Source organism: Cucurbita moschata, unplaced genomic scaffold (genome assembly GCF_002738365.1).
Source record: "Cucurbita moschata cultivar Rifu unplaced genomic scaffold, Cmos_1.0 Cmo_Scf00010, whole genome shotgun sequence".
NCBI lineage: Eukaryota > Viridiplantae > Streptophyta > Magnoliopsida > Cucurbitales > Cucurbitaceae > Cucurbita > Cucurbita moschata.
In genome coordinates, this window is record NW_019268526.1 from 3,082,496 (window position 1) to 3,148,319 (window position 65,824).

The window sequence follows — 65,824 nt, forward strand, 5'->3', positions numbered from 1 at the left end:
GAATCGCGTCCAAAATTGAATACCTGAAATTGAATTTTGTGAGAGGACTGATGGACTCAAAAAAGCTTCGCTAATCATCATTTCTTATTCATATTTACAAGCATCATAAACCACGTCATACAATGCAGGTTGGAGCTGCCATGCCTACGAACATACAAAACTCTACATGATCCGTTATAGATTCTTCCTATTGTTACTGCCTTTTCTTTCTTTTATGAAGACCCATTATTCCTAAACCAACTTAAATGCACTTCCACCAAATAACCCAGACCTTAGATTAATGAATATAATGACTCGAACCTACAAATTTCTCTACCACTAAACTCATTGATTATCAGTCGATGCATACAAATTAAAATAACATTTCCTTTCCTGATACAATATATTGGGTGAATGAACTCCCCGACTTGGGAGGCTAATTATAAAAGGAAAGGATATCTTAAAATAATCAAGAGATAATTACTAATATTTTAATCTAAATGCACTTATATTGCACACAAATCTAAATTACCTATAGACGAAGGAGATTAATACCTTTCAACTGATCTTTCATTTGTTAATATTTTCATCTCAAAAGAAAAAAGGTTGAACAAAGCACTCGACAAACCCAGCTTCATCAAACATGGGAGAAGAACATGCACAACTTCTTGCTGACTTTCAATGATGGTTGATAATAACCCAACACTCTGATCAAGAAAGAAACTATTTAAGCCATCAGACCAGCTAAATATTTTGTCTTGCAATTATATTATGCTATAATTTACAGTAACCTTTTATGTTCTTTGCTTCCACGTGATATAGATTTTGATACCTTTTCTATAAGTTGTGGATTTAAGGTATTCTCAGAAACCCATAGAATACGAGAGAGAACATGCTCAGAATTCAATGCCTCAGCCCATATGGCACATTCGCTACTATGAAGACCCGCATCTAACAACCTGTTAGTCATAATAACCATAACAAAATGTGCATATTACAGAGCAAGTAGAAGGATTAAATAAAATTGTCACTAAACCATATTTCAATTGAATGCCACAAAAACTCAAGAAGGGGTACCAATAAATGGCCAATATGGTAAACAAAAATTGTCCTAATGAGTCTTAAAACATAGTATGGCAGGTATGAATGCCAACCTGACCAAATGAAATATTGGGAAAAGAAAGTTGCATATAGTTTGCAATTGGACATTATATAAATTGATTATAAAGGCGTATTTTTTTACGCTACCTGCAAACTTCACATAAACATTGAGCATCATCTAGAAACAGCTGGTTCACAATGATTGTAATCAATCCACTCTTGTCGACTATATGTTTCATGGGAACTTCATGGCAGGCCAGGTTTCCAATAATTCCAAGGACAATCTCCTGCAGCAAGTAATCGATTGAATATGGATCTGAGGCAGTACTCAACTGATATCCTCAAAATAGAGCAACATTGTTTATCCATCTCTTTGCAAGAAAATAAAAGATAATGATGCACTTTCTAACGCATAATGGAAAATGACCATTAAAATTACACGCACGTTGTCACATACCATAACACGCACAGATTGTGAGACCATCAGGTTCGCAGAAAGAACTTCAAGAACGAGGTTCTGAACCTGGAAAACATGTAAACATGAAGATTACGTAAATGAAACCGGTTTTAATTGCAGGTGGCTATAGTGACACTATTGCTAGAATACTCAAAATATAATGTCACCAGTTCCATTTGAAAAGCATTATATTATTTGCAAGTCAATGCTACACTACATATGGAGGGTACCGGAAACAAGGGAAGAAAGAGTATAATACGAGACTTGGCAAGGTCAATAATGATGACTACAGTGCTAATAAGAACACGTTTTATAATTTAATCAGCCCACTTCTTCTCTTATCAAGACAAGTGGGACGAACAGAGTGTGTGGTGTGGGTGTGGGTGTGGGTGTGGGTGTGGAAGGAAACTAAAGTACCATTAATTCTGCATGAGATTTACTCGCAGAAAGATCCCACAGAATGCAACCATACTCTTCCCAGACATTTTCTTCTGATGATGAAATACGTTGCTCCGATCTAGGACATGCACCTTCATCCTCACCTTCTCGATCAGCAAGTTTGTCAGAACCATCCGCAATTTCAATGCCCTGGCATTCATTCACTGTTCCTGAAGAACTTAATACTTGGTCGCCAGATAAATAGGCATCACTTTCATCCATGTTGGTTACTGAGGCGTCACGGTCGTCGTCTCTAATTCCATAAGAATTGCGCAGGTTACTTGCATCGGATGGCAGAAGTTTCCGTATGAGAGAGATAATATAGCTAGGATCAACCGTCGTTGAGATGTCAAATAACTGCAAAGTAATGTCGATAAGAAATTCAATCCACTGTCTCGGTCTCAAGATTCAGCTATCTCAATAACAAAATTTCTATGACAACACAACCAAACTTATCACCATCGTAATACCAATTCATCGCATAATGCTACAACGTAAAGTCAAGTAACAAAGAAAATCCAGGTTAGCACAGCTGAAAGAACAAATACAGTGGCTAGCTCAAGTTTCAAGGGAAATTTTCAGGAGAAGCTAATTAAATGTTAAACAAGCTCAGAAGTTCGAATAGAAACCTCATCAAATGGAGCGGAAGGGTGATGAGCAGGTCCTTTACCGCCTTCTACAGATTCGAGTTCTGGGTCCAGTTCCGCTTCAATAGGGTCTGAATCTGAGCCCACCTCCATAACAAGGTTTCAAGAACACGATTAGCAGATAGTCTCGCTGTCGTCTTCAACCAAAATTTTCTACGACAGAAGCGTCGTATTCGTGTGGCCTGCAATTTCCCCAGCTACTCCGCCTCTCCGTCTCCGGCGCTCGACCAGATACCCATTTCGTCAATCGGGCCGGGTATCTGCCAGCCATTTTGGGCCGTCCGATTATCATTTTTTTGTTCCACAATTATTTGTTGAACCATTTGCTTTAAACGAATTTCTAAGATGAAATTATGATTTTAATCAAATAATTCTAAGTTTGTGTTTAATTAATTTTGCAACTATGCATAAATTAACTTTTTTTAGTTCAACATTGAATCTTACTCTAAATAAATTACATGTATCAAATCTTATGCCATATAATTATTTTTTTATAAAGTAAGTTCATTAATTTCATATAGAAAAAGAGGTAGCGGCCAACTTTACTTACTACAAACAAAACAGCAAGAACCTAGCACAAAAAAGATTTACATTTTAAATCTGTTCCAAGGATTCAGGAAAAAGTTCTAACCCAGAGCATTGTGCTATGAGAGACCTAGAAACAATGGGAGTGGTAAAGATAAGCAAAGCATACTCAAAGGTGCCCTCTATTGAACCGAGAAACGCTCAAGACATTCGGTGTTCGAGGTTGGTCGAGAAGAGCCTACGAAAGCTGGTCTACTCTCTCCAAGCAAGATACCAAAATACACACTGAATCAATTTGGATCAGGAATGCTTTCCGACTACAACAAAAACCAACCAGGATGGGTTACATTGTACAAGCCATACCCTGAAATGCCATAACATTACATCTCTAGTTATGTTTGTTTCGATGCGGTCGATTTTGAAGTTCCATCGATAACTATGTTTCCAATTCCAATCTCCATGGCTTCTCTCTCGTCCTTCTCACTTATTTTTGTAGAAGGATTTTGCTCTATGGGCTGATTTTGATGGCTTGACACAGAAGATTCAAGAATCCTTGGGACAGAATTCAGCCATGGATGGCTAAGACATTGTGCTGCTGTTAGTCTCTTTTCAGGTGCAAAATCCAATAAAGGAGTAAGAAAGTCAGCCATGTCATTAGCATCTTGCTCGCTGAAATCATACTTCTCAGTCAACACTTTATTAAGAGGCCAAAAGCGCAAATGACGAATATGCCTCAACTCTCCATATCTATTGAAGTAGTCCCTTGAATAGCGACCGCCTAACGCAACCTGTGCGGGATATTTTCCATAATAAATGAGATGATAACATAATAGTATTTAAGAACCATCAAAATATCAGGTTAATTGAAAAATGTCATATATGATAAAGACAGCATGGCCTTTGAAAGTATGTAACCCTCACCTTGCGAGGCATCACTCCAAGAAGCTCCATCATCAATGCTAAATGATCCTGTGAAATCAAATAAATACCAGAAATTACAACTTCCGGAAGAGAACATCCATGTCACAAGTCCGTAGTTATAGCACAGTTTTGTTTTCCAGTTCTCAGAACACATAGACCGGGGATGTCGACATGCAATGCTTATAGTTACTTTAAACGAACCAAATACCATACTAATAATCTTACTAGCCAAGCAAATACAAGAGGGGGTCAGATTACAGCCAACGATTTAAGGATAATAACCACATTATGGTTAAAAAAAACGCACTACGTTAAAATCAAAATTATTTAAGTTTTCCAATATACAGCCTTAGCAAACTATAACCGTGCCTATTCAGTGTATGATGTGTATGATGAGATGAACTTCTACATTATGCCTTTCTAACGGCTACAGCAGAAGAAACATGTCAAAAAATCAAATTATAACTCGTTGAAAACTCAAACAAACAACAACAGCAAACAACTTTTCAGTAAGGTTTTCAAAGAAGTGAAAATTGGGACTTTGCCGTGAGTAGGAACAATGCTTCCAAATGAGAGGTGACAATCAATTAACAAGTATTCCAGGTTTAAGAATTAAAGAGTTCAGGAAAAAAAAACATGATAACAAAAGGAGAGCAAGAAAGGATTTTTACATACTTCATCCCTTTCATAGTTGTCACCACTGTGTGGATCAAAAAGAACATCACCAGTGGCCAACTCGAAACAAATGCAAGCAAATGACCACATATCTGCTGGAGTTGAATATTTAGATCCAAGTATAACCTCAGGGCACCTATACTGCCGTGTTTGAATATCATTGGTGAATTGCTTGTATGTCCAGCATGCATTCCCAAAATCAACCAGCTTGCACTTAAGATCAGCAGCTGCCAGCAGCCTCTGCCTTGTTTCTCGGCTCATTTTACTGTGGCTTTTCTTCCCTTGGCAAGCATCTGTTAAATCATCAGCATTTTTTATGCCAACATCATTCACAGCATTATCTTTACATGTTTTGGTTGTACCCCCATTTAATTTAACCCCATTATCAAAATCTTCAGTGCCAGCTCTTGTACAGTCTTCTTCATCTAGATCATCTTCAACAGTTTCCTTCTCCAAACGCCCCTGGGCTGCCTTCTTAGTTCTTTTCCTTATCTTCTTTTTCTGGTTCTTGATAACATCCCCATTGAAGCTCTTAACATCAATTAAAGCATCAGAACTAGTCGAAGTTTTGTTCTTATTGTTTGGAAGGATGAGAGGATTTCCTGATTTTCTAGGATCTTTAGATGGATCAATCATAGATGGAAGCAATACATTCTCTGGCTTTAAATCTGTATGTATAATTGAAAGTTTGCTGTGCAAGTAATCTAATCCCACTAAAATATGAAAACAAATTTCCTTCACCATGTGTAGAGGAATACCTCTGTAATCAGCATATTTAATAAGGGTCAATAAGTTGTCCCCGAGGTACTCAAAAACCATACAAACATGAAGCCCATTTGGGCCAGAATGCTTAAAATGATCCAAAAGCTTCACAACACACTTCTTATCTTCCATATCTCCCTCTGCTATCTGCTTAAGAATCTTAATCTCATCCAACGCAGCTTCAGTGTAATGCTGAGCACTCTTTTGAACTTTCAAAGCTACATAAATCTACAAACAATAAAATTCTCGTGTTGTTAAAGAACTAAATAATGAATGCAAATGCAAGTGCTTGGTTTCGCCTTCAGCCTATAACCACCAAACCTTGTAGAGAATAACCTAAATAGCCGTAAACTGATAGTGAAATAAAAAAGAAAACGACGTAAAATCGGTAAGACCTGGATGCATAAAGCACAACAGCCACCAACAAAATTTAACGTTGTGAGCAAAAAGTTAAGTTCAAAGTTCAACTCTGAATCTTCAAAACGACTACCAGCGGCGAGGACCGATCCTGGTCCTTATCCGTTAGAAGGAAGGCAATGACATAATCCATTTCCGGACGCTACTTCTCGTAAAGTAACATAACATAATTCTCGTTTCATCAAACTATTCTTCTTGCTACTTGTAATCAAACCCACCGATCCCAACAACTAATTCTCCAATGTGCATTCAACATTCCCTCAATAAGATCACTTTCCTTATAATCTCTCACTTCTAAAGAAAAAACAAAAAACTAGAACTCCAAATTCCAACAAAAACCATACCGATTTCTGAGTGTCCCAAGCTAACCACACAGTGGAAAAATGACCCCACCCGAGCTTGCTTTGAACAACATAGCATCCGTTCTTAAAAGTATCCCCAACACGAACCGCATGATACCCTCCTCGCCTGTAGTCCTCAGTCCCTTCATCCTCCGATGTATAATCAGTTTCCTCGCTCCGATCGCCTTTCCGAGCCTCCGCCATTGACGAAACAAATGAAGATTAAATACAGAATTCGTAGGAGAGCAAACGAACACTAATATCCTCCGTAGAAATGGATGTTCCTGAGGTAAATCTGAGGGAAAAGTTAGAGCAAGCGCCTTGGTCGTGCTACCGCGCCAACCGCGATTAGGGTTTATATGGTGCGTACCTACTGCCGGGAAAGAGGACAACCGATAACTTAATAAGGAGTCTTTTCCGAAAAATATATATATAGTGAGTGATTGGATTGTACTGTCGTGAATACAACAAGTCCGATCGCGAATTTTTAGTTTGAAATTCTATGGATTTGGTAATTTCTTATAAATTTAAATTCTAATTTTAAATAAAAAACACTAAATTCATGAAACTTGTAATTCAACCCTTTCATTTATTCATTTATTTTCATTTCTTTTTTTAGAACAGCGTTTTCTTTAATTTATTTATCCAATATAATCAAACATTTTCAACTCTAATAACGATAATATTGTATATTCTCAATTATTGTTATAATTTTTTATTTAAATAAAACAATTTAGTACTTTATGAAATATATAGAATAATTATTTTGGATATTATTTATTAAATAGTTCTTTCTCTCCCTCCACACACACATATATATATATAAAATCTCAAATATTATACGTGATTAATTATGACAATAATTTCAACTAATTTTAATACAAAATATTTGTGGGACAAATTTTGATAAATATTTTAGCTATTTGTACAAATTATTTTGAGATTTAATTATTTTGGTTTGTCAATTCATATGATTTATCCTTGAGAGTATTTTTTTAGTTTATTTTATTATATAAAATACGAATAAAAATAATTATTCACTGGGTACCCTAAATGGGGAATCAAGGTCAGTGATTCCCGGATAAAAAATTTATCTCGAATATTTAGTAGGGACAGAAACAAGGAAATGTATTTCCACCCGGACCCCATTCCCGACTTTCAATCTAGATATAATTAGTTAATCGACATTAAATTCATAATAATTTATTTTATTATTATAAAATTAATATTTTAGCATTAATTTTAATATATTAAGTATATGTTACATGTAATATGTTTATTGAGACATTTGACTCCAACCTCTAAATATGCGGAGATAGGAAATGGGACACGTGGATTAATCTCATAATTTTGTTAATTAAAAATATTTTTGGATTTTTTAAAAAATTTTTAAAATTAGTATTGAAATTTTAAATGTTTAAATGTAAAAGGAGGTTTCTATTATTTTAGCTAACGGATAAATCGAGCACTTGTGTAATCCAAATTTGTTCACCGAAACATTTGTTTTAGCGCCTTCTTACGAACCATTCCTTGTTGAGGATTATTGGGATTGGGAGTGTCCCACATTGGTTAATTTAGTGGAAGATCATGGGTTTATAAGTGAGGAATACTATCTTCATTGGTATGAGGCCTTTTGGGGAAGCCCAAAGCAAAGCCATGAGAGCTTATGCTCAAAGTGGACAATATCATACCATTGTGGAGAGTCGTGATTCCTAACATGGTATCAGAGCCATGCCCTAAACCTAACCATGCTAATAGAATCCTCAAATATCGAACAAAGAATGGCGAGCCTCGAAGGTGTAGTCAAAAGTGACTAAAGTGTCGAACAAATGGTGTACTTTGTTCGAGGGCTCCAGAGAAGGAGTCGAGCCTCAATTAAGGGGAGGCTATTCGAGAGCTCCATAAGCCTCAGGGGAGGCTTATAGTGTGCTTTGTTCGAGGGGAGGATTGTTGAGGATTATTGGGATTGGGAGTGTCCCACATTGGTTAATTTAGTGGAAGATCATGGGTTTATAAGTGAGGAATACTATCTTCATTGGTATGAGGCCTTTTGGGGAAGCCCAAAGCAAAGCCATGAGAGCTTATGCTCAAAGTGGACAATATCATACCATTGTGGAGAGTCGTGATTCCTAACATGGTATCAGAGCCATGCCCTAAACCTAACCATGCTAATAGAATCCTCAAATATCGAACAAAGAATGGCGAGCCTCGAAGGTGTAGTCAAAAGTGACTAAAGTGTCGAACAAATGGTGTACTTTGTTCGAGGGCTCCAGAGAAGGAGTCGAGCCTCAATTAAGGGGAGGCTATTCGAGAGCTCCATAAGCCTCAGGGGAGGCTTATAGTGTGCTTTGTTCGAGGGGAGGATTGTTGAGGATTATTGGGATTGGGAGTGTCCCACATTGGTTAATTTAGTGGAAGATCATGGGTTTATAAGTGAGGAATACTATCTTCATTGGACATCGACCGGATTGTGCCTCTCGATTGTTTTCCTCTTGTTCTCTTTGTCATTGTGTTCTGATGTTTGTCAATCTTCTGTTCTTGCTCTGTATTTGATCGGCTCGTTTGGCGGGTAATGAAATTTTAAGACGAGGGATTGAGCAATGGCCGCGATTGTTCGTATTGGAGCGTTGGTGGCCGTTGCGGTGGTGCTGATTCATGCTGCGACGGTTTCGTATGGATTTTCGGCGAAACTGACGCTGGAGAGGGCTTTTCCGACTAATCATGGCGTCGAAATGGTTCATCTCCGCGGTCGGGACCGGGCTAGACATGGTAGAATGTTGCAGTCTTCTGGTGGTGTCATTGATTTTCTTCTGTCCGGAACCTACGAACCGTATTACCTTGGGTAAGGAAAAGGAACGAATCTTTTTTTCCAATGTGTACTTTTAGTTTTCATTTGGAATGTTTGTTTACCTTTCTTATTTTGACGAGGTGTCTTAATTTTAGGATCATAATTGCGGTTTTATTCCTGATTGAATTGAAACTTTTAGTGAATGAGTTTGAATGGATGCTTTGTTGTTGAATTCTCAAATGAATGAACCTCTGGAAATATATCATACTTCTGGTATCTTGTGCCTAATATTTTCCCCTAATTTTAGTTTAAAAGAACCGATATATTTGTGTATCATCATGGCCAGTGCTCTTGAATTAATCTTTCAATATATTAGGTTCTTCACTTTCTTATTGCATTAATTACATTAGTTGTTCTCATTATCTTGGTTTGAACGAATTTTTTGTGGTTCTCTCACAGGCTTTATTACACTAAAGTGCAACTAGGTAATCCTCCAAAGGATTTCTATGTACAGATTGATACTGGAAGTAATATTTTGTGGGTTTGTTGCAACTCTTGCATTGGCTGCTCAGAGACTGGTGCGCTCCAGGTGATTTCGTGTTATATAAGTTTTGAGCTCGTTTTAAACCGGTGGCATTGTCTGTCACCTAAACCCCAACCCTTTTGCTGCTACATATTTTCAATTCATTTGTTTTTTCCTCACAGGTTGAGCTCAATGTCTTTGATCCTGGTAACTCATCAACAGCTTCTTTGGTCTCTTGTTCAGACAAAATATGTACTCCTGGGGTTGTATCCTCCGACTCTTCCTGTTTTGGCCAGACCAATCAGTGTGCTTTTGCCTTGCAATACGGCGATGGAAGTGAAACATCAGGCTATTTTGTTATAGACAAGATGCGTCTTAATGTGGTAGGTAATGGTCATGATACTTCGAATCCTTCAGCTTCAGTTGTGTTTGGGTGAGTTTATGCTTCATTCCAAAACTAACTCTCCTAATTCTATGTTCTTGGTCACAACTCACATCATTTGTTAAACAGGTGTAGCACATCACAGACTGGAGATTTAACTAAGTCAGACAAGACAGTTGATGGAATCTTTGGATTTGGGCAACGGGATTTGTCTGTAATTTCTCAACTGTCATCACGAGGATTAGCTCCAAAAGTGTTCTCTCACTGCTTGAACGGAGATGATAGTGGTGGGGGAATATTGGTTCTTGGTGAGATTTTGGATCCAAATGTTGTTTATACTCCTCTAGTCCCATCACAGTATGTTCTTCATTTCCCATCAATATCTCATCCATTTTCGTTTGGTTAAACTTATTCGAGTCTGAAAGTGTGTGGTTTCTGATTGTTGTTGGGTTCAGGTCTCATTATAACTTGAATCTGCAAAGCATCTCCGTTAATGGTCAAGTATTACCTATCAATCCGGCTCTCTTTGCAACAGCAAGTGGCCAAGGAGCCATAATTGACTCTGGCACTACCTTGGCATACCTTGCAGAAGAAGCTTACGACATTTTTATTGTTGCCGTGAGTCTTACTTTCAGATGAGTTCATTATGATGCTTCATTGTTCATACTGTTATATATGTTATTTTCCATTATGGGATGGTTGAAGTAGACACGATCCTTGAATAGCTTTATTTCTCACTCATTTTCCTAAAAACTCAGATCACGAACACAATTTCAAAATCGACTCAGTCTTTTAACTTCAAGGGAAATCAGTGTTATTTAACCTCCTCCAGGTTGATTTAATTGACAATCTACATTTCTGTTTGAAGTTAATGTTTACCATGAGGAGGAATTTGACTCATCATTTTTGTCTTTGGGTATAATATCAGTATCTCTGATATATTTCCTCAAGCAAGCTTTAACTTCGCCGGCGGGGCATCGTTGTTATTGAGACCCCAAGACTACCTCATACAACAATTCATTGTAAGTCTATAGCTTTCACTTCATTGTCTGGACATTTACATTTCCATAGTAGTTACGGGAGCATTAAAGATAACACTTTTAGACATATACTTTGGTTGATCTAACTTTTATCCTGGTTTGGAATTGGGTTTGACAAAAGTTTCATTACAGGGTGATAATGTTGTTTGGTGCGTTGGTTTCCAGAAAATTCAAGGTCAAGGGGCTACAATTTTAGGAGGTGAGTTCAGAAATCATATATATATATAGGTAAAGTAAATGTTTATTTGTCAACCATTTTCTATCCTGAAATACTGACACTGCAGCTCACTTTTTTGGCAGACCTTGTTCTGAAAGACAAAATCTTCGTTTATGATTTAGCTAATCAACAAATTGGATGGACAAACTTTAACTGTGAGTTTCCATCGTTCTTGTAAGAGCCTAAGTTCACCATTAGCAGATATTATCCTTTGTGGACTACCTTTCGAGCTTCTCCTCAAAGTTTTTAAGACGCGTCTCTTGAAGGAGAGGTTTACACACCCTTGTAAAAAATGCTTCGTTCTCCTCTCTAATGATATTTGATGTTTGACAAGGTTTTCGTAGAGTAAAATATAATTCAACCATTCTTATTAAAACTGAGTTTCATTCACTTTTGATCGTGTTCATTCAACTTGCTACTTTAGATCATGGTTCACTGGTAGTCGTCTTTGGGTCTATTTGGATGGACTTTCTAAATACTTAAAAACATTTTTTTTTCAGTTAAAAACACATTTTTAAGCACTAAAAATTTTCTCCATATTAGGTGCAATGTCAATAAATGTTTCTACAACTACCAGGACCTCAAAGAGTGGTTTGAAAGCTCAAGTCAGTGATGGTGGCTCTGTGGGGAATCAGCCCGACAGACTTGTTCTACACTTGAGCATTCTTGTATTCTTTGTTCACTTATCCATCTTCACCAGCTTCCTCAACTCATAAGGTGCCACTCTTTCACTAAACTAAATTTGTGTATAATATTCAGTTATTATACATCGAGCCGACGAAGTTCTGTTTGTGGTGCTGCTGTGCATCTGAGCTCGTCTTCTCAATTTTTTCCTTTTCCCATTGTTTTTTGGGATTAATATTATATACTTTCAAATGAATTGGTCTCAGCTGCGTTGTAAATTTCTTTTATGAACTAGTTGGTTCTATAGAAGTTTAATTTATACGAGCTCATACTTGTTGATCTGAATCTCCTTGTGTTACACAGTTGCAGATCCAATGTACTTTGGACTCTGAAATTTATGCTTTTCCACATTAATACTTTTGATTTCGACGACATGTTTGGTCGTTGAAGTTTGAATTTTGAATTTTGAATTTGATTTCTTAACTGTTAACGTTGTAAAGGCCTATTGGCTCATTTTTGTGTTCATATTGGACCACGTACAAAAGTTCTGCCACTTTGGGCTAGCCCAATTAACAATTGTTCTTCACAAAAATATAATTTTAAATAAAAAATAAAAAATAAAAAAGTGCTTAAAAAAAGTCCTAAAATGCAATGGTAGTTATTGATATTGATGTTCACCGATCTAGCAGGAAAGACTTCCACATCTCTAATCCCGACGAAATCGTTAAATTGATATGAACGTTGTAAACATCTAGCTCAAGAGATTGGTAGACAAAATGTTGTAAAATCTATACGATAAATTGATATGAGAATTTAAATTAGTTCAAATAGATAAATCGATATGAACATGATTCATTTTAATCACAAATGAATGCGCTCCCGAAAAAATGATAACGAGTTTGGTCAAACATTACGAACCTTAGTTTGTGGGGGCAGCAAAAGGGTTGGGCCAAAAATTGACCGCACGGAAGCGTGGTGTATGCAGCCATCATTGCATTGAAGTTTCTGGCTCCAAAAAAGTTGGTGAGTTTCTGAGTATATTTCTGGCTTCCAAGTTCTCAACTTAGTGGGATCAGTAACAACATGCTCTTATCCTGTCATTTTCACAACAAAATATGTACCTACTGTCACTTTCTCAACTAACTTTTGTGGGTAAAAAAAAGGGATTTTTAATCTTCCTTTTATTCTTGACCGGGAGTAGAATTAGGGTCGGTTTAATATGACTTTTAAGCGCTTAAAAAGACGTTTAAAAAGTTATTTCAAATAGGTCGTTCATTGTTAGTGTATGTCTCAGCTTTTATTCTTTCCTTCTCGGTTGTAAATCCGAGACGAGAGTAGAATTAGAATCAGTTTAAAATGACTTTTTAAGTGCTCAAAAATATGTTCTTAAATTAGTTAAAACGAACTCTTTTACGTAGTTCGCACTTGACTCTAGCATTTAGCATTAGAGGAGCTTAACCCAAAACCCTTTTTTTTTTAAGTGATTTTTTTTGGTAGAGGCATCTTGATTATTTGAAGTGATAAAGAATGGGGTGCATTTGGACTGACAATATTCTTTGAGATGATGGCTCATGGGTTCTTAGAAGATGGCTGTTTTGTAAGCCAATTCTAGGACAGAATGAAGTGGGGGTTGAATTAGAACAGGATAAGAAAAACACATCAACAACTTTGGCTTCTGTTCTTCAGTGGAGCTCTGCAATTATGATCCTCTTGCATGCTGTTGGAACCACTTTGTGAGGTTGTCATCAACTTTAAATATCTTTCTTACATCATTCCTCCATGTAGTGATTCAAATCTAGCAGATCCCTTTTGAGTTTTTCTTCGAAGTTTTTAAAACGCGTATGCTAGGGAGAGATTTTCATATCCTTATAAAGGTGTCTCGTTCTCCTTCCCAACCAATGTGGGATCTCACAATCCACTCCTTTCGGGGCCCAATGTCCTCGTTGTCACTCGTTTCTTTCTCTAATCAATGTGGGGCCCCCAATCCACTCTCCTTTGAGGCTCAACGTCCTTGCTGGCACACCGCCTCGTGTCCACTCCTTTTGGGGCTCAGCCTCTTCGTTGGCATAACGCCCGGTGCCTAGCTCTGATACCATTTGTAACGACCCAAATCCACTGCTAGCAGATATTGTACTCTTTGGGTTTTCTCCCTTCAAAGTTTTTAAAATACGTCTGTAAAGTAGAGGTTTCCACACCCTTATAAAGGGTGTTTCGTTCTCCCCCAACTAATGTGGGATCTCACATAATAAACCCAAATTAAAAGTTCAAGAATCGTATGTTTATCCAGAACTCTTTAAAGTTAGACACAAACCTAAACATTCAGATACCGATAATCAATTGATTTGGTTTCATGAGTCATCCTCCAACAAGAAACACCCATTAAAAATAGTGGAATAGTTGACTTGCTTGTGGTCATGTTTCTTCAAGTGGCAAGTAAAGGACACTTTCAACACTATCTTCTACACAATCATTTTCTTATGTTGTTCCAAGTAGGGAAGAAGAGAAAGGGCACCACCACCATTTATTAAGAGTCTTTCATAACTCTGAAAAGGGCTTTTCACCACATTCTTTGATGGATTCAATACAAGTTCATAAATTTATGTTCAAAGTAGGGTGCCCCTTCATCACCCTTTTCGTGTTCTTTTTAGCTATTGTTTAGACTCCTTAAGATCAGCATAGTACTTCCTCATCCATTCTTTAATGATGCTAACTTCTGTTTCTCTTTGTTTCACTAACCACTGTGGATCGGTTTCATTTGCCCGTAAAATGTCCAAACAATGGGACCCTGAAAAACAAACATGTGTAGTTACAATTTTATGACTATGAATCAAAGAGGGAAAGGAATAAGAGAAGACTGTTACCGTTGGCTGTATGAACTGCAAGGAGACTGTCTGATAAGCTTTGCAATACTCTGTATTCACAAGAAAGGGGAGAGAGGGATGAGATTGATCTTAACCATTTCTGTAACAGCTCAAGTCCACCGCTAGCAGATATTATCCTATTTGGGCTTTTTCTTTTGGGCTTCTCCTCAAAATTTTAGAATGCGTATACTAGAGAGAGGTTTCCACACCCTTGAAAAGAATGCTTCGTTCCCCTCTTCAACCAATGCGGGAGCTAACAATTTCAAAATCCTCTTACCCGCCACTGCTATAAGGATCTTTGAGTCCATTGGAGAAAATGATGTTGCTGCCAAATCTCTGAAGGTGGAGTTTTATGTCCTGTAATTTGAATGGAGATAAGAAAGAGCGGAGAAATCGAAATATTTTTTGTTTAACGAAACACGTAGGCTCGTCTAATAACTATTTTGTTTTTGTTAAAGAAGGCTGAAAAGTTACCAAAAACTTGGGAGAAAGAGGATGATTTAAAAAATGAAAGAGAGAAATGGTTGAGTGCATACATTGCCACCATAATAGGTGGTGACCCAGTGAGGCCTGGGAGAGACGCCGTATAACTGATTGCAGTGATTTATGAAGCTTCTAAGGTCAAAAGTGTATGGTGGAAACATAGTATCATTGTCTGTGCCTATTGGCATCACCATCTCACTGCATTTCTGGAGTATACAGAAGCTACTTCAATGTACAAATAATCATAATCATAATCTTCACATAGATGCACAAATAAAAAGTGAAAAATCCTATTAAACTTCTTCTTTTCTTTTGGGAATATAACAAATATGTGAATCAGATAGCATTCTTCGGTTTAGTTGTGAGATTTCATATCGGATGGGAAGGAGAATGAAACATTCTTTATAAAGGTGTGAAAACCACTCCATAGTAGACACGTTTAAAAAACCTTGAGGGAAAACCCGAAAGCGAAAGTCCAAAAAGGAGAATATCTGCTAGTGGTGGGCTTGGTCTGTTATAAATGGTATAAGAGCTAGGTTATTAGGTAGTGTGCTAACGAGGACGCTTAGCCCTGAAGGGGGTGGACACCGGGTGATGTGCTAGCGAAGACGCTAGGCCCTAAAGGGGAGTAGATTGTGAGACTCCACATTGATTGGAGAGAGAAATGAGTACTAGCGAGGAGGTTGGCCCCAAAGGGGGTGGATTGTGAGATCCCACATCGATTGGAGAGGGAAACGAGCGCCTGCGAGGACACTAGGCCTTGAAGGGAGTGGATTGTGAGATCTCACGTCGGTTGAGGAGGAGAACGAAGCATTCTTTATAAGGGTGTGGAAAACTCTCCCTAGCAAACGCGTATCGGGTGAGGAGAAGAACAAAGCATTCTTCATAAGGGTGTGGAAACCTCTCCCTAGCAAACGCGTTTTAAAAGCTTCGAGGAGAAATCCGAAAAGGAAAAGTCCAAAAAGGACAATATCTGCTAACGATGTGTTTGGACGGTCATTCATTGATGTCTTCGATAAAAGATTTACCTGCCATCTCCAACCGACATCGGTCTCAGTTTCATTTTTGGGCTCAAGATTGTAGCAGGATAGCTTTCCTTCATAACCAAAAACACCTGCAGCTATTTTGCCAAGAGTCCCACTTCCAGAAGAAGCTCCATCAATACCATCACAGATTCTAGTGACCGGATATCTTGGTGGTTGGTTGTATTGGGCTGCACCCGCATACATAGACCACAAGTAGTCTTCCAGCTGAGAGTAACTATTCAGAGGACTACAACAACAAACCAAATGGATATGAAAACTACAACTTTCTTCAACTTCATCAAATTTAGATATGGAAAGCCATTCTAATACCTGCATGTTTTGAACTCCTTGCTAAGGATGGAAAGGCCATTATCCTTAGAAGCAATAGCTTCCATTTCGGACCACGAATCTCGAATAGTTTCATAGCAACTCTCACTAACTTCCTGCAAATTCATTAACACTTTATCCCATATTGGTTGGAGAGGAGAACGAAACACCATTTATAAGGGCATGGAAACCTTTCCCTAGCAGACGCGTTCTAAAGCCGTGAGGGGAAGCCCAAAGAGGATAAAAGGCCTCGGTGTTACAAAAACATTAAAACTTGAAATAGATGATGAATGATTCTAGTATCTTACTCTAAAATCCTTGGTGGCAATAGAATAGTATCCATTATGTGGCGTGATATCGTCGAAGTAAAGAATCGGGGCCGAAGATGCCAGAGCTCCAAGTGCAACATGAGGATATTTCAGACGGAACCATGCAGCCAACACTAGATACATAATGTTATATTACATGCCAATGCAATAGAGTTGGAAGATTTTGAATGAGAAGTTACTTACTTCCTCCATATGACCCACCAAGGACAATTACAGGACAATCTTTAGCATGTAACTTCTTTTTCAAATATATAAGAACAGCTGCATAATCTGCTATCGCTTGAGCCGAGTTGAAATAGCCTAGAGTGCTAGCGTTCTTAAGTGCTTCTTGCCTTGATCCAAAAGGTATTGATTTCCCATAATATCGATGCTAACAACAACACAAGTCTTATGCCATAAGAAAATTACATAAAAGTTCTAAAGTAGATGTAATTCCATACCTCAATATAAACAAGAAGAGCACCAAATTGAAGAGCATTATCAGTCATGAACCCTATAGCGTTCAAATCTCCTTCAAGTGGCCCTTCAGCGCCCAAGTAGGCAAGAATTGGAGCACTAGAATTTGCGCCGCCCCAATACTTAAAGTTGATTATATATCTATGAGGGAAGCGTGTGTAGCTCTCAGGCTTGTAGTTGAAGTGATCCAACGTTTGGTTGTAATAAAATGTCTTGAAATCATCGGAAACAGGTGAAGCTTTAGCATTAGGAAGAAAGGTTCTGCTAAATGGACTTAGCCTTGGGATTCTATACTGTGTTGCAGTGACAGAGGTTGAGAGGATGAGAAGTATAAAAGGAAACCATGGGGATGAAAGCATGGGGAAGCTCATGGTAGGTTGTTTGCTTTGGTGTTGCTTGGACTTGGTTTGAGACAGCCAAGAGGTCCTTTATATAACAAAAACTTTCCCAAGTTTGTTCTGATTTTCGAACAGATATTGATAATATTGGTGAAGGTATTATTTAAGGTATTTGAAACCAAATAATTATTTCATCTTTCTTTGGTGTCCATTAAAGTTTGGATTGCAAATCATCCACAGACCATAAGCACCACGTTGAAGCCAGTGGAATTGTGGACTTGATTTGATTGCCGGCAAGAAAGTTGTAGAGCTTTCATCTGCATGACATGCTTTTAAGTGCCAGATAAAGACACTATGAGATTCCACATCTATATATGAGATTCCACGTCGGTTGGAGAGGGGAATGAAGTATTTCTTATAAGGGTGTGGAAACCTCTCCCTAGTAAACACGTTTTAAAACCGTAAGGTTGACGGCGATATGTAATGGGCCAAAGAGGAAAATATTTGCTAGCGGCGGGCTTGGGTTGTTACAAATGGTATTAGAGCCAGATATCGAGCGGTGTGCTAGCGAGGACGCTGGCCCCAAAGGGGGTGTGGATTGTGAGATCCCACGTTGATTGGAGAGGGGAACGAAGCATTTGTTATAAGGGTGTGGAAACCTCTCCCTAGTAGACGCGTTTTAAAACTGTGAGGCCGACGGTGATACGTAGCCAAAGCAGATAATATTTGTTAGTGGCGGGCTTGAGCTGTTACAAATGGAATTAGAGCTAGACACCGGGCGGTGTGTAGCGAGGACGTTGGATAAGGGATTGTGAGATCCCACATCGGCTGGAGAGGGAAACGAAACATTCCTTATAAAGGTGTTGAAACTTCTTCCTAGTAAACACATTTTAAAACTGTGAGGCTGACGATACGTAACGGACCCAAGTTGACAATATCTGCTAGCGGAGGGCTTGGATTGTTACAAATAGTATCAGAGCCAAACACCGGGGGGTGTTCCAGCAAGGACGTAGGGCCCCCAAGGGGGGTGAATTGTGAGATCTTACATCAGTTGGAGAGGGGTACGAAGCATTACTTATAAGTGTATGGAAACCTCTCCCTAGTAAACGAGCTTTAAAACCGTGAGGTTGACGCCGATACGTAACGGGTCAAAGCGGACAATATCTGCTAAAGGCGGCTTTGAGCTATTACAAATGGTAGTAGGGAGCCAGATACTGTGCGATATGCTAGTGAGGATGCTAGACCTCCAAGGAGGGTGGATTGTGAGATCCCACATCGATTGGAGAGAAGAACGAAACTTTCCTTATAAGGGTGTGGAAACCTCTCCCTAGTAGGCGCATTTTAAAACCGTGAGGCTGACGGTAATACGTAACGGACTAAAGCAAACAATATCTGCTAAATGCGGCCGTTAGTTTTAGAATAGTTTGAGAAAAGTGAAGTAAAATAAAAATGGTAAAAACCCCAACCTAGAAAAGGTTAAAGAGAGGATGGAAAGTAGAGCAGAAGAGACAATAAGAATATTCTCATTCTTTGATGGGATCACATATGATGCCTTTTATTCTCTTTTGTGTAGAAATTACTGTTTATAAACTATAATGCCTTCCCCAATCACCATCACTGCTTTCTATTTGTTGTAGTTCACCAAATCTGCATAATATCTATTGAACCATTCCTTAATGATACCAACCTCAGTCTTCCTTTGTTTCACCAACCATTCCGGATCCATTTTATTCGCACTTAGGATGTCTAAGCAATGAGACCCTACATAATTCAAAATGTATTAATTACAATAAAAAAATGGATGCACCCCTAAATTTTGTGAGATGCCACGTCGGTTGAGCAGGACAACAGAACATTCTTTATAAGGGTGTGGAAACCTCTTTTTAGTAGACGCATTTTAAAAACATTGAGGGAAAGCCCAAAGAGGAAAATATTTGCTAGAGGTGAGCTTGGGCTGTTATAAATGGTATTAGAGCCAGACACCGGGCGATGTGCCGCCGAGGAGGCTGAGCCTCAAAGGACCTGGATTGTGGGATCCCACATCGGTTGGAGAGGAGAACGAAACATTTTTTTATAAGGGTGTGGAACCTCTCCTTAGCAGACGCGTTTTAAAAACGTTGAGGGACAACCCGAAATGGAAAGCCCAAAGAGGACAATATCTGCTAGAGGTGAGCTTGGACCGTTACAAATGGTATCAAAGCTAGACATCGTACGATGTGCTAGTGAGGAGGCTGAGTCTCAAAGGGGGTGGAATGTGAGATCCCGCATCGATTAGAGAGGAGAACGAAACATGTTTTATAAGGGTGTGGAACCTCTCCCTAGCAGACGCGTGCTAAAACCTTGAGGGAAAGCTCGAAAGGGAAAGCCCAAAGAGAACAATATCTGCTAGAAGTGAGCTTGGGCCGTTACAAATGGGATCAGAGTTAGACACCGAATGATGTACCAGCGAGGAGGCTGAGCCTCAAAGAGCTTAGATTGTCAAATCCCACATCGGTTGGAGAGGAGAACGAAACATTTTTTGTAAGGGCGTGGGACCTCTCCCTAATAGACACGTTTTAAAAACCTTGAGGGAAAGCCCAAAGAGGACAATATTTGCTAGAGGTGAGCTTGGGCTGTTACAAATGGTATCAGAGCTAGACACCGGCGATGTGCCAGCAAAGAGGTTGAGCCTCAAAGGGCTTGGATTGTGAGATCCCAAATCGGTTGGAGAGGAGAACAAAACATTATTTATAAGGGTGTGGAAACCTCTCTCTAGCAGACATGTTTTAAAAACCTTGAGGGAAATCCCGAAAGGGAAAGCCCAAAGAGGACTACATTTGCTAGCGGTGGTGGGCTTGATGTAGTATATTTTTGAAATTTTTTGTGGCAACAAACTAAATCAGGAATGGCATGAGAATGAAGAACTTGCATAACACGAAGAGGTTAAAGCATTACCATGAGTTGTATACACAGCTGGGAGAGTGTCTGATATATTGTGTAGTACCCTATAGAGTCAAAGAGAGAGACCATCAAGAACAAGTAAGGGAAATCATCTTTATTTGTTAATAAATTGGGTTTACTATATGCTTACCCGCCAATGCTATAAGGATCTTTGAGTCCATTGGAAAAAATAATGTTGCTACCAAATCTTTGAAGGATGAGATGTAAATCCTAAAAGAAAATAAAATAGAATGAAGTAAGTAATTCTTGCAAATAAGGAAATTGTTTGGTGTTCTAAAGGAAATAATTGAAATGCATACATGGCCTCCATAATAGGTGGTAACCCAATGAGGCCTGGGAGGAACACCGTATGATCGATTGCAGTGAATGGTGAAGCTTTCAAGATCAAAAGTGTATGGTGGGAACATAGTATCATTGTCTGTGCTTATTGGCATCACCATCTCACTGCATCTCTGAGTAAAAGAATCAACTTTTCAAGTAATATAAACAAATTTTGAAGTATTTTCCTTTTTCTTGAAGGGTTTAAGACGCGTCTGTTAGGGAGAGGTTTCCACGCCCTTATAAGAAATATTTCGTTCTCCTCACCAACCGATGTGGTATCTCCCAATTCACCCCCTTTGGAGCCCAGTGTCCTTGCTGGCACTCGTTCCCTTCTCCAATCGACATGGGACCCCCGATCCACTCCTTTTGGGGCCCAACGTCCTTGCTAACACACCGCCTTGTTTCCACCTGCCTTCAGGGCTCAACCTTCTCGTTAGCATATTGTCCGATGTTTGGCTCTGATACTATTTGTAACGCCCAAGTCCACCGCTAGCAGATATTGTCTTCTTTGGGTTTTCCCTTTCAGGCTTCTCCTCAAGGTTTGTAAAACCCATCTACTAGGGAGAGAGTCTAGCCCTACTCCAATCAGTGTCTCGCACTAGGGTCCCACATTGACTGGAGAATGGAACGAGTGTCAGCGAGGACGCTGGACCCCGAATGGGGTGGATTGTGAGATACTACATCGGTTAGGGAGGAGAACGAAACATTTTTTATAAGGGTGTGAAACCCTCTCTTTAGCATACGCGTCTTAAACCCTTGAGGGAAAGCCCAAAAGGAAAAGTCCAAAGAAAACCATATTTACTAGCGGTGAGCTTGAGCCGTTACATCAAAAGAGACCATTAGGGAAACCTATCAAATCTACTTACAAAGTTTCCTTTCTTCTTTTCCATAAAATCTTATTGATAGCAATACGAAACCGATTTAAATCTCGTAGTGATCAATTCCGTGTAAGCAAAATAGATATGAGTATCAGAGGGCTCTTATTTGGCTAATGTGATTAAGACATCTTACCTGCCATCGCCATCCTACATCAGTTTCAGTAGCATTTCTGGGCTCATTAATATAACAGGAGAGCTTTCCTCTATAAGCAAATACACCAGCAGCTATTTTGCTGAGTATTCCATTTCCAGAATAAGTTCCATCAATGGCACCACAGATTCTGTTCACTGGATATTTTGCTGGGTGGTTGTATTGGGCTGCACTCGCATACACGGACCACAAGTAGTTTTCCAGCTCTGTGGAACTTCTTAAAGGACTAGAAAATTAAAAAAAAAACATGTTAAGTTCACTTCATTGAATTTGGACAAGAGAGCAATTTCGTTACCTGCATGTTTTGAACTCTTTGTCAAGAATGGAAAGGCCATTGGGTTGAGAGGCAACTGTTTCTATTTCAGACCATGACTCCCTAATAGTTTGGTAGCAAGCCTGACTGACTTCCTGTTAGGATCGCACAACAACGCACACACTCGATCAAGATGAACACAAGAACAACGAAGAGGAATATTGGCTAAAATATATGGAACGAAGAAAGTAAATCTTGAAAGTACTGTCTAATGGGTATATATATATGATCTCAGCTTACTAAATATAGATTTAAGAGATTTAACCGAAATATAATCTATCAAATATATCAAATTTTTATGAAATATTTATCATATATATCTCAGAAATATCAGCATCTTACTCTAAAATCCTTGGTGACAACAGCATAGTATCCATTTCGCGGTGTGATATCATCGAAGTAAAGAATTGGAGCTGAAGATGCGAGAGCTCCTAGTGCCACATGAGGATATTTAAGACGGAACCATGTAGCCAACACTGTTAACAAAAAAAAAAATATTTTGTGATATTCCACGTTGGTTGGAGAAGAGAACGAAACACCCTTTATAAGGGTGTGGAAACCTTTCACTAGCAGACACGTTTTAAAAACCTTGAGGGGAAGGCCGAAAGGACAAGTCCAAAGAGGACAATATCTGCTAGCGGTGGACATGGGCAATTACAAATGGTATCAGAGTCAGACACCGGACGATGTGCCAGCGAGGAGGTTGTTCCCCAAAGGGGGTAGACACGAGGCAGTGTGCCAATAAGGACGTTGGGCCCTGAAAGGGGGTGGATTTGGTGGAGATCTCACATCGATTGGAGAAAGGAACGAGTGCCAGCGAGGACACTGGGCCCTTAAGTGGGGTGGATTGTGATATCTCACATTAGTTGGGGAGGAGAACGAAACACCCTTTATAAGGGTGTGGAAACCTTTTCCTAGCAGACACGTTTTAAAAACCTTGAGGGGAAGCTCGAAAGGGAAAGCCCACAGAGGACAATATCTGCTAACGGTGGGCCCGGGTCGTTACACATTTACATGTCCTGTTAGGTACTAAATATTAAAAAATTCGAGGACTTTGAATGAGAAACTACTTACTTCCTCCATATGATCCACCAATAACAATCACAGGAGAATAATTAGCATTAAACTCCTTTTTTACATGTATAAGAACGGCTGCATAATCTGCTATTGCTTGCGCTGAGTTAAAATATCCAAGAGTGCTTGCATTTCTTAGTGCTTCTTTCCTTGATCCAAAAGGGATTGATTTTCCATAGTACCTATGCTGGTAAGATGAAGATCTTAGACCAAAACTACAAGACTCTAAAACAACAAAAAGGGATTAAAGAGTTAAACTTTACCTCAATATAAACTAGAAGAGCATTGAACTTAATGGCGTTATCTGTCATAAACCCAATACTATTCATAGCAGAATCTATTGGTGCTTCAGCGCCCAAGTAAGCAAGAATTGGAGCGCTTGAATTTGCACCACCCCAGTACTTGAAGTTAATTATGTATCTTTGAGGGAATGTTCCGTAACTTTCAGGTCTATAGCTGAAATGATCGAGTGTTTGTTTGTAATAAAATGTCTTGAAATCATTCGAAGGAGGTAATTCTAGAGCTTCGGAATGATGTAGAAACTTTTCACCCATAGGACTAAGCCTTGGGATTCTATACTGGAAAGAAGTGACAGAGCTTGAAAAAAAGAGAAGTAAAAATGGAATCCATGGGGAAGACAACATTGAAAACCTCATGCTTGTTATGATAATTTTTCAAGCTTTGTCATTTGTTGTAAAGAAAGCTTTATATAACAAAGGCTTTCCTTGTTTGAGTGTTTTTTTTATTACAAACTGAATTTAGTCTGACTGTGACATCCATGTTGGTTGGAGATGAGAAAGAAGCATTTTTAACAAGGGTATGGAAACCTTTTCTTAATAAACGCGTTTTAAAATCTTGAGGGAAAGTTCAGAAGAGAGCCCAAAGAGGATAATATCTATTACAAATGGTATTAGAGCTAGACACTGGGCTGTGTGCGAGCGAGGACGCTGGCCTTCAAGGGGGTGAATTGTGAGATCACACGTTGGTTGGAGAGGAAAACGAAGCATTCCTTATAAAGGTATGGAAACCTCTCCCTAGTAGACGCGTTTTAAAACCTTGAGGGGAAGTCTAGAAGGGAAAGCCCAAAGGAAGACAGTATCCGCTAGTGGTAGGCTTGAGATATTATAAATGGCATTAGAGCCCGACACCAAGTGGTGTGCCAATGAGAACTGGGCCCCCAAAGTGAGTGGATTGTGAGATCCCACATTGATTGGAGAGAGAAACGAAGCATTCCTTACAAGGGTGTGGAAACCTCTCCCTAATAAACGCGTTTTAAAACCTTGAGGGGAAGCCCAAAAGGGAAAGCCCAAAGAGAACCGTATCTGCTAATGGTAGGCTTGGCTGTTATAAATGGCATTAGAGCCAGACACCAAGTGGTGTGTCAATGAGAACGTTGGCCCCCCAATATGAATAGATTGTGAGATTCCATATTAGTTTGAGAGGGGAACGAAACATTCCTTTTAAAGGTGTGCAAACCTCTCTCTAATAGACGCATTTTAAAACCTTGTTTGGACTGTTACATTGACACAGAATAGTTATCAAACGGGTTAGCAACGAACTTCAACTTGTAATTGGTATTTAATAACATTAGTAGGTGAGACCAAGTGTGTGCCGTAACATCTAGAGAAAGCGAAATGCATTGACAAATAATAGCATTCCAGTTATTCAAATATCTAACAGTAAATATTGCCCATTTGGTAGCCCATATGGAATCAATGATGTAATATGGATTAAATAGTCTTCTATGAACTCGTTCAACTTTATGACTGACAAAATCAAAGTGGTGCAGTTATTGTTATTTTATTTAACAGGAAAGTAATTGGATGGCATCGTAATGTCAATGTATGAAAAAGAATCCTAAGAGATAAACTAACCTTGATTTCTCCTCCTACGTGAATATTACATGAATATGCTGCCAATGGAAGACAATTAGATATTTTAACACAAATAATATTGAAGATGAAAATATTGTATTTTTCCGAGAAACAAATAAAAACTAGAAGTGATGCTGACCTTAGGAGAAGTTAAATCGTTTCCTTTGGCATGTGTTTGTTTTTGAAATTCGATAGCGGTCATTAAACATCGACAACTATAGCAGTCTAAACCCACAACTAGAAGATATTGTCCTCTTTGGGCTTTCTCTTTCGAGGTTCCCCTCAAGTTTTTTAAAACGTGTCTACTAGAGAGAGGTTTCCACACCCTTAGGATGCTTCGTTCTCCTACCCAACCGATGCACGATCTCACAATTTACTCCCCCTTCGAGGCCTAGTGTCCTTGCTGGCACACCGCCTCATGTCCACTCCCTTCTCGTTTTCCTACCTAACCGATGCGGGATCTCACAGTTCACCCTCCTTCGGGGCCTAGTGTCCTCGCTGGTACTCCACCTCATGTCCACCCCTTCTCGTTTTCCTACCCAACCAATGCGGGATCTCACAATTCACCCTCATTCGGGACCTAGTGTCCTCGCTGGCACTCCGCCTCATGTTCACCCCTTCTCGTTTTCCTACCCAACCGATGCGGGATCTCACAGTTCACCCCCCTTCGGAGCCTAGTGTCCTTGCTGGCACACCGCCTCATGTCCACCCCCTTCAGGGTTGAGCCTCCTCGCTGGCACATTGCTCAGTGTAAGCTTTGATACCATTTGTGACAACTCAATCCCACCACTAGCATATACTGCCCTCTTTGCACTTTCCCTTTCAAGCTTCTCTTCAAGGTTTTTAAAATTCGTCTACTAGGGAGAGGTTTCCACACCCTTATAAAGAATGCTTCTTTCTCCTCCCCAACCGACATGGGATCTCACAACAACCGACTATTACCCTTATTTATTTATTCATTTTTTGTTTTTTGTTAATCAATTTTCTTTCTTCTTTTGAGTACAACAAATCTCATCAAAAGTTGCCTTCGTTATTCTAAAGCGAATTTACAATTCTTCCTCTTTGATCTAATGAACTCTAGAATAGTGCCTTAAGACGAATAAAGAAAACAAAAAAGCATAATCTTAAGAGCATGTAAGCTTACAGACAAAATCTTTTATTTCTCCTTTTTTTAATGGGTCGTTACAAGTGATAGCTCAAATAGCACGTTTATCATACTTTTCATTCCCGTATGTACTACCGTATAAGGGAGAAGAAGAGCAGAAAGCTATTCTTTACAATCTAGAATTTCAGAATGTTTTGTTTTGTTTGTAGTTTGCCAAATCTGCATAATACTTACTGATCCATGCTTTAATGATATCAACCTCAGTCTTTCTCTGTGCCACTACCCATTCAGGATCAGTTTCATTCGCCTTTAAGATGTCCAAACAGTGAGATCCTACAGATATCAAAATGTAAAACTAAGGAAGATGGTAAAACCAATCAACTAAAATCCTCCAAGACACAAAAGCTATACATGTCGAATTGCGTTTATCGATCCCATATCGATTAGGGAGGAGAACGAAGCATTCTTTATAAGGGTGTGGAAACCTCTCCCTAGCGCACACGTTTTAAGAACCTTGAGGAGAAGCCTAAAGAGGACAATATTTGTTAGCGGTGGACTAGGGTCGTTACAAATGATATCAGAGCCAGACACCGGGCGATGTGCTAGTGAGGATGTTGTTCCTCAAAAGGGGTAGACACGAGGCGGTGTGTTAGTAAAGACACTGGGACTTGAAAAGGGATGGATTTGGTGAGAGTCCCACGTCGATTGGAGAAAGGACCAAGTGTCAGCGAGGATGCTGGGCCCTGAAGGGGGGTGGATTGAGAGATCCCACATTGGTTTGGGAGGAGAATGAAACACCCTTTACAAGGGTGTGGAAACCTATCCCTAGTAGACGCGTTTTAAAAACCTTGAGGGGAAGCCCAAAAGAGAAAGTCCAAAGAGGACAATATCTGTTATTGGTGGACTAAGGTCGTTACAAATGATATCAGAGCCAGACACCAGATGTGCCAACGATGATGCTGTTCCCCAAAGGGGTAGACACGAGGCAGTATGTCAGTAAGGACACTGGACCCTGAAGAAGCGTGGATTTGGTGGGGTCCCACATTGATTGGAGAAAGGACCAAGTGCCAGCGAGGACGCCGGGCCCTAAAGGGGGGTGGATTGTGAGATCCCACATCAGTTGGGGAAGAGAACGAAACATTCTTTATAAGAATGTGGAAACCTCTCCCTAGCACACGCGTCTCAAACACTTTGAGGGAAAGTCCGAAAAGGAAACCCCAAAAAAGACAATATCTATTAGCGGTAGATTAGGGTCGTTTACGACAATGTAAAACTTTCAAAACATAGAGATGAAAGCATTACCATTAGTGGTATGCACTGCAAGGAGAGTGTCTGATATGTTGTGCAATACACTGGTGTCAGAAAGAGACAAATAATTAAGGCCCAGTAAAGCTTGTCACCTTTTATCTGTTTATAAATAAGTATTGTTTTGTTTACCCGCCAATACTATAAGGATCTTTAAGTCCATTGGAAAAAATGATGTTGCTACCAAATCTCTGAAGGACGAGTTGTATATCCTACCATATAAATTTAAGACAATAAACTTCAATCTTTATAGATAAGGAGATAATTTTGTTGACTAACAAGCAATTGAAATACATACATGGCCTCCATAGTAGGTGGTAGCCCAATGGGGTCTGGGAGGGACACCATATAATCCATTGCAATATCTGCTGAAGTTTCCAAGGTCAAAAGGGAACGGTGGAAACATATCATCGTCTGAACTTATTGGCATCACCATCTCACTGCATGACTGCAACAACAACAACAAGATGAAGCTTATAAGGATGTGGAAACCTCTCTCTAGCAACGCGGTTTAATAACTTTGAGGGGAAGCCCAAAGAGAACAATATTTGCCAGTGGTGGGCTTGAGCTGTCACAAATGGTATCAGGGTCATACACTATATGACGCGGTGTGCCAGCAAGGACGCTGGACCCCGAAGGGGTAGATTGTGAGATCCCACACCGGTTGAGGAGAAGAACATAACATTTTTTATAAGGGTGTGGAAACCTCCCCCTAGCTGACGCAGTTAAAAAACCTTGAGAGAAAACCCAAAAAGGACAATATCTGCTAGCGGTGGGCTTGAGCTGTTACAAATGGTATAAGAGCCATACACCGGGTGATGTACGCTGGACTTGAAAGGGTGGATTGTGAGATCCCACCTCGGTTGGGGAGGAGAACGAAACATTCTTTATAAGGATGTGGAAACCTCTCCCTAACAAACACGTTAAAAGCCTCGAGGAAAATGGAAAGCCCAAGCCCAAACAGAACAATTTCACCCAACTTTTGCTGATTTTTCACCTTTTTAACAAAAATGTGGAGGTAAATTTTCTGGCGATCAATTTACTATCAGAAGCATATAGGCAAAATTAGAAGCTCTAATTGAGTTAACTTTTTATTTACTGATGTCTCCACTAGAAAAATTACCTGCCATCTCCATCCTACGTCAGTCTCAGTTTCATTTCTGGGCTCATTAATATAACAGGACAAATTTCCTCTGTAAGCAAACACACCTGCAGCTATTTTTCCAAGTGTTCCATTCACAGCTCCGTCAATGGCATCACAAATCCGGGTGACCGGATATCCAGGTGGGTGGTTATACTGGGCTGCACTAGCATACATGGACCACAAGTAGTCTCTCAACTCCAAGTACCTCGCTATAGGACTACAAAAATTAACAATATTTAGTCCTGAATTATAGTTTACGGCTTACCATAAGTATCATATTTATCTAGGTAAATAAGTATCATATTTATCTAGGTAAATATCTTATATCTATTTATTGTTCTTTCCATATCTTTTATAATTTATTTATTCTCTGAATGATTAGAGTACAACTTATTACCGGCATGTTTTGAACTGTTGGTCGAGAAAGGAAAGGCCGTTAGGCTGCAAAGCAACTGCTTCCATTTCCGACCACGATTTCTTAATAGTTTCATAGCAAGTTTCACTGACTTCCTGCCATTCATATATTTTGTTTTAAAAACATAAAAAAAAAATTTGTCATAATAAGAAAGGGATGTAAAATTTCAACATCTTACTCTAAAGTCCTTGGTGACGACAGAATAGTATCCATTCTGTGGTGTAATATCATCGAAATAAAGGATTGGCGCTGAAGATGCAAGAGCTCCTAGTGCCACGTGAGGGTATTTAAGACGGAACCATGAAGCCAACACTGAAAATAGATAATACATACATGTACCGTTAGATATTGGATGTACGTATCTATGAGAGTTTATGTTCAAAATGGACAATATCATACTATTGATATTGTGGAGAGTTGTGATTCTTAACAGTAAGTTGTAACCGAGTTTGCAGACTATGAATGAAAAACGACTTACTTCCTCCATATGATCCACCGATAACAATCACGGGAGAATAATTAGCACGAAGCTCTTTCTTCACGTGCATAAGAATACTTGCATAATCAGCAATCGCTTGTGCTGAATTAAAGTACCCAAGAGTGCTAGCATTTCTTAATGCTTCATCCCTTGATCCAAATGGTACCGATTTTCCGTAGTATCGATGCTGTTACAACGACAAACGACTTTAGAAACACTAAAATTGTAATGGCTCAAGCCCACTACGAGCCTAACATTAAACTTTACCTCAATATAAACAAGAAGAGCATTAAACTGGATGACATTATCGGTCATAAACCCAATAACATTTAAATCATCATCAATTGGTGCTTCAGCCCCCAAATAAGCAAAAATTGGAGCACTCGAATTAGCACCACCCCAGTACTTGAAGTTGACTATATATCTTTGCGGGAATGTCGTGTAGCTTTCAGGCCTATAACTGAAATGATCAAGTGTCTGATTGTAATAAAATGTCTTGAAATCATCCGAAGGAGGTGCCTCCAGCAGAACTCTAGAATGATGTAGAAACTTTTCACCAATAGGACTAAGCCTCGGAAATCTATACGGCAAAGCAGTAACAACAGAGGTTGAAAGAACAAAAAGTAAAAAAGGAATCCATGGAGACGAAAACATTGGAATCCTCACGCCAGTGTGTTGTTATGAAAACGTTCCAAGTCTTTTTAAAGCCTTATATAACAAAAATGAGTATATGTTGACATAAAGAGAGACCAAGTTTGTGGCATTGAAGGAGTCTTTGCAAAAATGTGTATGTAAACGTATTTAAGAGAAAGCGAAATGCATTAAAAGTAATAGCATTCCATCAATTCGAGTATTAATGAGTCAATATTGTACAAATGAAGCGTGTTGAAGTTGTGTTAGAATGCTTACTTAGACTACTACTATTATCATTTAAGGAATTCGAAAGGGATGTATGACCAAATCAATATAAATCCAGGAAAAATCAACCATACCAATTAGAAGCTTCACAAACAAGTATACGTATAAACAACAAGAAAAATGATGTCGATAACATTGAAATTTCTTCCAAATTGTAAAGAAAGCGAAATCAATTGCGTAAAAGAAGACGGAAACTTCACCTTGATATCTCCTTCGCGAATATGGTGCTCTGCTAGAAGACGACGGTAGGTTAGAACAAGCAATGTTGTGGTTATTTCAAATGAAGTAAATGAAAATTTGTGTGTTTTCCCGGGAAACAAATAGAAATCAGAACGGAAATTCCGACTGTTTGGATTTGGATTTATTTATTTATTAAATAAAACTTTAATGTATTTATAAATTACAAATATTAAATCTTTACATATTAAAATTTGACATTTTATTTTATAAATTAAATTCCGTCTAAATGGCTACTTTAATAAAAATTTAACCAAAAATAATTTTTAACATTTTTATTTTTTTGGAATTTGTAATTATTTTAATGCAAAAATTGTGGAAATAAACTCACGAGAGAGAAATGAGATGTTGATTTTATAAATAAATAAATCTTTTTTAATTTATTTCTTTTGGTCTAAAATCATTAAAAAAATCACAATTAATGAGTAGTTTATTTTATTATTATATTTATTATTTATAAATAGTTTGAATGTGACATTTATTATTTAATTATATGAAATGATTCAACGAGGCTTTATTATTCAATGAAAATATGATATTAATTGTTTTATGCTTTTTTTAAGATATGGATCATTTTGAACCCTTAATTAATTAAGTTATATTCGTTGATATAATCGTAAATATAAAGTACCTCTAACTACGACGTCACGACGAGTAAAATAATCAAATGACACTAGATTTATTAATATTAATATAGATGTAGAATACAGTAGATTTAAAAGTAAATATGTATTTCTTATTTTCTGTGGAAAAAATAATAATAATAACTGCATCAAGAAGCTGGTGACTGTGTGATTGCTTCCACCATGTTTAGTGTCACACACGGTTGATCCACGGGAACCTACATTTATAATCATATAATTAAAAATATTAAATTTTACTCTAAATTATAAATAGAATAATGTTTATAATATATACTTACAAAATGGCCCGCTCCAAGGATCCAATAGAAATGCAAATTCTGATGCGATTTAGTGAAGCCCTTAGTTTGCTTCTGGTTTCCACAAAATAAAGTGGTTCGCTCTTTGTTTATAAATGTCTTTAGCCCTTTCCACCTAAATTCAATAAATAAATAAATAAAATATATATAAATAAAGGCTAAAATTAAAAAAGGATTTACTTGAGCTTATTAATCCAAGCTTCCGTTCCTCTGGTTGAACAAATAAGATCGACCTATGTCGAAAGAAAGAAAAAAGTCAACCGTACGTCTCAGAGAATATTACAATTTTTATCATTTCAAAATATTTTGTTTTTAAAATCTTACTTGACCGTTATAGATAGTCACATTAATTCCTTTAGCCAGTAATTCATCAACCTGTTCAAACAGAAAATATATATGTAAATAATTGAGAAATAAAAATATTGAAATTAGTTTGGTTAAAAAAATATACCTCCATGATCCTCGGCTTCATAAAGTCTCCGATAAAAAATTGGAAGACCGAGTCGGATTGACCTCCCCATCTATACGTATTAATTTAATTTTTATGTTTTTTAACATTATTATTTATTTAAAGAAAATGGGTTTATGGGTACGTACGTGACATTTGGTGGAATAATAGCGAGTTTTTGCTTAATTGGGCCATTCATCAAAGCTTCCAAGCCTCCTCCACTTCCTGGTTTGTATATATGAGAGTTAAGATATCGAGAGTTCTTTTTTACTTCAAATGAATCAATTCTATTTGATTCCACACTATTCGTCGTTGTAGCTGTTATCGTCGTCGAGGCTAATGAGTCCATTTCCAAATCCAACATGAAGTTATAGAAATCCTGCAAAAAAAACGACTCGTTATAACGTATTGATAATGACTTCGTTCTTTCGTTTTATGTCTTTTTAAAATCTAATGTCTGTTTTCTCGAGAATCTTTTAATTTTTAAAATTGAATTTATGAACCAATTTAAAAGTCCTTTTTTTTTTAATTATATAAGTATATATATGAATTTAGAATTTAAATTAAAATTTTAAAATATACCAATTTATTAGATATAAAATTTAAATTTTATATTTTATAAATTGACTGCTTTAAAACCCACTAGCTTATTAGAAATACTCTTTTATAATTTATTAACTTAATAAACATAAAATAAAAATAAAAATAAAAAACTAAAATTCAATGAAATTAATTAATTTTTTGAAGATTAAAGATTTATTAATGATTAAACTTATAATTTTTATTAATATTAAAGTTTTTTTTTTTTTTTTTTGTTAAAAAAGAAAGTAATTATCTAAAATTTTGATATTAAGAAAATAAATCATGTAATTATACTCACTTTGGCATTGGCATATGATGTTATTGGACCGATCTGTTTAATAAATTTAGATTTAAAATAGACAGTAAATTGGCATTTAAATTAAATGGTTAATAAAAACTTAATGGAAATATAAAAATAAAAAATAAAAAACAATTTTATAATTAAAGCAATTTAATTAATGAGATAGAAATTACATTATTGAAGCCATTGACCAAAAGTTATATTATTTTTTTGTTTTAAAAAAATAATAATATATATTAGAAACCTTATCTTCTAAATAATGTCCCAAGCGAGATTTGCAGACGGCCCAAAAGTTGAGAACTTCTAATCAAAATTTTGTGTAGAAAAGAGGCCCGACCCTGGNTTGGTGATAATTAATTCCTCAAGATCACTCCACGAAACAGTTGCATTTTCGTACAACTTGTTTTTAAGTTGCTGCTGGATCTTCAATGCTAACCTGTTTTTCGAAAACGGTTTTTGTTACGTAACTTTATATTTATAGAATATATTCGGCTGCTTTATTATTATTATTATTATTTTTTTAAATATTGACCTATTTGATGCTTGCAATGTCACATCGTCAATTCGCGAGAGATCTTTGAGAAGAGGGCCCCAAGAATACTGTAAAATTTTCAGACAAAAATTACTGTGTTAAGGATAAATAATAAAAGAATACTTCCAAAATAAGAGGTTGGTTTCCGTTATCCTCTCGAACTTTGAGATGTTTCATTTTAACTTCTAGATCGGGATATAATTGAAATCAACTTCATAATTTAAGAATATTCTTTTCGTTTATCATTCTGAAAACAAAAAGAATGACAAAGTTGATAAAATTTTGGACGAGATTGAGAGAACGAGAATACGAACAGTGTAATCTTCTGGGGACATCCAACTGTTTCCTAGGGCAACTCCTGTCAACGTAAAATATGATGTTACAGGAGGTATTCTTAAATTATTAATTATATAAATTAAAATTAAAATTATTATTACTTCGTATATTTCAATAAAAATTAAAATTAAGACTCAATTTAAAATCTAAAACTTATTAAAAGTTATGAGTTGAAATAGAATTAATAAGAATAAAACCATGTGTTTACATTTTTAATTCTTTATTATATAAAAATGAAATAGAGAATATAATTGTTTTTTTTTATACGAGAAAAGGTTATAATTCGTAATTTATATTTGGATTTTTTTATTAAAAAAAATACCTCGGAGATTAAGTGTCAAATTGCCGGCTTGGATGGCTCGAAGGAGGGACAAAGCCAAAGTGACGGCGAATTTTCCACCGTAAGACTCCGCAAATATATACAAAGGAGCGTTCCGTAGGCCGACAGTGTTGTTCTTCGAAACCTCAGCTAGCAAAGTTGTCATGTCGATCGCCGCCTCCACATCGCCTTTCGCAAATTCTCCGCCACTCTCCACGTAGCTATATCCGGTCCCAACTGGATTGTCCTGTTTTTTTTTTTGTTTTTTTTTAACGTTAAAATCATAAATTTAGTCGTAAAACATTAGAATTTGACGTTAAAATGGGAAAAATCGAAAGGAAAGGGAGTTGACCACAAACAAGAGGTCAGCTTTTTGCAGCCATGTTGAGTTTCTCGGCTTCAAGTTCAAGTTTAGCGGCCCGATTTCCAAGAAATTCCCAAACCCAGTTCCCGAGCCACCCTGTTTTTCAATATTTAAATCCAAAATACACAAAATTTATACATAAATCATAGAAAAAGGTCGGCCGCTCACTGGTCCGCCCTGCAACCAAAGAATGGTCGGCCATGCCTTGGAACCAGCGTCCACTCTGGAAGGGCTTCTATAAAGCCACCAAAACATATGGGCTTCTGAACAACACAATCCCAAGAACAAATACATGAATATTAATTATAATAATAATAAAATAGAATGAAAATGAATGAACTTGGCTTACTCGGTCTGACTTGAACGTAGCCCCATTCTTCAGTTCCATCTTCAGATTTGTGAGTTATGGAAGTCCTAACATCAAACAGAGCAAATGAAGCAAAGAGAATGAAGCAACGACGAAGAACAAATCGTTTAGTCATTGGATGAATAGAATGATAGTGATAAGGGAAGACGATGAGATTTTCAGGTATTTATTGAATGAATGAATTGATTGGGAAGTTATAAATGGACGTGGAGAAAGACAAGATTAGAGCTGGACGGTACAAAATAAACCATTGGACAACCCACAACCCAAGATACAGCTATAAGAGACAAGATGACAACCGAGTGGGGTGGAACCTAACTTATATTTTCTAATTTTTTTTCAATATTCCAACAGATTTTATTCCCATTTTGGTATGAAAATTGAAATCATTTAATAAAAATATATATTTAGAGCTGTTTTTTTTATGTAGAAATTTATGGAGGTGTAGAGTTATTCTGTGACTAATTTTGAATAGATTAATATTTGATTTTATTAAATTTAATGAAGGGTTGGAATGTTTATATTTTGTTAAATTAAGAAAAGAATTAATGAAAATTGAATATTAAGATTAAAATAGGGTCTAATATTAAAAATTTAGAAAGATCAATTTGTTGTGGATAGCTCGGAGGCTATTTTAATCTCATGAATAGTGTCGAACGATAGATATTCAAAATGTGAGATTTCTAGCAAGGCGCTCTTTTCGCGGATTCAAATCACCCCATGACCCTTCATAAACTCCCAACTCACACACTCCATCACCAACACATTCTTGCTTTCCCCTCCGCAACCATCACCAACACAATTTGAACCATTGATCTGTTTAGTTTATTATAATTAGAGAAATTTTTTTCTAGATAAACAAAGGAAAAATGTAAAGGCCAACAAGAACTCTGCTCAAGAGTTGCGAAGGGAGTTGAGTTAGAAAAGTAAGCTTCATCTCGACTAAACACTGGAAATAGGCAAATTGGAAGGTCCTTTCGCGGGAGAGAGTTGTAGTAAGTACCTAAATCCTCAAAATCCCCCTAAATAAGGTTTTTTAAGTTCACCCAACACAAGCTAGATTAATCAATAACAGAGATTACATTTATTATTTCAATCGTTCATCACCGTACAAATAAACGTCATATGTGTATAGAAATCAGGCTGAGAAGAATCAGTCGGACACTTGGACGGAATAAGAGGATGAAGATGAATGAATCAGTAGTAATCTCATTTTTCTTTATTGTCATCTAAGTCATCATAGGGAGTAAGCCCGAATCACTTCTAGTATGGGCGCACAACACATTGGACACTTTCCTCGAGCCTCGACCAACTCGTTAGCACATTTTGAACATGTGCACATGTGCCCACATCTACAAGTTGGAAATGAGAGAAAATATAAAGTTGAAGTGAAACTTGGGACCAAAAAAACACACAAAAATAGACTGAAAGTTTGCTGGGATTACCTGTACAACAAAGCATCAATATGGTTATCGCAACATATACAACAAATTCCCTTCCTTACTCGATCCCATTTGGGTTCATCATCTGGCAAACTGTCTTCAAACATCTCTGTGCAGGTGAAATGCAATCAATCGATGACATGCAAGAGTATATCATATCATTTCATTGGTCCAGGGCAGGAATCACATTTAGAAATAAAATTCTAAATCTTATATCCACAAATAATTTTGGAAAAATATAATATCCAACACCAAAAAAACAGAGAAACTACTAAAATCACTAAAGATTTAAGATATATCAACTCTGCAAACTAAGAACGGTTTTCATAGAGGCATAGTGTGTTCTTCTGAACCAGCCAAATTGTATAAACTAAAGAATCCAGAGGCATTAAAAATGAAGACAAACCTTCTGAACCAGCTGCTCGGTTCAATGCAGAAGAAACTTCTTGCTTTATTGAGCGCTGCAGCTCGAGTTGCATATCCATGCATGTCTCCAACATTCTCTGTAGGTTGCTCATCCTCTGTTGCAGTCTCGACATGTCAATCCTCAGATCGTTAACGATGTCCCAATCCTGTAAAATTCAGCAACAAATTTAAGTAAAAAAAAGATAATCATGATACAAAAATCACAGTAACTTTAGCTGGAAGTAAATTGCAATAATTCTAAATAGAATTACAGAATCACCATTCATAACCATTTACATTTCCATGTTTTACTACTTTGCATCCTACTTTACCATTTACATTTCCATGTTTTACTATTTTTTATTTATTTACTTTGCATCGACTTCAACTAAAAAGACGACAAGGGAACCTTGAAGAGACATACAGCTCCAAATTGTTGATGGAAATCACGTCGTGGCCAACTCCCATTGCTCAACTCATGATCCCAAAGTTGCCGAGAGGGCAATGTAGGTGGCACAGGCAAAGCAAGCGAATGGCTCTCAACAGAACCCGCTTGACCTTCACTCTGCCTGTTGTGCTCTTGTTCTTGTTCTGCAGATGTGTAAGGGGGCATCAACTCGTCTATATCCCTGGCACCGTGACCTTGTCTCTCTATGTAAGAATGTATTAACTGGTCCAGGCTTTCACGGAAACCACTGCTAAGAAGAGTAGAAACACTTCTCCTGCATAATTTAGAAAACAAGTCACGTGTAAACTCATCATTTAGAAAGGTCTGAATACAGCAAGGCACGTTGTCAGCGTATAAATTTTGTAATACCTGTTTAAAAGTTCTCTAATTTCTCCATTATGCACATTATCATCTTCAGGAAAATAAAAGGTCTCCAACCTTTGGGTGGATGTAGCATCTTGATTAGGAAGGCCCTCTAACCAATTCGGCACATCCTCCACAAAGATAACATTTTCATGGGAAGCTTCAGGGGCACTTTGCAGATGAGTATCTCCTCTATATGTTGTACTCGAGAATTCTCCAGACCAATTAGTAGCAATACTTTCCAACTGAGTTTCACTTATCTCTTCTTCGACGCTATTTTCCCATTCATCATGTTGAAAACCAGATTCTTGCCGATCATTTGGCTCAACTCTCATACCTAGTTCTTCATTCAGCTCCTCGTGAGAATGAGATTCCTGCGGATCTACATTTTCGAGATCATTGTCTTGAAACCTTCCCAAATGATCTAATACTAATCCAATATCAACATTTTCATCACGAGTATTAACTTGTTGAATGGAGGGTTCAACATCCAGTACACTAGTATGATTCTCAGCATCGATTTCTGGAATTTCATGGTACAAAAGAATTGGGGCAGTTTCCTGTAAAATGCTTCTCACATCTTGTCCTGAATCATCTGTCATTTCCGTAGAGTTGATACCTGCCATTTGGCTGGCTAAACCATTCTCGGCAGCTTGTTCTTGTAAACTTTCTACCATATGAACAGAGTCTTCCCTGCCTTCAGGGGTACTTCCTTCTAAATCAGATCTAACTTCAGTTAGACCAGTGTTGAAAGAGGCTTCGTCATGACTTTCCACATTATTGTGCCCAGAATGTACGCGAAGATCATCTAGGACCTCAAAACCCCTTGTACTATTCATGTCAGTTAGAGAATCACCATCATCAGCGTTAGAAGTGGAGTCAGAATGGCGGCTACTTGCTTGATCTTGCACAGAATTGTCCAATCTGGAGAAGAATCCTTCCCTGCTTCAAAGAAAGTCACAATATCATTGCTATTGTCCAAATGGACGGGCTGTCATTATAGAATGGACAAAAAGGCAATGTTGCCAGTGAACTTAAGTGAAAAACAATCGGGAAAAATTGAAGGTTGACACTGAAGGAAAAAATCTACGACTCTGATTATGAATCGAGTGAATTACATTGTTTTTGCTTAATTAGACTTTTTGTAATATTTAGAAATCCTACCTCTTAACACTTTCACAAACAGCAAAATATCTTATAATTATTCAACTTCACAATATTTGGTAGCACTCAATCAAATGCTAATTATCCAAGCAGGTGGCGAATTTTGGACCTAAGACTTCTTGGTTGAATCTAATGACCCTAAACCACCAATGCCCAGTTCTAAGATTTAAGATTCTTGATATAAATCGCAATGAAACCAATGCCAACGAGGAAAATAAACAATGTCCATAAGTGTAACATTAATGCAGAAAAAGAGTTTCATAATAATAAAGGCTTATAAGTTCTATGTTAGACTGACCAAATTAAGACACTAACCGGTAGTGACCTTGCAACTTATGGAGTGAGAATATAAAATCCCATATGAGACTGAGCACTATTTTTCATGCCTTGGTAATACGTGAATTTAGTCTCCTAACAATGTGACTAGCGGTTAAGGATGTCTCTAGACATTAGACATTTTCATCTTACATGGGAATGATGTTTGGAATGACGTTGATGCTGCTGATGCTGATACTGATAGAAATTTACATGGCAGTAATTTGACACTAGATTCCATTCTAAAAGTTTCTCTTATATACCCAGCAATATAGGATTGAAAAAATAGGATTTAGCAGGACAAGATCTTGGGTAGAGTTTTATAGGAAAGAGACTGGGGAGTGTATAATGCCAATTTTAAAATGAGACAAATCTGTAATCCAGTTACGATGTGAAGAAAAGCAGTCGAGGAAACATGAATACCACTAACACTTAACAGAATCGTTGCTAGATAGAATAACTTCCCCGAAGGGTACAAGTGCAACATCCAGAAATTACTACATAACTTCTGTAATTCAAAGTAGAAAAAGAATCACGAGTGAAATGAAAGACAAGGATGCCCAAGAATTAGGCATAAAAAGTATCAGAAGTACCTCAAACCAGAGACTGTATGTCTTTGCCTTAAAAGGCCTAACTCGGATTCTGCAACAGATACAGATCTAGAATTCGCAGTCAGTCTGTTGTTTCGCAAAAATCTACTTTTGAGTAATGACTGCAAAATAATATCCCATGATATAATATAATACTTAAGAGTTGATAATTATTAGCATCGAAGAAACCATAGAAAAAAAAAACAATTCTAATAAACATGCTGAGCTCATGAATAGTTAAGAACTTCGTTCTAGAGTATAACAATTTGAGAGACTATGTACGTCATAAAAAATGGTCTTTTGTCACCTTCGACTAGCAAAGGAAAAACAACATCATCCATGCATGCAAAGGACGACAAAGTAATTGGAATTGCGTCCAACCTGAATGCGGTTGCGATGAACAAAGCCTGATACGGCTTGTTGCTCTGACAATAGTTGAATTTCCCTCTGTCTTTCTATCTCAGCCTTCTTGACCATATCAAGGAGAGCTTGTCTGCCACATAACCTGCGAATACCCCTCCGAGCAAGCTGGATCCGGCCTTCATTCTGGCTTCCAACCAACCCATCACAAATTTGTGCAACCTGAGTACCAATGTCAGCAGTTTGGACTTCCCCATTTCCACCATGAGTACCTCTCTGCTGGCTATTCTTTTGCACCCACTCCCTTATCATTCGCACCCTCTCCTGCTCTGTTTCACCAAGCCACTCTGCCCTTGCGCTGTTATTCATTTGGGAAACGTTAGGTGTATGTTCCCCCACACCACTATTCATCCATTCTCTAAAAATTTGCCTAACCCTTTCCCTCTCAACAACCCCAAATTCACCAGAATCCTCATCATCATTTTGTGAAGCAGTTTGTACGTCAGACCAAGTGTCAATATCATTCTCATTAATATTCATCCCCATATTCTCAGAATCATCCCCCCGTACAGTACTTTGCCCTTCAGGTGCATTTATTCTTGAGAGATCAGTAGATCCTTCACTAACACTCTCCTGTGTGCCTCTCACCACTTGCTCATCCTCAAGTCCTCGCCATATACGTAGAAGAGAGGATGCCCGGGTGCTTACTCTACTTTCATTTTCTAATTGCCTTGATGCTTGAGATTGAGATTCTCGAATAAATGAAGAATCATGAACAGAGACATTATGTAGACCAGCAATAGCCATTTTTCAACAAACTATTAATTTAATCTTTCAATTCGTCACTGAAAATGCATAAATAGGCACAAACTTATTAGGAAAGTTAGAGTTTGGACAATCCATTGAAGATCAGGATCATTGCATCCGTGAATTGATTCTTCCCATGCTCCTCATCTTTATGAAGAATTTCACGGTCATCCTTTTCACTTTTCAATCTCTAAACGAGAAGAAAATTTTGAAAATACAGTTCCATCATTGATTTCCTCTGGCATTGAATCCACCAGCCTGGAGAAAACTCATCGTATGTACATTGGTTCCTCGATTTCGCTGCATCAAAAACCACAAATGTCCGTTACTCTTATTTTCCAGCCTCAACGAGATACAAGCTTTAGGACAGAGACACAACGAACAAGAGAAACATTGTGGTAAAGTAGAAACCCAAACAATCGAAACCACAAGTCTATTAATCTATCACTACCCTAACAATTTCCAGACAATTGCAAAGAATAAATAAATAGAACGCGGTTTTGACTCCCAAATTTTCCACCATTAAGAGACACAAAAAGGAAAAAATTCCTAGTACAACGCTGCCTATCAGTCAACTCCATTTCTTCTATTCCAATTATCAAAATCTAGAGATTCGAACCTTCCGTTACATTCATTTCCCCCGCCTTCCCAGCCATACAAAACAAAACAAAAACAAAACAAAATCAAAACGGAACAAGAATATCCAAAATCCACATTTAATAATTTCACAAACCACTCAAACAAACGAAATCACAAGCAACACAGATAAGAACAATATGAACAAAACATCATCCTCCACCTTCTCCTCCTCCTCCTCCTCCACCTCATCATCATCATCAAAAGAAGAAGTCACAGAAACGCAAAGCTGCCATATGTAATCGATTCGAAAACTAACACTTACGGCTTCGAGTGATCTGAAAAAGAGGTGAAATGCCAAAAAGAGGAGAAGAAAAAACGTACCATTGAAGCTCTCTGCCTGTGATTTCTAAGTAAAGGAAATGAAATCTAAGCTGTATAGAAAGTTACAGAGAGAGATAGAGAAAAGAGCGGCGACTTCTGAATATTAAACCCCCAATACGTCACCGTTTCGTTCCTCTAACGTCTATAATATTTAGAGAAAAGCCATATCGCCCTTCCACGTGGCACGTGTCATTTCTTCCCAGTAAAAAAAAAATAATCTGATTTTTTTCCTTTTCCGTAATCTTCCCATTCATCGAATTAACATAAATAAATAAAACCCCCCAACCATCATCCGACACGTCGTTCGATTCTATTAATTTCCTTTTTTGTTATTTTTTTTAATTAATATAATAAGTATGAATAATTGAGAGAGGTAATAAACAAAAATAAATAAATAAATAAATAAATAAATCCCAAAAAATGAATAAAATAATTTCGAAAAATTAATATATATACACATGGGACTCAGCCAGATTCAGAAATTTTAATGCACATGAGCGTGGTAGTGGCAGAGCATATCTATTACCATATTAATTTTATTTAATTTTTTTCATTAAAAAATCCAAAAAATATATTGGTTCAAAGATATAATTTTCTCCACCTAAATTATTATTATTATTGGTCTATTTTCATTTGTCCTTTTATTATTTTCTCTCTATAATTTTACTTTTTTTTTCTTACCGCTGACCAAATTATTAACTTTTACCTATTTATTTATTTATTTATTTATTATTATTATTATTATTATTTTGATAAATAATGGTTAGAATAGTAACGAGATTTTATCATTTCAACCACTAAATAATGACTAATAGGAATTCGACCACATTCACTTCCTTAAAATTGGGTCAAAATTGTTAGACAACTCTCCACAATAATAGTATGATATTGTCCGTGGCTTTGCTTTGAACTTCTCTAAAAGCCTCATAGTGTATTTTTTATTATAAATACACGATCATTCCCTAAATTAACCAATGTCGGACATTTTCATCCAACAAAAATCAAATACCCTTCCATTAAATTTATATAAAAAAATAATAATAATTTCATATTTTATTTTATTTTTATTTTTTACAAGCTAATTTCCCCCACCAAAACCCTACAACCCCCCTTTACACACTCAACACTCCACCAAATAAAAAAAATTAAAAAAAAAAAACAAAAAAACAATGATTATTTTTTAAATAAATAATTTTTTCAGAAAAAAAAAAAACAACTTTTCCAAGAAATAGGAGCATATGATAGCGTGAAATCTATGAACAAAATTAATATCTTATCCTAAGTTTAGGCAAAAGCTGTGTATAAAATAATGGGTGTGACCAAAAGCTCAAAATAGGGGTTTGCTTAATTATTTAAATTATTAAAGATTAAACCTAACTTTTTCATCTTATACTATTTTAATTACTCTAATCCCTAACTATAAATATTCTAACTTCGCTTCAATATTAATTATTTGTGACTTTCCACTCTCCTTTCTGTTTCCACCATTATTACAATGTTGCCCCCACCTAATAAAAACACTCCCTTTATTTGTCTTTTATTTATTTGTTCTTTTTTAATTCATAATTTTTTTTTTGCTTTTTACAACTGCGCCGTGGCTTATTTATAATACATGACCAATTATTTCACCCTCTAACTTTATATTATATTATATATATTAGAATAAAAAAGTTTTAGAATAAGGTATCCGAAAATAAAAAATAATTATTTTTAATATTGTACGACAATAATACCCGACTTTCATATAAATAAATAATATATATGTTTTATTCTCACAAATAATTTTATTACATTAGTCTATTTTAATTAATTATTATTAGTTAGTTTATTTTTATTAAGTTAAATTATTAATTTTTATTCCAATGAATAAATAATTATTACGAAGAAAAAAGAAACAAAAAATAACTCTCGTCACCTTTTTTTTATAATTGTTAAATTATATGGAGAGATATCGAGTATAACTCGATAGATAAGATACCAATTACTAGTTGAAGGTCGATGAATCAAATTCCCGACTATTTTAAACTCGATATACAACTAAGTACGAGAAACATCTACCGCGAGATATAGTATGATAACTATCAAATTTACTTTGGTCTCTAATCTTTAAACTCTCGTGATTTAATCCCAAAACCTTCAATCAACCCTATTTGAGCTCTTAGCATTACCATTTGAGGCCATTATTTGGTAGATGCATGAGTGGCACCCGATTGATTGATTGATTGATTGATTATGAGATTATCGTTGTTGTGTTGATGAAGAGGACAAACAAAAGATTCTAAATACATACCCTAAATTAGCAAATGGCTCCTTCCTTATGGATTGTTATATAGTCACCTTGATTCTAACAAATAATTTCTTATCCATTGTTCTTAATTTAGATGTCTCGGCACTAAACCCTAAGCAACACTTTATTTATACTCGAGAATCTACCACGTGGGATGAAATCAATTTGGAATTGTATTCTTGAGGATGTGAACATCTTCCTACGTGTTAAAAGTTATTTTTGTCGGTGCTCGTGGAGATTTTATATGGGTGGAAGATATACTCGAGATAAGAACCGAAAAACACTAACAGATTGGTAACTAATTAGATACAACGATTCCCAATATAACACAAGAATTACAACCTCAAATCCAATAAAACTATAAGCTAATAATCGTATCAGTTATAATCCAAAACTTTCAAATCTAAATTCACGTGAGACTTTCTTTTTACATTTTTGTTTTTTTAGAAAGAGTCGCTAAACGACCAAACCAGACAGGTGCAGGTAGCTTGATCGCCTTACCCGATTACCCGATTGCCTTACCCGTGATTGAAACACAAATGACGATTAAGAAAAGAACAAAGATGTGGGGAAAAGGAGACAACGGGATAAAGATAGAAAGGGTTAATTGGTAGAAAGAAGAGTTATTTGAGTGTTAGGCTACCTGTCTTTCAGTCTTCTTCCTTCTTCCATTGATAATTGTATATGGACCTTGCTTGCTTTGTCCTTCTCTTCACCTTCTCCCCATATGCCTTTGCCTTCTTTTATGTTGTATGATTCTTATCACTTCCAAATACCCCATGAGGAAATGGTTAAACTTTTATGGGTCTACAAACTACACCCCTCGTCTTTTTCCTAAAGATAACCCGAATAAATTTCCGACCATAGCTCACGTGGTTGAATAATTGAACAAGATCGTTCAGATCGTAACAGTTCAAGCTCACCGTTAGTAGACATAGTCTGCTTTAGCCCATTACGTATCAGTAATATAAAACGTGTTTAGTAGGGGAAGATTTCCATACTTTTATAACGAATGTTTTGTTTCCCTCTCCAACCAAACCCTGTGACTCTAGCACACCACCTGCTGTCTGGCTCTGATATTGTCCGTTTTGGCCCCTTACGTATCGTTGTCAATCTCACGGGTTTAAAAACATGTTTACTAGGGAGAGACGTCTACACCCTTGTGGAATCTCATATGCTATAACAGGTTTGAATCTTCAATCTCACGTTATAGAGCTCGGAAAGAAAAGGGATATGAACAATGGTGTAGGTATCTTTATCTAATTACGTGGTATAGGAACATATTTTTGCAACTTGCTTAAAGAAAGGCACAAAAACACTATTCAATTCTGTGACAAACTTTGTAGGGTATCCTTTTTTAAGGGCAGATGCCGTCCAATTAGGACCCATAAAACGTCAATTTTTCTTCATGTCCAGCTTCTTACTTGTTTATCAGACACCCAAGACACCCTGCTTCTCTTTCGGGAGGCTAACTCGTCAAAAGTTAAAGAGAACGTTGCTAGGTAGGTACGTCCGTGACAACTCTAATCAAAATCATTCAGTTATATTAATTCTAGACAATTCTAGCAACGTCTTATCGTTCATATATTTTATCTAATTAAACTGTTCAAATTTTATCAAATCCTAGTACATGAATCTCATTCCGTTCTTAAATTTTTTTCCTTACTCTATGTTACGATCATACTTTTTTAGAACATGTTCCACGTAGATGTATACTCATTCTTTATGTAACATAGGAGTATACGACTAGTTGTCAAATCTTCCTATCTGAGTTACATGCTATCTATGTCGTCGTTCTTCTTTACTGCCTACTAGCTTGTAATATTGTTTTCTTAGATTAACATTTTTCAAATCTTTATCTAACCCCGTTTTCTAAAACCATTTTTCAAAAGTAGAGCGGAGGCTTAAGCGTAGGTCGTTCACGAAAAGCAAGAGTAAATGTGAGGTCTCACGTCGGTTGAAGAAGGGAATGAAACATACTTTATATGTGTGCCCTTATAAGGGTGTGAAAACCTCTCTTTAACATAGCATTTTAAAATTATGAGATTAGCGAGTACTATATTTGCAGTGGGTTTGGACGGTTATAGCAAGTACTATATTAACTAGATCAATTATAATATATATATATTTATGCGTGGGGAATGGAGCATTCCTTATTTGTGTACCCTTGTAAGGGTGTGGGAACCTCTCTTTAGCATGCACATTTTAAAACTGTGAGACTAATGAGTTGTCAACTTCTCCCACCAATAGTTATATACTGTCAGTCCTTGTTGTTACTCTCTTGCTTGCATATATAACACCTCTTTCAAAATCTCTCTTTCGAAAATCTCTCCCTACCCTCATTTTCTAAAACCTTCTTAAACTGAGGTCAAAGGCTCGAGCATACATCCCTTGGCCGTAGGCAACGTAAGAACGAATTGGCTTAACTCACTTGTTGCTGGAAAGTGAGTGTCGTACAATCGCAAATCCGCTGCCATCAAAAGTGCGATCGATAATACGTAATTGACCAAAACAGTTATAATATATATATATATATATATATATGAATTATGAGAGAAAATAAAAGGGTTGTCATAATTTGGTGAGAGGTAAGAGGAATATATGATCCAAAAAGGATTAAAATGCATAATTAAAATGTGTTTGAATTATTAAAGTGATAAATGGAAAATGATTGGTAAGGTAAAGGGTTTGGAATTGAGTGAATTATTGGAGAGTGTGGACACGTGTTTCCCAAATTAGAGACTAAACCCAAGTTTAAATGCATGGATTAACTCCTAATTATGATTTAAATAATGATATCATAATTTGTCACACCACCTAGATACACCCTTATCACCTATTTTTCTTCCAATTCAAATGTATAATATATACTTTCATTTCTTACCTAAAATTTGATGTTGAACGAAAGGAGTGTGAAAGGAACAACAACAAGCAACTAATCGTTTTCTTTCAGCAACCTTGTTATTCATTTTTTTTCAGGATTCTATCGTTATCGATGTTATCTTCATCGTGTTTTAATTTGGCATATATTACGTTAGAGGTGTGTTGGTAGGTTAAATCGTCTCGATCACTTTTTAACGAATATTGTAAGGTTACCTTCAAAATTAATAAAAATACCTTTTGTTGGATGATGAAAGTCCAACATCGGCTGATTTAGGGAATGATCATGTGTTTATAAATAAAAAATACTCGCTCCATTGGTATGAGGCCTTTTGGGGAAGCCCAAAACAAAGCCATGAGAGCTTATGCTCACAATGGACAATATCATACCATTGTGGAGAGTCGTGTTCGTCTAACACCTTTGAACTTTCAAAATTTTCAATAATACCCACGAACTTTTAAAAAAAATCTCAAAAATACCATTACCACGGAAACGGTTAATATTTTGTTTCATTAACATCTTTCCACTTGTTTTAAATAATTAAAAAATACATCGTGTAAAAAATTGCTGACAATGATATATAACAGCCAAAACATATATTATCAGACAATATTCTCTCACCTCACATGACTATAGAGATAGTATATCAACCTTAAAATATTTTTAATTAAGATATTCTTTTTATGGTACTTGAATTTCATTGCCATTTTTTTGAATTTTTCAGACGTGAAATTATTCTCTTTTAATATTTTATAAAAATAAAAAAACCTTTTGAGCGAGAAAAAAAAATAAATTTCATAAATTATTTTTGGTGTAAATATTTAATATTTTATACCACACATTTAAATAAAATAGTTCTCAATCACAATATTAACATTTGATGGTTTTTTAATATTAGGAAAATTAAATAATAATAATTGAAAATGGGAATTTGATTAGTAAAATAATAATAAATTCTAATAAATACGGCCAGGCGTTTGACGACAAAACTCCTTGGGTTCGATTGTAAGAAGTGGCCGACCGATCCCATGCGACGAGACGTGCGTGACTGGCCACACTTAGGGCTAACAAACATCTCAAGTCTTCTATTCAGCTGCCTCTTTTAACTTAGCCCACAACTTTTTTTTTCTAGGACTCTTTTATTTATACCCACTCACTTGCAATAATGGTCGTACATCCATTTTTACCAATTTAAACATAGCTCAATAATAAATTTAAAAATATATCATCAATCAAACGGGTGGCTTGAACTAAAAATGTGATAAATAGTTATTAAATTTAATAAAATAATATTAGTAAACTGAAGTTATGACCATCTAATTCGGTAATTTGACTTGAAACTACATGTCGTTTATGCGCATATGGGAGAGTGTCTACTTGTCGTCCATCGTCAAATAACTCAATGTGGGCCTTCATCGGCCCATCGTCGAATAACTCCATGTGGGCCTTTATCGGCCCATTTTTATCGACTTTACAATAACGGGCCGGTTACATTCGGTGTCGTTTTCTTTCAGCCCATCTACACAAAAATGACCGGTGCGACAAGTCGCCCGTTGCTTTGCCCTGTCTGACGCATATACCCATTTTTCGTGTCGTCTGAGACAAAGTGACGGCGGCGCCGTCAGCGCCGCCACCACTCGTTATAATCAGCCATAATGGCGTAATTATCTCAATTCATACCCTAATTGATTTTTATTTCAATTTCAACCTAAGTTATAAGTAAATTATACTATAGAAGAAATATAAATAGATGGGGCATTAATTATTGAAATTAAAGAGTAATAAATGATTGATATTGCGATGGTCTAAATTCAACTACACCTTAATTATGTGATTTGATTTAATTTATTTTAACAAATCAGGCTAATTAATTTATTATCTGTTTGTACAATATAATCTAAAAATGTATAAATTACCATGTTTTTTTAATACGTTGTATGGAAATAAATTAAAAAATAAATAAAACATAAAAAATGTATAAAAAGAAACATGCACGACATTGACTATCTTTCCTCGTATGTTGAATTAAAAAAAAAATATTATATTAATAAATCAATTGAATCAAATAATTTAGTCAGTCAAGATTCAAATAGGAGAGAAAAATATTGAAAACCGGATCGGTTTTAGTGCGTTTAGGAACCGAATTGAACCGCTACGGTTCACGTTTATAGGGATGATATGGGCCTACTGTGAAGCCGGCCCAGTTCTGGTAAATTTCCCGCGAATTCCACGGCGTATATAAGAAAATTAAAAAGGGAAAATATAAATGGCGAGCTGTGATTGGCTGGCACGCGATTCTGTGTGTGTGTAAAGATCGTCTGAGGTCCAAGCCGCGAAAATTCTCGTTTTTCAAAAAACTTATTTTCGAACCAAAAAAAATATATATAATAAATAAAAACGAAATATATGTTTACGACGTGGAGCAGCGTGGTCGAAGCGATTGCGTTTCTGTTTATTTTCACGTACCAAATTACCCTCCAACAACATTTACTATACTACGTCGTATTACTCCTCTTCAGATTTGCCCTAATCTTTTCCGGATTCGTCTTCGAAGGGGTATTTTCGGTATTATGAAAAGTTGGTTCCGTCTTCGCCCTTTTCGTTTTGCGTTCTTCCAAGAAACCGGCTCCCCTGTCCTCCATTCTTTTCTTCCTCTTCTTCTTCTTCCCCAACCTAAAAACTCAATTCCCGACGTTCGACAAACCCTAATTTTCTTTTTTCCTTTGCGTGTGAGTGTTTTCCCTTCTTCTTATATCTACGTTTTGTTATTAAAGGAACGAAATCATAATCGGTTTTCATTTGGGGTTATTCAATTCAAAACGCATCGAAATCTAATCATTTACAGGCACATATTGCGCCACTGTTAATATCTTGTTCTTATTTTACTTTGATAATTTGTTTTCGAATTCGAAAAGCGGGATAATTCGAGGGGTTAATTGATCTATATGGTATATGGCGAACGGTACGGCTCCGGATGAGTTCGTGGTGTTGTCACGAGTCCGGACTGGTCTCAAGCGTGAGTTTGCCTTTGCTTTGAAAGTTCAATCGGAGATTTGTGGGTCATTAGGTCGGACTCGTTCCAGGAGGTTGCCAAATGCGATTCTGGAGACTCCTACCCCCAAAAGGTTAAAGGGCTCAGTGACGATGGAAACAAGTGGGGGCGAGGGGGAGGATGAGACTGCCCAGTTAAGGAGTTCTGAGGTGGGGAAGGTCGAGGAAGTGAAGAGTATGGAGGACATGGCGGATTCAATGAGTGAAGAGGCCAAGAGTGATATAGTAGACCTTGTAAGCGATGAAGAACCGAAGAGTCAGGTGGATGAATCTACGGGTGATACTGGAACTATGGATGAGACATCGAATAGTATTCGTATAGAAGAATCGAAGGAGGAACTGTTGGATAGTGAGGATCCAATCAGCCATGGGACAGTGAATTTGGCAAGGGACAGGGCATTGGTTGATGAAAAAATGGAGGCATCGTGCGAGGATGAGTCTAAGGATATATCTTGGAATGAATCTGAAGGGGCTTTAACATGTGGGGATTTAGGGAAGGAGGGTAAAAATGTTCTCTCAGAGGAAGCAGTGAGTCGGTCGGAATCGATCATTGTTGTTAATGGTCAGTTGGGAAAGAAGATGGATCAGCAGCCTCACAAGAGGTTTACCCGTTCGGCCTTAAATCAGAACTCGGAGTCCACGACAACGTCTGTAGGTGATCTTGCAAAATCTAATACGGGTATGACAATGCAAGTTATCTCAAATGATGCTGAAAACAAACCAAAGGATGCCCCTAGCCCCTCAGCTACACCTCCGATGCAGATCGGAATGACAAAGCCGAAGAATGTGTCGATGAAGAGATTTCCCGCCAAGTTAAAGGACCTTCTGGAAACGGGTATTTTGGAGGGACTTCGAGTGAGATACATTAGAGGTTCTAAGGTATTGGTTGAAATTGCAGCTGCTTTCATTTTTGTACATCTATATGGCTTTTGTCTTATCTTCTTATTCTGACTAATTTTAGATTAAAGCACAAGGAGACGCTGGGCTAGGAGGAGTAATCAGTGGCTCTGGGATAATTTGTTTCTGTAACAACTGCCAAGGAAATGAAGTGAGTTTTGTTTATGGTCAGATTCATGAAATTACTCGAGGAATTTTGTTAATCCATATCTGAATAATGCAGGTTGTTTCTCCTACTTTATTTGAACTACATGCCGGTAGCTCGAATAAACGTCCACCAGAGTACATTTACTTGGAGAATGGGAATACCCTCAGAGACATCATGAACGCATGCCAAAATTTTTATTTCGACCAGACAGAAGAATTCATCAGAAGTGCAATTGGTTGTTCCTTGGTAAAAAGATCTGCTATCTGCCTGAGTTGCAAAGGTTGCTTTTATGTCTGGTCGGTGTGTCATACCGTTCCTCTACTTGGTTGCTAGACCCAACAATCTAATGATTATATACTTTAATTCATTGTATCATAGGTCGAATTCCTGAATCAGACCCCGGGAAGGCGATGTTACTTTGCTGTTCATGTATGGATTTGAAGAAGCCTCATGACAGCCCCATTCCCATAATCTTCAGTAATGAAAGGTGTTCTTACTGATCAAGATGCTTTCTCCATTTAGTAGCTTATGACAACAATATAGATAAGGCCCCAAAGGTTACAACCTTTTTGGTGTTTGTAATGCTTTTGAAAATTTCTATCAATGAAAATTTAGAACTTGGCATATAAACTGATGGGAAGAATGCTCTCACGCATTCTGAAGATATGTTTCATGCTCTCATGTATTCTGAAATCCATTTCTTATATCTGTTTATTGCAGAACTCCAAAACCAAATTTACTTCCCAAGTTATCTGATACTGCATCAAAGAGTGGTTCCAATCGTGGTAAAAGTCATGGAAGATTAACCAGAAAGTTAGTGATTTGTTCCTTTCATAAATTTCTTGTGTCACTTTGCTTGTGTGGACATGTTCTGACATCTACTCTTTCTTTTTTTTTTTCCTTCTAGTTATAGTTTATTTCATGGACATTATCTAACATCCTCCTAACAGGGATCTAAGGCTGCATAAGTTAGTGTTTGAGGAAGATATATTACCCGATGGAACTGAAGTTGCATACTATGCTCGTGGGCAGGTCTTTTATTTTTTTATTTTTCATTATTTTATTTATTTATTATTAACCATAGACAAATAATCATTTAGTTCTTCTAATTTGCATGTTATGTATAGTTAATACATTTATTTATTCATCTTTTTCTTATTGTAGAAATTGTTGGTTGGGTATAAAAAGGGATTTGGTATTTTTTGTAGCTGCTGCAACTCTGAGGTATTATTCTTCTGCTGAAACATTTTTGATCTTGAAGATTGCTGGAGTTTTGATCTGACTTTTGCTTAATGATTAGGTTAGTCCCTCGCAGTTTGAAGCTCATGCTGGCTGGGCATCAAGGCGCAAGCCGTGAGTACTTGCTTCGTTCATTTTGATATTGTCTATCCTTGACATGATTTTCTTAAAGAAATGAACTCAAGATCAAGTTTTCAATTGAGGGCCTATGTGATCAAATTCTCTTTTCTTGTTTCTGGTTTCTCAATTTTTGTTTCTTGTTTTTTCTTAATAGAAAATCAAGAGAAAATGTGTTGGAATGAGAATAAGAAAGTAGAGTTTTTGTTTATAAGAGTTGTATATAATATCTGGAACGTTTCTTAGAAATGAGAAAGTAGAAATAGTTACAAAATGTCTACTTTTCTAAAAAACTAAGAAAGAAAAAGGCAATGAGAGATAAGATTGTAAATGAAAACTAGACAGATTGTTGTGGAGTTATGAAAGAAATGAAACTTTGTTGATATAATTAGTTTTATTTTGACTTGGCCTAGTGTACCTTCCCTTGCAGTTATTTGCACATTTACACATCAAATGGGGTGTCTCTGCACGAGTTGTCCATATCTCTATCGAAAGGACGAAAGTTCTCCTCCAACGATAACGATGACTTGTGTAGCATTTGTGCAGACGGAGGGGATCTGTTGTGTTGTGATGGCTGCCCCAGGGCCTTTCACAGAGGTGATTAAGCTTCCTGTTGAAAATGTCCTATGTTTGTGCTAGTTTGTCCACCTAATTATGAAAGTTCTCCCTCTCTCTCTGTAGTCCTACGTTGGTAGATTTGTTGATTAGTAACTCATTAATGCATAAATATGAGTATCATGATCAAAAAACTAAAATGGACACTGCGCTGCATTTATGCATCACTACACTTGGTACTGCAGAATACATTTATTCCCCCTCATCCAGTAATTATATGCACAATTTGACATTTTTTGCTTGGTCAATGCAGATTGTGTTCCTTTACCATGTATCCCTACTGGTACCTGGTACTGCAAATATTGCCAGAATTTGTTCCAAAAGGAAAAATTTGTGGAGCACAATGCAAATGCTGTTGCTGCTGGAAGGGTTGCTGGTGTTGATCCTATTGAACAGATAACAACGAGATGCATTCGAATTGTCAAAACTATGGAAGTGGAAGTTGGTGGATGTGCACTATGCAGGTTTTTGTTTCTTCCTTGAAAGCAGCTTCATTTTTCAAAAATTTCCACCTCAATATTTGTTGCATGCTTGGTTTTGCTTTTCTAATGTTTCTCCAAGTGTTCCTAAGTGGTAGTCTCGACTGTTGTAGATGCCACGACTTTAGCAAGTCCGGGTTTGGTCCTCGAACTGTTATTCTTTGTGATCAGGTATTATTCTTTGAAAGTTTATTTGTCCAGCAAGGTGTTAAAATCTTCCTTTTATCACTATTCTCGAATGTTAAGTACCAAATGCCAATATTTTCTCCAGTGTGAAAAGGAGTTTCATGTTGGCTGCTTAAAGGAACACAACATGGAAAATCTCAAGGTGTCCCCTTACACCATCTTTCACTGCAGATTTCGATTTCTTTTGAGTGGTAAATGTTGTGATCTGATATTTAAAATGTTGTGATCTGATACGACTGTTCTTGCAGGAACTTCCCCAAGGAAAGTGGTTCTGTTGTCCTGAGTGCAACAGGATAAACTCTGCACTGGAGAAGTTGGTGGCTTTAGGAGGAGAGAAGCTGCCCGAGTCTATTTTGGTCTCTGTTCAGAAAAAGATTGAAGACAAGGGTTCGGCAAGCATAAACAATCTTAAAATTCGATGGCGGGTCCTCAACTGGAAAATGTCGCCTTCTGATGAAACTAGATCACTGCTTTCGAAGGCCGTTTCTATTTTCCATGTGAGTGACTTTCATTAGACAATTGTCCTCTGGATCCCATGTTTCAGCTGTACCGATTAATATAGGTTGTTTCGAGGGCGTTTATTTTACTTCTTACCAACTGTTATTTTTTCTTTTGTAAATCCAGGATTGTTTTGATCCCATAGTTGACCCTGCCTCTGGGAGGGATTTCATTCCGTCCATGCTTTATGGGTAAAGAATTACACTCATATTTTCCTTTCATTCCCTCAATGATTGGTTCTTGCATCTTGCTATGAAGTTATGAAATATAGTGGGCTGTTGAGAGTAATCTTGGGTACTCTATTTGCCGTGCAGGAGGAACATCAGGGGTCAAGAATTTGGTGGGATATACTGTGCAGTTCTAACTGTGAAGTAAGAGTTCATGAAGTTTGCATTATATTGCTGGAATCTTATGTTCTTAAGCTAATCTTGTTCGTTCATGTAGTGAATCTGTCGTGTCAGCGGGAATATTTCGTATATTTGGGATTGAAGTAGCGGAGCTTCCATTAGTAGCAACAGATACCAACTTCCAAGGGCAGGTAGCTATCATCTTTCTTCCACCATGAAAAAGGTTTACCTCTTTCACTTAAGAAATGAACTCTATTTTCAGGGCTACTTCCAATCCTTGTATTCATGCATCGAGAGGTTCTTGGGATTTTTGAACGTGAAGAATCTCGTTCTGCCTGCCGCAGACGAAGCAGAATCGTTGTGGATCAACAAGTTTGGATTCAGCAAGTCGCCTCCTGAAGAGGTGCATTAATCTTGACAGTATATAGATCCACATGTTACGAAAAGAAATTACATGGATTAAAATGTTTTTCCATCACAGGTAATGGAGTACAAGAGACATTACCAGATGATGATCTTCCAAGGGACGTCGGTACTGCAGAAGGCGATACCGCAATATCGGGTAATTAATAATAGTGTTTCGCAAACGCAGGGAGGCGAAGAAGAAACATAGTAAAACTTCTAGGGGATGAAATTCTTTTGGTGTGGAAAAGCTATGAAGCAATCCCACATGGCCTCCTGATGAAATTGTTTTGTTTTTGGGTTTTGGTTTTGGTTTTGTGGGTGTACAGAAAAATGATCATACAACAACAACCCTTATGAATATGATGATAGGGTTATGAAAAAAAAGTTCCCTTTTTGGGCGGGTGTAGTGTACAGAAGAATGATTGGTTAGTTGGTTTGGAAGGGAAGGGAAGCTTTCCAAAATTTTGTATGGGCCTTTAATTCCATAGTGTAGTTTGCTGCGATGACTTATGGAGGTGTGTGTTTTAGACAGGCAAATTGAGCACAGCAAGCCAATAATGGAGTTCTATATCAATCATGAACAAATTAGATGTAGAATCCATTCCTGGTTGGTGTTTTGTTTCTTGAGAATATCACTACGAAACTGTGATGCGTGATGTAGAACTGAGTCTTTCATGTCCCGTCCCTTGCTTTATTGTGAGGGGGAGGGTGTGATACATGAAAAGAGTCTTCCATGTCCCGTCCTTTGCTTTATTGTGAGGGGGAGGGTGTGGTGCATGAACTAGTCTTCCATGTCCCGTCCTTTGCTTTATTGTGAAGGGGGAGGGTGTGATGCATGAACTGAGTCTTCCATGTCCCGTCCTTTGCTTTATTGTGAGGGGAGGGTGTGATGCATGAACTGAGTCTTCCATGTCCCGTCCTTTGCTTTGTTGTGAAGGGGGAGGGTGTGATGCATGAACTGAGTCTTCCATGTCCCGTCCTTTGCTTTATTGTGAGGGGAGGGTGTGATGCATGAACTGAGTCTTCCATGTCCCGTCCTTTGCTTTATTGTGAAGGGGGAGGGTGTGATGCATGAACTGAGTCTTTCATGTCCCATCCTTTGCTTTATTGAGAGCGAGAGGGTGTGATGCATGAACTGAGTCTTCCATGTCCCGTCCCTTGCTTTATTGTGAGGGGAGGGTGGCATGAGACAAGCTTATACTATTCATATGGGCACATGAAGCTTGTTGTTAGTCAACTTTAAAGTTTGCGACTTAAATAAGTATGGTAATTTATCCGTTAATACGATTAAATTTGATCAATACATAGAACCACTATTAAATATGTGTGGACAAAAAGCTGTAAATACAATTAAATTCATGAATTATCCATGACTCAATTTGACAGAAGAAACAACGTAATGGATGAGATATAAGAAACTTCTTTTTTATATATATAAAAATAATAATTGTAACACGTGGTAGAATTAGCCCTCCTTAACGAGTTACACGTGGCTATAAATGATTGGGCGACTTTGCACTTCATTACTTCAAATCGTGTATATATAAATAATGCGCCATTTTCGGGGGGTTGAGGAGGAGAGCCCTAGCTCAGTTTGAGTTTGCTGTTCAGACGTCGTTTCAGTTGGGCGATCGGAACCATTGAATGAATTAGCTTCATCTTCATCGTATTGTAATTGTCTCTGGAAGGTGAAGATCAAGCACTGACGGATGGGTCAGATTCAGTACTCTGAGAAGTACTTCGACGACATTCACGAGTATAGGTATTATCGTGTTCTTACTCGCTCTCAGTTTCCAACTCTTTAGTTTCTTGCTGTCTTGAATGATTGTTGGAAGTGTTTAATTCTTTGTCTTCAATGGCTAACTGGTGATTGAAAAATTGATGCAGGCATGTGGTGCTCCCACCCGACGTGGCAAAGTTGCTGCCTAAGAATCGCCTGCTCTCTGAAGTAAGCAATTTGGTCTAAGTAATTTTGAATTTATGCATTTTAAGAATCGCCTCCTATCCTCGGATTGTTTCGGAAGAAAATTAATTTCAATAGTTGGATTCTTAAAACAGATTTAGGTATCGCTACTCTCTATTTTGTATGTCGACAATGAAAAATAAATGTATTACATTGAGACTCTGTAAGAAATTGTTATTATGCTGTGGATGGTTTTTCCTCTTCTTTCTAGTCTTAGTTTTCATATGATCTTGATATTCTCTCTTTGATTTGGCTGATGGTTGTATGAAAGTTGAAACGGTGTTTATGAATGTTTCGCATTGAGAATCAGGGGTTCATGAATGTTTCGCATTAGACTAGACCCCTCCTAGCTTGCCAATTGTGCATTCCCTCTATGCAATTAGTGAGCAATAGGCGTCATGGTTGGGGACAGGCACAGGCACAGGAATATCATTATACCATCAATGTCTTTTAATATTCTTGAACTTGTAATCACTAAACTAAGCAACACAGGAATATCATTATACCATCAATGTCTTTTAATATTCTTGAACTTGTAATCACTAAACTAAGCAAAGTTGTGCTTCCCAAATCTGTTTGAGTACTCATTTAATGCAAGCGTATTGTTATACTCTTAGCCCTTTAATCCTTTGTGCAGAATGAGTGGCGTGCACTTGGAGTTCAGCAGAGTCGTGGATGGGTGCACTATGCTATTCATCGTCCCGAGCCACATATCATGCTATTCAGGAGGCCCCTGAACTACCAACAGCAGCAGGAGAACCTCGCTCAACAAAACGTGCTTGCTGCCAAATGACTGTTTCATTTCATTGATAATGTGAAATGAGAAAGAAAGCAGAGTCAATATTCAGTCATATAGAGGGTTCTAAAATGAAAAACCGTTCACAATTTCCTGGTTTCTGTGGTCAATCCTCCTGCTCAAAAAAACTGCTGGAGTTTCTATGTTTACCTTGAACTCTGTATATACACGCTTCTGTATCTTTGCTGCACTCTGCAATTTTATGGATTTAGAACCAAAGTGGGGTATGATGAATCTTGATCCTTAACTTTCTGTGTAGAGGTGAATTATTTATACGTTTCATCTTTTGAGTAACTTCTACAATTTAATGGTTTTTAGAACGAAAGATGGGTTGTTTTATGAGGTTACATTATTTCTTCGTTTTTGCAAAATCCAGGCTTGAGAATTTGTACCACTTCAGCGAACTGCTTGCATATCAGAACTTGTGGAGGATCAGACCCCATGATTTCTTTTGCAGCTATCATTTGAAGGTGAAAAGGTGTAAATTCCGATTTAAATGAATCTCAACAGGCTGAATGTTGAAAAGGTTAGAGATCTCTTCCAATTCTTGATTTAGTATGCTTTCTCAATTTACTTGCTGCATCTTCGTTGGTTCTTTTCCTCGTCTTCATCTCAAAGAGGATATTCAATGCATTGAAAAATGTTAGAGCCATTCATTGGTCATAATCGAAATACAATTATACAATACAATACAAACCCATACTTCTAAGCCTACCATTGGGTGCATAATCGAAATACATCATACAGGGAAAAACACCGACAAGAAGACTATGGCACATGACGCTGTTTCAAATTGGAAACGAAACTGTAAGAGAATACTTCGGTTAGTAATGTAAACATCTTCAGAAGTCTGTAAGTCTAAGTTGCTTCTGTAATAACGCAGCCCTTCTTGCCTTAAGCTCTGCCTCTTCAATATGCAACAAAACCCATTTCTCATTCATATCCCTCAAACTCTTCTCCTCCATTCCCCTCAGCCCTTCTTTCCACACCCCATTTCCCGGAAACCGCCGAGAAAATTCACTCAAAAGAACGGGAAAGTCATTCAGATCAACCCCCTTTTTGCTTGAGCCTGACCTTTGTTTGATTCTCCGTGGAATTGCCCTTAAAATCGCCTGTGGTTTTGTTCTGGGTGTGGGGGGTTTTCCCCAGATGCTTCGGCCGATCTCGAGAATTCGACGGTGGTGGGGAGTTTTGATTAAGGACTTGGTCCTTGCGAGTTTGTGGTACTGGAGTTTGAGCCTGTGGAGCTTATCGGCGATGTGGGAGTAGGTGAATTTTGGGCGGAGAGCGGTCTCGATGCGGTCCAAGGCCGGAGAGTCGAGAGTGGGCTGCGAATTGCTGGTGGGGTTCGCGGATCTGGCGATTTGGAGGTAGCAATTCAGGAGATTGAGTTCATCTTCCTCGGAGAAATGGGTTAGGGTTTCGGGAGAGGCGTTGGACGGTGGGAAACGGTGAGGCGTTGACATGAGGGGATGGCCTGTGGGAATTGGGGATGAGATTGGAGTTTTAGTGGGCCTTCGTTTTGTTTGTTTGGGCAGTTCTGGTGAGAGCGTTGGAGAGGTAAAGGCTTTGGCCTCAAATTTGATTAGGGCGGGGGGGGTCATTTTTAATTGGAGAAGGGAAAGAAACTTTCCCGCCCCATTCCCATCCATAAACTGTTGAACAATAATTTTTTAAATTATAATTGATGCCATTTTAATTTATTCTTAAGAAGATAAGATAATGGTTCATTTTTTTTGAAGCTGGAGAATTAAGTTTTTATTTCATTTTGGTTCAACTATAAAAAATACTTCCTTCCAATTAGTATTTTTAAATTAGGGTTTCGGTTTTAGAAACGTACGTACACTTTTATAGGTTTTATTTCTTCGAAATTTTGGTTGAATTCATGGAATTTGAACATTTCCCTCAACAATGTCGATAAATATCAATTGTGATTCAGTTTTTTCATGCCCGTGTTTCAAATGGCCGAACTAAAGTTTCTAAATTAGGGTCGTGCTTTTGGCTCTTTTTCCTCGAAATTTGAGTTGAAATACTCGCAATATTGACATTACCCACAACAATGTGGAAAAATATCAACCGTGACTCGATTTTCCTTTCTTTAAATTTTGGGTCAAAATCGTGAAATTTTAATTAAAAAAATACTTTTACTATTATAATATAAATTGTGCTATCCTACAAAGTATAAAAAGTATGATAAGAAACACATGACATGAACACAAAAATATATATTTTTAAAAAATTTAGGTAAAAAATAGAATACATACATAGGAAGACCTATGAGTCTAGCATGGAGTCTATGTATTATCTATTTTGCTAATAAATCTCTTACACATATTGGATAAGTTTATAAATTAAAATTTTAATTTTTTTTTTCACTTGAGTGAGTCTAGAGTTTTAGAATAAAATAAAATAATTATGAAATAAAGTCTTAAATTATTAACTATTTTTCGTAGTGAAAAAAAATTGACATTTTTATTTTGAGAATTGAAGTAATTTGGGGATTTCATTTCCACGCCCTGAGATGGTTCAAGGCTGAACCCGCAGATCAACAAATTCCTCATCAGGTCCCTCGTTTGCCTCCTTGAAGAAGCTCCTCTTCGGCTCAATCGTCATCACTCTCAATTCCAAATCCATCGGTACGCTCAGCTTCTTCTCTTTTTCAGCTAGGGTTTTGTTCTTTACTGTACTGTTTTGCTCAAGAATCTTGCCGACGCCGATGGAGAGTCATTTCCTTTCTTTTCGTAATCCAAATCCGTTTTAGAATGCATTTCTGCAGATTTGTTCAACTATCTTATATTTCTCATGTTTCGCGCTTCTTAAGATGGTGTTTTTCTTTCAATTAGTTTCTATGAACATTTTTTTTACTGATTCTAATGGTTTTTTGGTCCCATGCGTAGACTTTGCACCTTCTAAGTTTATGAATTTCATTGTCAATTGTGGACGGAGTGGGAAAATATTAGTAATTTGCGTTTGCATTTCGTGCTAATTAAGGGAATAAAGTGCTGCGTGGTTCTTAAACATTTGTTCTTTTGTGTCTGTATCTGTGTATATGTACATGGAGATGGAAGCTGAAGTTTCTCAGTTTAAGAGATTAGCTGCAAAAGTGTTATGATTTGCTCGTACTTGTGGATTTTTGTAGTTTTCATTTCACATTTCGTGTTATGTAGATAACTATGGAATCTGGTCATTGTGATATTGTCCTTGTTTTGTTGTTCAATATAGCTGTTATCATAATGTTCTCAAAGTCAGAGTATCTGATATATTTGTTTCCATCAAATATATTGTCGGCAAAAAGTTTGGAAGATGTTCTTATCAATTGAGCATTGTTCATTGTATATAGAATTGGTGTCTCTGAGATCCCACATCGGTTGGGGAGGAGAACGAAGTATTCTTTATAAGGGTGTAGAAACCTCTCCTAGCTGATGCGTTTTAAAAACCTTGAGAGGAAACCTGAAAGCGAAGGCCAAAAAAGGACAATATCTGCTAGTGGTAGGTTTTGGCTATTACGGTGTCGGTAGAGGTAGAGGTACTCTTGTTGTCAATATATAATGTGTCAAGTATGGTGTATCTAGCATTCTGTTGAGCCTTGATTTGATTTGATTTGATTTCTGTTCAGCATTTCCTTCCATTCGTCAATTCAAGGTGGTTGGTGCTTTCTTGTAAGACACTTTGTAGCTTAAGTTTACAGAATATCAATTGCTGTCGGCCTCACAGTTCTGGCTCTAAAAGGTTCCTCTTCTTTTCCTTGCTGTTTTGGTTCTTGTGTTTTGTTCTCTCCCTTTCCTTTTGGCTGATGATGTGCACATGAAGCCTTCTTGTTGCACTTTTTAGAACCAAAAGATCCGTCATTTATACTAAAACTAAAAAAAAGGGAGCAATCTGTCATATTTGCCAACTAGTTTCTGCCCTGCTTACTTCCAAACGGCAGACACATATTCCTATTAGAATTACTTGAAATTTTACCATATTGGATTTCTTTTTGGTATAATTTTCACTCATTTTATAGGTGTTTGTATTCAGATCACTTGTAGAAAACCCGATGACACGACGGAATATTATCGTTGCCACTGGGTTGATAGCCTTTGCATCTGCTGGATTAGCCTTTCCCTTTTACATGGCGTAAGTACATGAACTCATGGCTGGTACCGACAATTTTATGCATTTGAACAAATGAATTTGCACGAGTTAATGTGAATAGGATTGATCATCCAGGTCTTCCAAAAAGCCAGTTATAGATCCGGCAAAGCCACTTCCCCCGCAGGCCACTTTTCGAGGTCCTTATATAAACACTGGTTCCCGGGATGTCGGACCCGACCATCAAACTTACACCAAGAAGTGATTTATCTTGAATGTTGCTAATGTGCCCTGTAAGTTGAATGTGTTAGTTCATTTTAAAGTAGAAGAAGACCACGTTAATTCTTTTTTTTTTTCTTTCTTTTTTTTCCCTCTTATGGAGAAACCAGCATTTCACTTGACATAGAAATGAAGGAATAAAATATTGAGGTCCATATAGATAACAGAATTTCAAATTTACGAATTTGTCGGTATAAATATCATTATCGATGAATATTTTACAAATTTACAGGTTTCTTTTGGATGCCTACTATGTTGTGATGTTATGTGGTGGCACTCATAGTTGGGAATGCATAATGTCGGACGCCCATATACTACTTCAAACGGTCTTTCTTTCGTTGCCGAATGATAAACATTACATAAATGAGAAAAGGATAGGGAGAGATTTGAATACATGTTTGAGTTTTATAGTTACAACTTCCACAATAATTTTGTAACAAACATTACGTAAGGTATCGGTTCGGAAATCTGTCTCCATTGCGATACAAGTACGATGGTCGTGTGTTTGCACAATACGCCCCTGTGACAATATCCATGTTTTGTTGAAGGTTGGTTTGTATGGGAAAAGTCAATGCGAAAACCCGAAAGCATGGGTTTATATTTGTTTAAATCATTTTTATGGTAACATATATTAACACAATAAATTATTTATTTGCTTAATTACTTTATATCAACTTCGAATGTGTACATAAACAAACTATTCTTTTAAAATGTTTATTAAGTGAATAATAAATTAACTCTTCAAGATTCAAATATCCACGCCCTATTGGAAATCATGTTAAGATGCTATTTTAAGCTTCTTCACTCCTGGAAAGTAAATGAAGGAAAAATGTCGGTTACTATTTTTAGGAAAAAAAGTAAGTAATAAAAAATGCTATAAAAAATATGTTGCTACCCAGGATCGAACTGGGGACCTTTAGTGTGTAAGACTAACGTGATAACCACTACACCACAGCAACTCTGATGTTGTAAATTATAAAGTATTTATTTATTTAACTACTTAAAAATGTTAAATGATATGTTCGTACTTGTAGTATTTATATTTTATATTCTAAACTTTTTTCACTGTAGTCCTTCAACTTTTTAAAATTCACTATTTTAATTTTAAAAATATATTGTAATAATATAAATTTATAGCTACAAAATATATATGTATATATATATATACAGAGAGAGAGAGAGAGAGAGAGAGAGACCAAAAAACTAAAATTAAAAAATAGAATTAACAAATATGCACTTTTGGAAATTAGCAAAATAAATAAATAAATAATAATAAAGAAAAAGGGTAGGGCTTATTGTGTTGGGTTTTGCCAGAACATGCCCAAATTGAAACCAAAGTATAGACTTAGCCGGCAAAACACAGCAGTTGTCGGTCGGATTGTACCCATTTGCTTTTACCCACTTATCTGTCCTGTCTCTTTATTTTACACCCCAATCCCCATTATACCCTTCCCATTTCCCACCTCTAAAGCGTCCACGTGTCATCTCCTCATTTAATGTTGCCCCTGTATGCCTACTTTAAAATAACCTAATGTTTTTCACCTACATAAATTATGTCAAATCATATGATGTCTTAATTAGTGGCTCTTTCCTTTATGTGCTGTAAAATCTATACTACACTAAGCTTGATGCAACATGTGCCAATAATCATCAACCCAAGCAATTCATTCATATTTAATAAATCTTAAACTTTATTCTTTTTCTCCGATCATGCCACGTTCGTTCCTAAATAATTGAGTATTGACTTATAGTCATATGAATAAAGCGTTGTTAAATGCAATAGAACAGTACGTGTGTGAAGATATATATTAAAACTATCATTATGAATCTCATCTTCCGTTTTTTGAGGTATGCCAGTAATTTGTTCCTTCATGAGATGAATAAAAAGATGATAGTAAATAACACCCTGTAACATCAAAGCCCACGACTAGCCGATATTGTCTTTTTTTAGCTTTCTCTCAAAGTTCTAAAAACGCGTCTACTAGAGAAATGTTTTCACACCCTTATAAAGAATGTTTTGTTTATTTCTCCAACCGATGTGAGATCTCACAATCTACCCCCTTTTGAGCCTAGCGTCTTCACTGGCACTCGTTTCCCTCTTTGATCGATGTGGGTTCTCACAATTCACCCTCTTTCAGGGCTCAACGTCCTCGCTGGCACTTGTATTCCTCTCTCCAATCTACGTGAGATCTCACGTACGTGTCTATTGTATATATTAAAAGTTTAGGAGGAATAGTGCCCCAATGTTGATGAAGAAGTAGACACGTGGCGACACACAATCCAACCAGAAGGGCAAAAAAAAGGAAAAAGGAAAAATAGAAGGTGGGCCCAAAAGGAATGGACCTGAGAGAAGGCCCACTTATCCAAGGAAAGCCCAAATGCTGGTGGTAACAGTTGGAGAGTATCTTTATAGGGAATAACGAAGGGAGTGGGCCCCACAAAAGAAACAGAAAGGGAGAGCAGTGGGACCCACCCCATCCCAATGTTAGTTAAAAAGTAGCTTCTAAAATAAGGGATAATACAGTTGGTCACTTACACTTAGGTGAACTGTTAGGCTAAGAACTAAAGCTGAGCTGTACTATTCTTTTCTCTTTTTTTTCCTTTTAAAAAATTCCCAACCTAGAGAGAGAAAGTGACAGGTGGATCCACTTGGCATAGCTTAGTTACCAACTCAGCCTGCCATCCATGTATTTCTTCTCATTTAATACGACACACCAAAAAAATATTAAAAATAAATAAATAAATAAAAGAAGAGAGAGAAAACCTATCCAATGGAGGATTTACACGTGGCGGTGGAGCTGCCAAACCCTACCCATCACACTTCTAATTTCTTGCTTTTTTTTTTTTTTTTTTTTTTTTTTTTTTTATTAATGGGTTTTTCTAATTTACTTTAATTTCCCATAAAAATTCAATCTTTTTTAATAAATTGAAGAGAAAAGGGTAACCCAAAAATCACCCACTTTCCATGAATGACGAAATGGTAACCAAATATGAACACCAAAAAACCAACAATTTCATTATAGCTTCAAAGAATATTTAATCACTATTAAGTAATTAAAACAAAGCATTAATAATCCAATATTGTAATTTCTTCAATAATGGCAATCCACCAAAGTTGGTGCTGCGAATACAATTGTTTGTGGGGTTGCCGTAAATTGAAACTTTGTCTCCCGGAGATCCTCCTCCGGCGCCGGTAAATTCAGATCCAATTCTAGAATGTTCCTTCGCTTAATCTCCCCTGAAGAATTATGGTGGTTTTCTTGTTGTGCCGTCGTCACCGCCGCCGTGGCTCTGTGCCTTCTCATGTGCCCTCCCAACGCTTGCCCTGAACTAAATTCCAATCCACAAATAGAACACTCATGAACTTTTCCTCCCTTTTGGATTTGAAAGTTCGTTACGGCGGCGGCGGCGGCGGCGACGGGAACCATCTTGTTGAATTCTGCCTCTACTCGTTCCTCCACCGCCATGGCGGTGGCAGTGGCAACGATCGGCGCCGGCGGCTTAGGCTTCTTATGGCTAGCACGGTGGCCGCCGAGGGCTTGAAACGAATTGAAACGCCGATTACATATCTTGCACTCATAAACATAAAACCCTGTTGTTGTACGGTCGTGAAGCGCTTGCCTCTGCCGGCGATGGCCGTCTCCTTGAGCCAAAAGAATCAAACAATTCGCCATATCCTCTTCCTCCTCAGTACTAATTTCACCGGAGAC

The 65,824-nt window shown here is 37.2% G+C and overlaps 12 protein-coding genes and 1 non-coding gene across 22 annotated transcripts in view; 4 read left to right on the forward strand and 9 right to left on the reverse strand.

Moving 5' to 3' along the window:
- Positions 1 to 2,867, reverse strand: part of LOC111448685 — a 4,720-nt gene extending 1,853 nt beyond the window's left edge. For 2 of the 3 annotated variants that reach the window (XM_023088373.1, XM_023088372.1), the window contains exons 1-7: positions 2,605 to 2,867; positions 1,955 to 2,332; positions 1,538 to 1,603; positions 1,228 to 1,367; positions 812 to 938; positions 535 to 686; positions 1 to 23 (exon numbers count right to left, since the gene is read on the reverse strand). The exon at positions 1 to 23 is cut by the window's left edge and continues 113 nt beyond it. In XM_023088373.1, the coding sequence (XP_022944141.1) occupies positions 1 to 23; positions 535 to 686; positions 812 to 938; positions 1,228 to 1,367; positions 1,538 to 1,603; positions 1,955 to 2,332; positions 2,605 to 2,715 (997 nt within the window). In that variant the 5' untranslated portion in view covers positions 2,716 to 2,867. Of the gene's footprint in view, positions 24 to 534; positions 687 to 811; positions 939 to 1,227; positions 1,368 to 1,537; positions 1,604 to 1,954; positions 2,388 to 2,604 lie in introns of all 3 variants that reach the window. The other variant, XM_023088374.1, reaches the window with a different exon arrangement.
- Positions 2,868 to 3,142: 275 nt separating this feature from the next.
- Positions 3,143 to 6,662, reverse strand: LOC111448894 (SRSF protein kinase 2). Its single transcript, XM_023088674.1, has 4 exons — positions 6,267 to 6,662; positions 4,744 to 5,733; positions 4,069 to 4,116; positions 3,143 to 3,935 (listed from the first exon to the last, which is right to left on the reverse strand). Exons 1-4 carry the CDS (start codon positions 6,465 to 6,467, stop codon positions 3,540 to 3,542), a joined length of 1,635 nt encoding a protein of 544 aa, XP_022944442.1. The 5' UTR covers positions 6,468 to 6,662; the 3' UTR covers positions 3,143 to 3,539.
- A 2,060-nt stretch (positions 6,663 to 8,722) lies between these two features.
- On the forward strand, positions 8,723 to 12,200 carry LOC111448759 (aspartic proteinase-like protein 2). Its single transcript, XM_023088487.1, has 10 exons — positions 8,723 to 9,105; positions 9,511 to 9,640; positions 9,757 to 10,007; positions 10,086 to 10,313; positions 10,412 to 10,574; positions 10,715 to 10,788; positions 10,885 to 10,978; positions 11,129 to 11,195; positions 11,297 to 11,368; positions 11,757 to 12,200. The coding sequence occupies exons 1-10, from the start codon at positions 8,864 to 8,866 to the stop codon at positions 11,927 to 11,929; spliced, it is 1,494 nt and encodes a 497-aa protein (XP_022944255.1). The 5' UTR covers positions 8,723 to 8,863; the 3' UTR covers positions 11,930 to 12,200.
- Positions 12,201 to 14,327: 2,127 nt separating this feature from the next.
- LOC111448762 (lysosomal Pro-X carboxypeptidase-like) lies at positions 14,328 to 17,759 on the reverse strand. The gene is made up of 9 exons (XM_023088490.1): positions 17,303 to 17,759; positions 17,046 to 17,232; positions 16,842 to 16,975; positions 16,537 to 16,649; positions 16,210 to 16,453; positions 15,235 to 15,387; positions 14,976 to 15,055; positions 14,699 to 14,748; positions 14,328 to 14,622 (listed from the first exon to the last, which is right to left on the reverse strand). Exons 1-9 carry the CDS (start codon positions 17,687 to 17,689, stop codon positions 14,486 to 14,488), a joined length of 1,485 nt encoding a protein of 494 aa, XP_022944258.1. The 5' UTR covers positions 17,690 to 17,759; the 3' UTR covers positions 14,328 to 14,485.
- A 1,347-nt stretch (positions 17,760 to 19,106) lies between these two features.
- Positions 19,107 to 24,031, reverse strand: LOC111448760 (lysosomal Pro-X carboxypeptidase-like). Its single transcript, XM_023088488.1, has 9 exons — positions 23,597 to 24,031; positions 23,334 to 23,520; positions 22,602 to 22,735; positions 22,242 to 22,354; positions 21,929 to 22,172; positions 20,896 to 21,048; positions 20,727 to 20,806; positions 20,591 to 20,640; positions 19,107 to 19,417 (listed from the first exon to the last, which is right to left on the reverse strand). The coding sequence occupies exons 1-9, from the start codon at positions 23,987 to 23,989 to the stop codon at positions 19,281 to 19,283; spliced, it is 1,491 nt and encodes a 496-aa protein (XP_022944256.1). The 5' UTR covers positions 23,990 to 24,031; the 3' UTR covers positions 19,107 to 19,280.
- A 2,311-nt stretch (positions 24,032 to 26,342) lies between these two features.
- LOC111448761 (lysosomal Pro-X carboxypeptidase-like) lies at positions 26,343 to 30,412 on the reverse strand. The gene is made up of 9 exons (XM_023088489.1): positions 29,922 to 30,412; positions 29,655 to 29,841; positions 29,355 to 29,488; positions 29,159 to 29,271; positions 28,741 to 28,978; positions 27,916 to 28,065; positions 27,750 to 27,829; positions 27,615 to 27,664; positions 26,343 to 26,645 (listed from the first exon to the last, which is right to left on the reverse strand). Exons 1-9 carry the CDS (start codon positions 30,306 to 30,308, stop codon positions 26,497 to 26,499), a joined length of 1,488 nt encoding a protein of 495 aa, XP_022944257.1. The 5' UTR covers positions 30,309 to 30,412; the 3' UTR covers positions 26,343 to 26,496.
- Positions 30,413 to 31,523: 1,111 nt separating this feature from the next.
- On the reverse strand, positions 31,524 to 35,213 carry LOC111448767 (serine carboxypeptidase-like 51). The gene is made up of 15 exons (XM_023088499.1): positions 34,981 to 35,213; positions 34,800 to 34,894; positions 34,620 to 34,727; positions 34,271 to 34,514; positions 33,927 to 33,970; positions 33,613 to 33,680; positions 33,424 to 33,516; positions 32,841 to 32,853; positions 32,539 to 32,576; positions 32,347 to 32,436; positions 32,201 to 32,270; positions 32,074 to 32,124; positions 31,930 to 31,982; positions 31,732 to 31,864; positions 31,524 to 31,650 (listed from the first exon to the last, which is right to left on the reverse strand). Exons 1-15 carry the CDS (start codon positions 35,111 to 35,113, stop codon positions 31,582 to 31,584), a joined length of 1,302 nt encoding a protein of 433 aa, XP_022944267.1. The 5' UTR covers positions 35,114 to 35,213; the 3' UTR covers positions 31,524 to 31,581.
- An 846-nt stretch (positions 35,214 to 36,059) lies between these two features.
- On the reverse strand, positions 36,060 to 41,958 carry LOC111448758. Of its 4 annotated transcripts, none has more exons than XM_023088482.1 (8): positions 41,853 to 41,958; positions 40,107 to 41,192; positions 39,729 to 39,847; positions 37,663 to 38,598; positions 37,270 to 37,567; positions 36,847 to 37,012; positions 36,444 to 36,549; positions 36,060 to 36,350 (listed from the first exon to the last, which is right to left on the reverse strand). In XM_023088482.1, exons 2-8 carry the CDS (start codon positions 40,890 to 40,892, stop codon positions 36,236 to 36,238), a joined length of 2,526 nt encoding a protein of 841 aa, XP_022944250.1. In that variant the 5' UTR covers positions 40,893 to 41,192; positions 41,853 to 41,958; the 3' UTR covers positions 36,060 to 36,235. The 4 variants fall into 4 exon arrangements, with proteins under 4 accessions (XP_022944250.1, XP_022944253.1, XP_022944251.1 ...); XM_023088485.1 differs by lacking the exon at positions 41,853 to 41,958 and adding an exon at positions 41,794 to 41,817; XM_023088483.1 differs by lacking the exon at positions 41,853 to 41,958 and adding an exon at positions 41,692 to 41,787.
- Positions 41,959 to 49,585: 7,627 nt separating this feature from the next.
- Positions 49,586 to 55,606, forward strand: LOC111448757. Its single transcript, XM_023088481.1, has 18 exons — positions 49,586 to 50,950; positions 51,033 to 51,119; positions 51,192 to 51,396; positions 51,495 to 51,603; positions 51,837 to 51,929; positions 52,067 to 52,148; positions 52,281 to 52,340; positions 52,417 to 52,469; positions 52,903 to 53,069; positions 53,341 to 53,551; positions 53,680 to 53,737; positions 53,838 to 53,894; positions 54,001 to 54,249; positions 54,377 to 54,441; positions 54,565 to 54,621; positions 54,695 to 54,788; positions 54,860 to 55,000; positions 55,079 to 55,606. Exons 1-18 carry the CDS (start codon positions 49,973 to 49,975, stop codon positions 55,208 to 55,210), a joined length of 2,898 nt encoding a protein of 965 aa, XP_022944249.1. The 5' UTR covers positions 49,586 to 49,972; the 3' UTR covers positions 55,211 to 55,606.
- Positions 55,607 to 56,549: 943 nt separating this feature from the next.
- On the forward strand, positions 56,550 to 58,041 carry LOC111448764 (cyclin-dependent kinases regulatory subunit 1-like). The gene is made up of 3 exons (XM_023088492.1): positions 56,550 to 56,764; positions 56,890 to 56,950; positions 57,603 to 58,041. Exons 1-3 carry the CDS (start codon positions 56,712 to 56,714, stop codon positions 57,756 to 57,758), a joined length of 270 nt encoding a protein of 89 aa, XP_022944260.1. The 5' UTR covers positions 56,550 to 56,711; the 3' UTR covers positions 57,759 to 58,041.
- Positions 58,042 to 60,223: 2,182 nt separating this feature from the next.
- Positions 60,224 to 62,583, forward strand: LOC111448766. Of its 5 annotated transcripts, none has more exons than XM_023088494.1 (4): positions 60,252 to 60,397; positions 61,782 to 61,880; positions 61,974 to 62,130; positions 62,336 to 62,583. In XM_023088494.1, the coding sequence occupies exons 2-3, from the start codon at positions 61,801 to 61,803 to the stop codon at positions 62,098 to 62,100; spliced, it is 207 nt and encodes a 68-aa protein (XP_022944262.1). In that variant the 5' UTR covers positions 60,252 to 60,397; positions 61,782 to 61,800; the 3' UTR covers positions 62,101 to 62,130; positions 62,336 to 62,583. The 5 variants fall into 5 exon arrangements, with proteins under 5 accessions (XP_022944261.1, XP_022944262.1, XP_022944263.1 ...); XM_023088495.1 differs by having other exon boundaries at positions 61,974 to 62,128; positions 62,347 to 62,583; XM_023088498.1 differs by lacking the exons at positions 60,252 to 60,397; positions 62,336 to 62,583 and adding exons at positions 61,221 to 61,250; positions 61,378 to 61,490 and having other exon boundaries at positions 61,974 to 62,295.
- A 417-nt stretch (positions 62,584 to 63,000) lies between these two features.
- On the reverse strand, positions 63,001 to 63,073 carry TRNAV-UAC. Its single transcript has one exon. It is a non-coding gene; the product is annotated as a tRNA-Val (tRNA).
- A 2,032-nt stretch (positions 63,074 to 65,105) lies between these two features.
- LOC111448763 (zinc finger protein ZAT5-like) overlaps positions 65,106 to 65,824 on the reverse strand; it is a 952-nt gene continuing 233 nt past the window's right edge. The window contains exon 1 of the mRNA XM_023088491.1: positions 65,106 to 65,824. This exon is cut by the window's right edge and continues 233 nt beyond it. Coding sequence (XP_022944259.1) covers positions 65,207 to 65,824 — 618 coding nt within the window. The 3' untranslated portion in view covers positions 65,106 to 65,206.

What these genes read in the sequence shown, in the direction of transcription:
- LOC111448894 (XM_023088674.1), bottom strand. Translation starts at nt 6,467, where the DNA reads ATGGCGGAGGCTCGGAAAGGCGATCGGAGCGAGGAAACTGATTATACA. An exon ending in CTTGGGACACTCAGAAATCG is followed by an intron (nt 5,734 to 6,266) that starts GTATGGTTTTTG and finishes TATTGTTTGTAG; the next exon opens with ATTTATGTAGCTTTGAAAGT. An exon ending in TTGGAGTGATGCCTCGCAAG is followed by an intron (nt 3,936 to 4,068) that starts GTGAGGGTTACA and finishes TATCCCGCACAG; the next exon opens with GTTGCGTTAGGCGGTCGCTA.
- LOC111448759 (XM_023088487.1), top strand. Translation starts at nt 8,864, where the DNA reads ATGGCCGCGATTGTTCGTATTGGAGCGTTGGTGGCCGTTGCGGTGGTG. An exon ending in TACGAACCGTATTACCTTGG is followed by an intron (nt 9,106 to 9,510) that starts GTAAGGAAAAGG and finishes GTTCTCTCACAG; the next exon opens with GCTTTATTACACTAAAGTGC. An exon ending in ACTCCTCTAGTCCCATCACA is followed by an intron (nt 10,314 to 10,411) that starts GTATGTTCTTCA and finishes TGTTGGGTTCAG; the next exon opens with GTCTCATTATAACTTGAATC.
- LOC111448762 (XM_023088490.1), bottom strand. Translation starts at nt 17,689, where the DNA reads ATGAGCTTCCCCATGCTTTCATCCCCATGGTTTCCTTTTATACTTCTC. An exon ending in TTGCCACCAAGGATTTTAGA is followed by an intron (nt 16,650 to 16,841) that starts GTAAGATACTAG and finishes ATGAATTTGCAG; the next exon opens with GAAGTTAGTGAGAGTTGCTA. An exon ending in ATGTCGGTTGGAGATGGCAG is followed by an intron (nt 15,388 to 16,209) that starts GTAAATCTTTTA and finishes TGTATACTCCAG; the next exon opens with AAATGCAGTGAGATGGTGAT.
- LOC111448760 (XM_023088488.1), bottom strand. Translation starts at nt 23,989, where the DNA reads ATGAGGTTTTCAATGTTGTCTTCCCCATGGATTCCATTTTTACTTCTC. An exon ending in ATGTAGGATGGCGATGGCAG is followed by an intron (nt 21,049 to 21,928) that starts GTAAGATGTCTT and finishes TCTTTTACTCAG; the next exon opens with AGATGCAGTGAGATGGTGAT. An exon ending in CCACCTATTATGGAGGCCAT is followed by an intron (nt 20,807 to 20,895) that starts GTATGCATTTCA and finishes ATTTTCTTTTAG; the next exon opens with GATTTACATCTCATCCTTCA.
- LOC111448761 (XM_023088489.1), bottom strand. Translation starts at nt 30,308, where the DNA reads ATGTTTTCGTCTCCATGGATTCCTTTTTTACTTTTTGTTCTTTCAACC. An exon ending in TCGTCACCAAGGACTTTAGA is followed by an intron (nt 29,272 to 29,354) that starts GTAAGATGTTGA and finishes TATGAATGGCAG; the next exon opens with GAAGTCAGTGAAACTTGCTA. An exon ending in TGCAGTGCATACCACTAATG is followed by an intron (nt 26,646 to 27,614) that starts GTAATGCTTTCA and finishes TGATATCTGTAG; the next exon opens with GATCTCACTGTTTGGACATC.
- LOC111448767 (XM_023088499.1), bottom strand. Translation starts at nt 35,113, where the DNA reads ATGACTAAACGATTTGTTCTTCGTCGTTGCTTCATTCTCTTTGCTTCA. An exon ending in TTTGGTTGCAGGGCGGACCA is followed by an intron (nt 34,728 to 34,799) that starts GTGAGCGGCCGA and finishes ATTGAAAAACAG; the next exon opens with GGTGGCTCGGGAACTGGGTT. An exon ending in ACATTGCAAGCATCAAATAG is followed by an intron (nt 33,517 to 33,612) that starts GTCAATATTTAA and finishes TTCGAAAAACAG; the next exon opens with GTTAGCATTGAAGATCCAGC.
- LOC111448758 (XM_023088482.1), bottom strand. Translation starts at nt 40,892, where the DNA reads ATGGCTATTGCTGGTCTACATAATGTCTCTGTTCATGATTCTTCATTT. An exon ending in TCCATCAACAATTTGGAGCT is followed by an intron (nt 37,013 to 37,269) that starts GTATGTCTCTTC and finishes TGAATTTTACAG; the next exon opens with GATTGGGACATCGTTAACGA. An exon ending in CCGAGCAGCTGGTTCAGAAG is followed by an intron (nt 36,550 to 36,846) that starts GTTTGTCTTCAT and finishes TCACCTGCACAG; the next exon opens with AGATGTTTGAAGACAGTTTG.
- LOC111448757 (XM_023088481.1), top strand. Translation starts at nt 49,973, where the DNA reads ATGGCGAACGGTACGGCTCCGGATGAGTTCGTGGTGTTGTCACGAGTC. An exon ending in CATGGAAGATTAACCAGAAA is followed by an intron (nt 51,930 to 52,066) that starts GTTAGTGATTTG and finishes TCCTCCTAACAG; the next exon opens with GGATCTAAGGCTGCATAAGT. An exon ending in CTGTTATTCTTTGTGATCAG is followed by an intron (nt 53,738 to 53,837) that starts GTATTATTCTTT and finishes TATTTTCTCCAG; the next exon opens with TGTGAAAAGGAGTTTCATGT.
- LOC111448764 (XM_023088492.1), top strand. Translation starts at nt 56,712, where the DNA reads ATGGGTCAGATTCAGTACTCTGAGAAGTACTTCGACGACATTCACGAG. An exon ending in GACGACATTCACGAGTATAG is followed by an intron (nt 56,765 to 56,889) that starts GTATTATCGTGT and finishes AAATTGATGCAG; the next exon opens with GCATGTGGTGCTCCCACCCG. An exon ending in AGAATCGCCTGCTCTCTGAA is followed by an intron (nt 56,951 to 57,602) that starts GTAAGCAATTTG and finishes TCCTTTGTGCAG; the next exon opens with AATGAGTGGCGTGCACTTGG.
- LOC111448766 (XM_023088493.1), top strand. Translation starts at nt 61,801, where the DNA reads ATGACACGACGGAATATTATCGTTGCCACTGGGTTGATAGCCTTTGCA. An exon ending in GCCTTTCCCTTTTACATGGC is followed by an intron (nt 61,881 to 61,973) that starts GTAAGTACATGA and finishes TTGATCATCCAG; the next exon opens with GTCTTCCAAAAAGCCAGTTA.